The 59,367-nt window shown below is 59.7% G+C and overlaps 1 protein-coding gene across 1 annotated transcript; it reads left to right on the top strand.

Moving 5' to 3' along the window:
- The first annotated feature begins 27,004 nt into the window (after positions 1-27,004).
- Rhpn1 (rhophilin Rho GTPase binding protein 1) lies at positions 27,005-37,175 on the top strand. Its single transcript, XM_071602388.1, has 15 exons — positions 27,005-27,169; positions 31,779-31,894; positions 32,140-32,268; positions 32,355-32,430; positions 33,072-33,149; positions 33,500-33,624; positions 33,705-33,871; positions 33,997-34,190; positions 34,520-34,676; positions 34,751-34,861; positions 35,169-35,363; positions 35,804-35,880; positions 36,103-36,249; positions 36,337-36,498; positions 36,853-37,175. Exons 1-15 carry the CDS (start codon positions 27,089-27,091, stop codon positions 37,042-37,044), a joined length of 2,007 nt encoding a protein of 668 aa, XP_071458489.1. The 5' UTR covers positions 27,005-27,088; the 3' UTR covers positions 37,045-37,175.
- The last annotated feature ends 22,192 nt before the right edge of the window (positions 37,176-59,367 follow it).

Raw genomic sequence — 59,367 nt, 5'->3', positions numbered from 1 at the left:
CACAAGGGTACTGAGTTCAGGGCTGTGACGGCCACACTTCTCACCAGGGCTGTGGTCTCACTGTGACGTCTGCTCCACAGACACCATGGTCAAGGATCCCTCTGGACGCTTGTCACCCAGAGGAAACACAGAGGGCAAGGGGATGCCATCGACAGCTGGACACCCTCAAGCCAGGCAGCGATGACTGTGGGAAGCTGGAACCCCAGGCCCTGCGTCCTCAGAGGCCACGCGCTCTGGCCGTGGTCCCCCGCTGCCCTGGCTGGAGCCAGCAGGTGGGGCCCCAACCCCGCCTCCCGCTGCAAGTCCACCTGGGGGTGCGCAGTTTTAGCCTTGGACGGGAGCCTCCCACCCTGGGGAGGCGGTGTGGCTGCCAGACACAGCAGTGGGGAACCCAGCGGGGCAGGTGGGCGGGCACGTGGGGACCCGGGGTCTCACCTGCCCGTCACTGGGGCCAGCTTCCTGACTCCATTTCTCAGCAGAAATGCTTTTGTCCCTCTTGTGTCCAGCAGGAGGGTCAGAGGAAGGCTGGTTCTGGGTGAGAAAGGGGGACACCTGGGAAGGGCAGCTGGCATCATTGAACATGGACACGGATTTCATAACAAGGAAGGAAAAGGGCCCCACGGTGCTCTGGGTCCCGCGTCACACCTGCCGGGCCCCGGAGGTTGTGCGCCGCGCCTGCTGCCTCTGGTCCTGCCCAGCACCTTCTCTTCCCTGCCTTTGCTCTGTGTCCTCTGAGTGATGAGTCTCAGCCACAGGACACTGTGCACTGAGCCCTGGGACCTAGTGAACCAGGGATCTTGGGGTGGTCTCAGGGACCCCAACAGAACTAGCAATGAATGACCCAAAAAGGAAACGGAAGAGACAGTTGTATCTACAACTGCACGAGAAAATAAGACACTTCAGGATAAAGTGACCTTAAAAAAAGGGCAAAACTAAAAAAAAAAAAAAGAGAGAGAGAGAACTTTGCTAGAAGAAATCAAAGAAGTCTTAGGTCACAAAGGACCTTGTATGCAGGCCACCCAGCAGGACGGCTCACTCCTCAGCTGCCCGGCAGACCCAACCTTGGCCCTCTGCAGAAACTGATCAGCAGATCCCAAAATTCACGTGGAGTTTCAAGGAACCCCGAAGAGCCAAAACAATCCATGAAGAGAAACATGACTCAGAGGACTCCCCTGCTGACCTCCTGACCTCCCCACTCCCATGCTCTGACCTCCTGACCTCCACACGGGGCAATCAGGACCTAGGGTGCAGGTTCAGAACACCCAGAACCAAGGCCCGGAATTGAGCCACAGGTCTGCAGTCAGCCAACTTCCAACGAGGACACCAGGGCCACTCAGCAAGGCCTGGACAGTCTCTTGGCAGAACCTGCTATCCTGTGCTGTCCTGCTCGGTGAGGCTGGACCAGGTCACAGTAGACACAGCAGCCAGGGAGGGGACCTGCACTAACCACTGGGAGCCCTTGTAGGAGGAGGCTTAGGAACCAGGCCCGCAGCCTCAGTTAGGCCCAGCCTTCTTAGACAGGACCCTGACAGAACCCGTGACAGGCCAGGCACAGTGGTACAGCCCTAATCTCAATAGCTTGAGAGGCTGAGGCAGGATGGTCAAGACCAGCCTGGGAAAACCAGCAAGACCCCGTCTCAAAAAGAAAGAAAAAAGTCTGGGGTGTAGCCCGGGGGCGCCTGCCTGGCACCCCAAGGTGTGATCCCTAGCACTGAGAGAAAAAAGGACCAAGTGGGTCACTGAAGTGCAGACCGCCAAGTGTGGGAGGGTCACCTGGGAAGGGAAGGACACCCAAGGAGAGGGAGGAAACGTGCCCAAGTCTGATGGAGGACTGAGCCAAGGACAGGCAGGGAGCTCTTACGCCCCGACAGAAGACGACCCATGGCCGCAGGCCCCTGAGAAGACGCGCACAGCAGGTCATCAGGCACACCAGCAAAGCCACCAAGAGAAGCCACCTCACACCCGTCAGGCATCGGAACAGGAACGTGGCTGGGACGTGGGCAGGATGTGGAGACACTGGGACGGTGCAGGCACCGTGGAGCCTGTGTGCTTTCTTAAAGTGACGAACATGGGGCTGCCAGAGACCCAGAAATGCCACCCTTAGGTACTTCCAAGGAGGGGGAAAGCCCAGGAGGCTCAGGCAGCAGGCACGGCCAGGCCCCCACACCACGGGCATGGACAGCGGGGCCGACCTGGGACAGGATTTGCCACAAGAAGGAAACACGGGGTGAAGTGGCGCCCCCCTGGGGCGGTGGGCAGGCAGCCTGCAGAGAGCCGTGCCTCCTCTGCATGGAGAGGCCGGGGCAGGGTTGGGCACAGCTTGCCCCAGTGTGCACCACATGGCCTCAGGCTCCACAGCCTGCTGCAGGCCAGCGGCCTCCCTCCTCCCCAGGACTTGGCCACTGCAGCCTTCCACCAATCAGGCAGCGGCGGCAGCCAGTCCCAGCACAGCTCATCCCTGGAACAGGGCCTGTGAGTCGGGTCCCAGCCCACTCGTGCCTCCTGTGGGTCAACCTGGGGCGGAGCGGCAGGCTCTCCAGCCCTGTGTCAGTGTGGTATGGGGTCAGAGCAGGCGAGAGAGACGGAAGCATTCCCAAGGCATGAACCCACCGGGCACACAGCACCCTGGGTCCCAAAGGCCTCACAAAGCCTTGCCTCTTAAAACTGCCGCCCTCTGACTGGCCTGCCCACCTGAGCCTGTCCTGCAGCCTCACTCCCAGATGCCACTCCTAGTGGGAGCCTGGACCCACATCCTCCCTAGGGCGAGGCCAGCAAGCCACACCACGCTCTGCTGAGGTCCAGCCCAGCGGGGGAGGCGGGGGGAGTGAGGGTCCAGGGTGGTCCTGAAGGAGGAGTGGCGTCGGCGAAAGAAGAAGAGTCAGGATGACAGGCTGCAAGTTAGGAGCAGCCTCCAGAAGACATCTCTGTGCCCTGGAGGGACCTTTCTTTCTATACCTTTTTTACAGGTGTGTTTTCAGGTAGTTAATGGATAGCTTCAAAGCCCAAAACTTTTTTTGATTTACATGATTTTCAAGAGTTACAGTCTTTTCTGACATACATTGATTATCTGAGATATTGAGTACATTGTTCAAAATGTTTTTCTGTAACCTTAGACAGTCATAATTAAGCTTTTACGTTTTCTCCTCAATCACTGGGTGCTAGGCCACACAACTAGATTACACGACTCCTGGCTTATTATTCCCTTCTAACTCTAAAGCATACCGATAATTATTTCATTAACCTTTAACTTTAAAGCATACTTATGATTATTGCTAAGCTTTCTTCTAAACTAAAATCCCAGTAAAACACACCTTGAATATTTAGTTTTAGCATTGGGCGAGAGTCTAAATTTAAAGACAGCAGAGCCCAATCTACACCTGTGGAGCCTAATCCCTTGGAACCGCTTTCTACAGTACGACTGGAAAATTTATCATGTATGCTGGGTATTATTAGTAACTGTGCTATTCTATCTCCTGGTGAAATTACTGATATACCTCTTGGAGAACTGGCTATAATTTTTATTTCACCTTCATAATCGGGATCAATTACCCCAGGACTTACCATAAGTCCTTTTAGAGTAGAAGAACTGCGTCCCAATAATAAGCCTACTGTTCCTTGGGGAAGAGGTCCTTTTACCCCTGTGGGAATGATTTGAACTCCCATCTCTGGAGTTAGTACTGCTCTGGCGGAGGCGCAGATGTCCAACCCTGCACTCCCTCTGGTTTGTCTGATGAGGGATCTAATGGACAATGTGTCCTGGGCACTACCCTGATGGGGTTGCTGGGTTCCTCCAGTGCTCCGTATATTTGTGGTCTTGGGCCCCGGAGCATTGGGCCCCCCTGTCCATTTTTTGGCAATGGAGCCCAATGCCTTTCTCCACAATATCGTGGATAGACACCTGGTCCTTGTTCGTTTTTTGATAATGGAATACCCTCTATGGTGGTTTGAGAACAGCATTCATTAGCCCAATGTCTCCCTCTGCGGCATCGTGGGCAAATACTCGGTATTCTACTCCTTTGATACCTAGTTTTGTTAAACCCTCCTCCTATGGGGCAATTCCTTTTAAAGTGTCCTGTTTGTTCACAATTGTAGCATGTTTTTGGCCTGGCATCTAAAGCCTGTTGTACTGCAGCTGCCAAAACTTGCCCTTTTTCATTAATGTCTCTACATAATTTAATATATGTGTTTAAATCTTCATGTTTCCATGATCTAACGACGTCTCTGCACCAATGATTCGCTTGCTCATAAGCCAGTTATTTTATTAATGGCATTGCTCATTCTGTATTCCCAAAAACTCTGGTAGCTATTTGAATAAGCCTATCTACAAATTCAGTGTAAGGTTCATTAGCTCCTTTTATTACCTTAGATAATTGACCTTGTAAACCTCCATGTCCTTGTAAAGTCTTCCATGCCCTAACCACATCTGCAGCAATTTGTGAGTATACACCAGGATCATATGCAATTTGTTGCTGCTGATCCTCATAAGGTCCCTTTCCTAACAACATATCTAGATTTCTCTGAGGATAACCAGCTGCTGCATTTCGTCTAGCTGTCTCCTTGCAAAACTCCTCATTGGCAACCTTCCATAACAGGTATTGTCCTCCATTTAGCACAGCTTTACACATATTAGCCCAATCTGCTGGCGTCATGTTCAAGTTGTTAATGGATTCGACCAAGCTTACAGTGAAGGGTGCTTGAGGACCATAGGTTGTTACAGCCTCTTTTAGCTGCTTCACTATTTTGAAATTTAAAGCATGGTGAATTCGCTGCCCTCCTGCCTCAAATACAGGGCATGTTAATATTTGAGATCCTGTCTCAGGATCCCATCTATCAACTGTGGGGGTTGGGGGCCTCCCAGCATATGGAGGTGGAGCTGTTGGTTGGACACTTACGCCCTCTGGTGATAGAAAGGTGTTAGTAGCAGTCTCCTGTTGTAACTTTTCCCCTGATGGCTTTTTCTGCTCTAAACTTTCTTCAAACTCTGACTAGCTCGAGAGGCCTCCTCTTTTACTTGAATATTTCTACTATAACTATAATACAACCCAACAAGATGACGCCAAACAAAACTGAAACAGAATGAAACAAAATTGGAACAACAAAAAATCATTATATCAGCCTTTCTATCCTCCTGACATGTGCATCCGTCCTTTCTCCCTATCTGTTCCTCAGACGTAAATAGTTTTTCCTCAGACGTGAGCGGTTTTTCTTCCGTCTCACTCATCTCCAGGGACAGGCAACTTAAAACAAAAGTGAAGCAAAACAAAAGAGGAATCTTAAAATGGCTACCCATCCTCTTGCCCTGCCCTCAGGGGCGAGCAGTTTACCTTATCACTTACCCTCAGTCGCTCCCCGTGAGGCCACCAAATGCCGCAGTCTGGCTGGGCACAATTCAGGAGCCACTTGTCAAAAGAAACGAACTTTATTTTTAGAACCACACATGCCAAACAAAACAGCCTCTCAGGAAAAATCCTCAGAGCCTCAACTGCCACCACCGGCTTCCCACAAGCCTCTCCACCTCCCACAATCCTCCTGCTCTTGAGGCCGATTGGCTGGGTTGTGTGGGCGGAGCCAAAAAAGTCCCCCAATGAGCAGCTCAGTGGTCTGAAAGGGCGGGGAAACAGCCCAATGAGCATCACCGAAGAGGAGCCAATCAGTTGGCAGCTAGAAGTTTGCTGGAGCCGCTGTGAGCCAATCATCAGCTGGCAGCTGGAAATTTGCTGGGGCCCCTTCCGCTGTGGCTCTCAACAGGGGTGGGGGTGGGCAGGAGGCTGAGGCAGGAGGATCCTGTGTTCAAAGTCAGCCTGAACAACTTAGTGAGACCCTAAGTAACTCAGCAAGACCTGGTCTCTAAACAAAATATAAAAAGGGGCTGGTGTGTTGCTCAATGGTTAGAACCCCTGGGTTCAATCCCTGGTACAAAAACAAAAGGGCAGGGGATGTGGCCCAGAGGTAGGGCACCCTCGTTTCAATCCCCAGTTCAAATCTGTCTGTCTGTCTATCTATCTACATATATATCTCCACAAAGCCATGCTCAGCACGGTCAGTGGTCATTAGGGAAATGCCCAAATGTGAGACAGCCACAGTGGTGCTGCTTGGCGGCTTCTAGTGAGCCAGACACACGTGTGGCTGGCAGTCAGCCACCCCACTCCTAAGTCCGCGAGGGAGACCAACATGTGCACACCTCCCGACGGGCGTTCTCAGCAGCCTCACTCACAACGGCTAAAACCGGAAAGGCCACATGCCATGAGGAGGGGCACCACAGGCCTCTGTCAGCACCGCTGGAGAGGCTGCTGCAGGCACCCTGGGCCCAGCCCCCAGACCTGAGGAAACCTGGGAAGGCGTCTGAGTCTCGCAGGGGAACCCAGTCAGCCAAGTGTGACTCAGTGTGCGAGGGCCTGGGGACACAAAGGAACTGCAGGGAGGACACACTATGGATTCAGATCCTGACACTTAGAAAATGGGGGGTGCTGGGCTCTCACAGGAAGAACAGGCCAGGCACAGAGCAGCACCAGGGGGCAGAGGGGAGCAGGGGCAAGACGGCACTCCTGAGGCCCTGCCGGGCCACACTCCTGGCCTGCAGAGCCTGGCCCACTCAGCCCTCCAGCAGGGGACAGGGAGTGGCAGGAGGTCTCTGATAGTCTGGGAATGGACGGGTCAAGACATTTGGAAAGAGCTTTTCTGGCTGTTTCTGCAGAGAAGGGACTGGACTCCCGGGAAGCTGGTGGGCCTGAGAACACCTGGGAAGAATGGCAGAGCTGTGGCCACTGAATGTGTGACCCGTGAGGAAGGGGAGGGCAGGCAGGGAAGGACCCAAGCCACAGGGCAGATATCAGTGAGGTGGACACTGCCAGCCTCAGGGTCCCACCTGGACGAGAGCACTGGATTGACCTCGCAAGCACCAGAGCTCTGACAGAGTGGCCAGAACCTGGGAGCCAAGAGGGTGTCGCATGTACAAGGCAGGACAGAGGAAGTCTGGAAGAGAAGGGCCCTGCTGAGTCCCACAGGCTCTCGGGGCTGAATGGAGACAGCGCCACTTATCTCACAGGTGCAGGGTGTTGAATGCTCTCTCCACCTTGGCACTCCTGGCAGGATGGGTACGAGGACCAACAGAACACAGACTGACAGCGCTTCCTTCAGCAACCCCAGGAGTCGCCCCTCGAGGGGAGCTACTCCAAATGCAGGCGACTTTAAGTCCCCAGGCACCAGGGGATCTGAAAGATCACTGTTGTCTGGTGCGGTAGTGCCATGACTGCGACTCGGGCTTTTCCCTCCCTCAGATAACAAGGCGTGGTCCTAGGTGGGGTTGAGCCACACTCACCTCCAGTTCCTTTGTAATCCTACCCCTGGCCCTTTTGGGGATAGAATGTTCCATGGAACCTCCCCTTGTGTGTCCCCTATATAAGAATAAAGAATTCTGATGGCGCTGTCTTTCCAAGGACGCTTAAGGTCGCAGAGCTGTCTCTGAATTATTAAAAAGATAATTATGTGTGGTTTCATGCTTTCTTTGTCATTTTCTTGAGTTATTGGAATAATCAGATTTTGTGAATCCAGCGTTAGGTCGCCAGGGGGGACAGATAGAGATAGCCCAGCTCCAGGGTGCAGGCATCTCAGCCTGGATACCACCAACTACTGAGATCAGCACCAAGGACTCTGGGCACGTTCTATCACCCCTATCCTGCAGACAAGGACACTAAGGCCCAGCAGGGCACAGTGGTATACACTTAACTCCACCAATTCTGGAGCCTGAGGCAGAGGAGCGCAAGTCCAGGGCAGCCTGGGCAACTTAGCAAGACCTCATCTCAAAATAAAAAATGAAAAGGGCTGGGGATACACTGGGTTCAATCCCCAGTAGGGGGAAAAAAACAAAAACACGGAAGTCCAGGTTAAACAACCACTGGCCAGCTGCAGAGGAAGGCTGTGGACTGTGGTGACACTGTCTTCCTTCAGAGACCAGGGTACCCAGCACCACGCTCGGACGCAGCCCCCACCAACACTGACTGTAACTGCAACCCAACAGGTCTTCACGGGAAGTGTTCATCTGTGCACCTGGGAGGGACAGGGCCATCCAGCACCAGCCTAAGCTGCGGGCTGTAGGTGGCTAAGCTGTCCTAAACACCGCACAAGATTCCGCCCTCTTAGGTCTGCACAGACCCTAGAGGAGATGGCAAGCAGCTCTTCGGCCCCAGCACGCCCGCAGGGCCTCCCCCGCAGTCCTCTGGATGGCGGGGACACGCAGGGCAGGCTGGAGACATGGGCGGTGCTGGCCCCAGGCCGTGGTCACAGGACAGGGAGCACACGAATTTGCCGCTTTATGGTTGCGGAACCTGCCTGGAAACCCAGACAAGTTCCAACCCAACACCGCAGCCGCGAGGCTCAGGCACAGCCACTAGGAAAAACAATTCCCAAACTGGGGACGAGGGGCGGGTCACGCGGGGAGATCACTAACACCTGCTGCGCGTCCTCTCGGTTACCCCTAACTTTTCCCAGGGAACCCAAGAGCTTGGCGACCTAGCAGGACTGCACCCGCTGCCGCAATAGCCCCGGCCCGGCCGCCTTCCCCTGCTCTGCGCCCGACCTGGAGCGCTGCTGCGCGCGCCGCCCTCCACAGCCAGGGCCCGGGCAGCGCAGCTCCGCCCCGCAGGGGAGGCCCCGCCCACCTCGCCTGCAGGCCCCGCCCGGCCGACCCGAGTCCCTGAGCCCGCGCAGCAGGTGCTCTCCTCCAGGGCCTGCCATCTGCCCAAGGCAGCGGCACCTGGCAGCTCTTTCCTTAGCAGGGTGGAGGGGACTCCACTCCGACGGAGGGCCGTAGCTCATCACCTACAACCCAGGCTGCTAACCAGCAAGGAACACGAAACACCAGCACAGCCGGGACAGAACTGGCAGGGCCAGCTGTCCAGCCCACTGCAGCTTCCAGGAGTGACGGGACAGCCGCACTAGAAGTCCTGCAAAACCACCTGTGGACGAGCCCCTCCCACTCCACCAGCTGCTCGGGTTCCCACTGACATCTAGTGGCCGGAGGCGGGACTGAGACCTTGGCTGCACCCAGCTTACCTGGGGCTCCAGGACCCAGGGGCTCTGCAGGCAGCCCTGCCATTTCCGAATGGGCAGCACGGCTGCTGCAGGTGGACGCGCAAGAAGGCAGCAGGGACAGTGACGCCCGCCTCCCACCAGGTGTGCTAAAAGGGTGCCTGTACTATTCTCACAGCACTTTCTAGGAAACAGAGCTAAATTCTAGCACAGTGCTGCCTCAACGGAACACTGAGGCCCATGTTCCCGGGCTGGAAGGCTTCCTGGGGGGAAGACAGCAACTGCCCCAAAGGATCTAAACACCCAAGGCAAGGCCACCAAAAGCCCAGCTGACTATTTTTTTAAAAATATTTTCTAGTTGTTGATGTACCTTTATTCTTTAAATATTTATATGTGGTGCTGGGATCAAACCCAGAGCCTCACATATGCCAGGCAAGTGCTCTGCCACTGAGCCCCAGCCCCTGCCTCTGACTTTTTTTTTTTTTTTAATTGACAACCTGGAGGAGGGGCTGGGGCTGAGGCTAGGCGGTAGAGCGCTCGCCTAGCACGTGCCAGGCCCTGGGTTCCATCCCTAGCACCACATGTAAGTAAAGTATTGTGTGCAACTGCAACTGGAAAATAAATGTTAAAAAAGAACCCAGGGGAGCCAAGATCTTTGATGCAAGAGTGAAGCTGAGGAGCCACCTGGCCCGATGGCACTCGAGACCATGGCGCTGGCTGAGGATGGACGTGCCGGTGAACAGGGCAGGAGGAAGGTCCAGAAGCAAACCACACCCCTCCAGGAGCCGAGTCCAGGCAGGAGAGGGGCTCTCCCGCAGTGGTGCCGGTGCTCCGCTTCCCAGGCCAAGCCCACTGTGCACTGGGTGGTACACACAGCTGTCCTCCTGCCAGGCACTGCCACCTGCAGGGCTCCCTCTGCTCGTGGGTCTTGGAGCGTGGCCCAGCAGAGACCTCTCATGCCCACCATGGGACGCCTTCGTCTCATCTGCAGGACGTCCACAGGACCTCAGGACCTGACGCAGAACAGAAGGCACACAGGCCACAGACTGCCTGCCCTGGAGGCCGGGGAGGAGGGGGCTGGCAGCTCAGTGCCCCGCACTGCACAGTGACCGCTCTGCACTACAGGCCTGTCCCCAATGTCACCAGAGCTTCAGGCTGCTGTAAATGCCTCCAAGTGAGCTCTGGAAGCAGCCCCTGGTGGCACCGTGTGGCCCACCAGGAGCAGTATCAAGGCCGTGGGCAAAGGCACCAGCCTGAGGCCACTCCCAGCTCTGCGCAGATGTAGGCCACACCGCCAGCCTCAGTCCAGGCACAAAAGCTCACTGGAGACAAGGAGAGAGCCATCCTGTTGCCACTTCTCCACCCAGGATGGAGAGAGGTGCTGAGTCTTCAAGGAACACCCACAGGCTGAGCCGCAGAGGGCACAGTTGTGAACCCTGCACCACAGGACCTTGGCTCACGCCTGAGTAAAATGAGGGAAACAACCCTCACATGTACAAGGCCCTGGGTTCAGTCTCTCTCCATACAGGGACCTGGACCCAGGGGGTGCTCCATCACTGAGTCACATTCCCACCCCTTCTCGTTTCTTATTTTGAGTCAAGGCCTTGCTAAGTTGTTGAGGCTGGCCTTGAACCTGCAACCCTCCTGCCCCCAAGTCCCTGGGGTTACAGGTGTGCAGCGCTGATCAACCCCTCCCATCCTCTCGATGAACTATTTCCTCCTCTCTATAAAGTGTGCTTGGAAACAATGGTGGTGAATCTAGGCTGGCAAGTGGGGCCTGGCCTGATCTCAGCCCAGCAAGGTGGTGGCATGCTCACCACAGGCCGGGGCTGGACCACCCCTGACAGCAAACATGGGCCATGGAAGAGCAGAGGCAGCTCCCTGTGGTCTTCCAGGCGCTCTGTCCTGCCCACTCGATGACACTGAGAAGGCAGTCCTTTGCAAGCACTTCTGAGAAGATGCATTAGAAATGAGCAGAGGCGCAGCCAGGACAGGCCCAGCAGGCACAGCGCAGGACGCCCCTCTGGCCACTTGCCAGGACAGCCAGGCCCCCTGCTCTCAGCACCCCACACCGACTGACAGGAGGTTCCGTACCTGGGTGCTGGCTCCCCTGCCCTCCTCTGAGCACCAGAGCCCAGGCTACGTCCAGACCTCCAGCAGAAGGAAGCCGACTCGGAGAGCACAGCCTAGTGGGACTTCCCAAGGCTCCGCGGAGGCCTGCTGGACGGGGGCCTGGGTCAGCCAAGGCAGCTGAGAAACCACCCCTATCACAGAACTGGGGTGGACATATGTGGGGCCCAGGCAGGGGGCTCATCGACATCACCAAGATCAGCGCCTGTCTCCCTCCCACACCTTGGCCAGACTGCTCTGGGACACTGTGCTAAAGGGAAACACATTCCCTCTCCTGCCCCTCTTCAGGGACACATCCTGCAAGGCCTGGGACAGCGCAGGGCCTTGGAAAGATGGCACCTGTGGAGCCCCTGCAGGCAGGCTCCAGTTCCAGGGGAAACAGACACGCACCCCACTAGTCATCCGCTTGTCCTTCACACAGCCCTGTCCTCACGGAATGAGCCACTGGATAGATTGTAAAGGCAGAGCCTGGCCACCACTGCCAAGGCCGCCTGCCTGGCCCACTGTCTACGGGCTTCACAGCAGACACTAGCACAGGAGCCCAGGACGCTGGGCGGAGCCTGCAGGTCTCTGGAGGACAGCTACAGGTCCACGCCCACAAGGAGGTGGGCTGGGCCGCAGCTCCCTGGCAGCTGTCACTCACAGCCCACGTGGAGCCCCGCTGGCCCCAGGCTGCACTCCCACACCTCTGGCTGGCACTTCGGCAGAGAGCTGTTCTGTTTTAAATTAAAACACAGATAAGGCTTGCATTAATTTGAGTAGTAAAGTTTAGCACCGCTCAGGGTTTTCGTAAAGTATACAGGAATACATTATAGAGCACCAGACACTAGGGGAAGGAGAGAAGCTGACACTTCAGCACGGGATGAAGCCACCGTCCCTGAGACGGTGTCCACACTGAAGTCCAGCACAGCAGTGACAACAGGCACAGCTCCCCAGCAGCCCGAGGCTGGTGTCCAGTCTGTCATCCCCACGGCAGTCTGCGTGTCAAAGCTTCACACCCAGGGTGGAGGTCACTCTGGAAGTGGTGCCATCACTGCATGAAGCCCTGACCCGGGGACGCAAGGCAGGAGCTGCCCATGGGCTCCCTGGAGGCCTGGGGCTTGGCGGGGCTTCTGCAGCCCACAGTGGCCTCGAGGCTCTCCAGAGCCTCCTGTGGGGTTGGAAAGTACTGTCCCCCCCACCAGAGCCCCTTTGCCTGCCTGGATCCCTCGGCCAGCCTCCCCTCACCCCTGTCTGAGCCTGTCGTCACCACAGCGAACCTCAAACACACAAGAGCGGTGACAAGAAGTGTCCTTACAGAGGACAGGTGGGAGCCATCACTCAGGCCCCCAGAGCTTGCCGAGAACCCCGTCATGCCCCCACCTGCTCTGCTCAGCCCAGGAGCTTCCAGACCCCCCAGGCCTCCTGCAGGCTCAGCTGTGGGGGCCACAGGATATGGCAGAAGTCCTGAGATGGTGAGGACGTTTGCCCTTTGACACTCACTGGTAACCAGCAGGAGGCAGTCTGTGCAGGTCTGGCCTCACCACAGGGCCCCCAGTCTGCTTCAGGGGTGACTCGGGGCGCAGGGGGGCAAGGCTCAATGGCTTGAGGACGAGAGGCCATGTGGATGGGAGCAGTGAGCGGACATGGCCGACGGCTGCCAAGCTGTGGGGACAGATGACTAGAAGAGCCCAGCATCCTGGAGACCAGCCTGAGCACCAGGAACTGTGAGCGGACGCCCAGGTGCCAGCCCAGCCCAGCCCACTAAGGGTGAGGGCAGAGCCGGGGCCTGTCCAGAGCAGACACCTATTATTGGTACTGGGGTCGCACTTTGAACCCAGGGCACTTCACTATCCAGCTACATCATGAGTCCTTTTGAAGTTCTTTTGAGACAGAGTCTTGCTAAGTTGCCCAGGCTGGCCGAAAACTTGTAATCCTCCTGCCTCAGGCTCCAGAGTAGCTGAGATTAGATGCAGATTCTCAATGCCTCATCACACAATCCCCTTGGGGCCAAGGCCCAGGGACTCCACTGCCCATGTCTCATGAGGGAATACTTCAAGCACTTCCAAAGTAAAGGGGCAGTGCATGAGTGCCCGGGAGAATATCTCCAGCTCAAAGACTAGGAGCCCCGACCCCTTGTTGATGTGACACACTCACCTGCCCAAACCCAAAGAGCACTCGAGACATGAGGTCAGCAAAAAATAAAGGCCCGGGCTGGGGACCCGGCTCAGGTGGTGGAGGGCTCGCCTCGCATGCACAGGGCCTGGGTCCAGTCCCCAGCACCAAATAAAAAAGAGAAACAATAAAAGGCTTTACTGACGTCTTCAAGATCAGGGGTCTGCCTGAGCAGGGCACCCAGATCAGCGCACCCAGCACTTTGTCCCCAGCTGGTGTGCAAGGTGCCATCACCAGGTTTTGCTATCTCCTTCCTACCCGGTGATTTAAAGAAATACACCTTCAGTTGTCCCCACCTCCCTTTGTTCTCTTGTGGAAGAAGGTCCCTGGGACTGAGTGCCTTTGACATGTGTGAAGTTCATCTCTGTTGGTCAGGCCCCTCCACTCCCCTGTCACTGTGTTCTGAAAAGGGACCACGGGACCTCCTATTTCTCACAGTGGAGCACAGCTCCCTCCCTATGATGACTGTGAGGGTGTCCCAGATGGCACAGTCACAACACTTCAGGGTGGCTCACATCACAGCTTAGAGCTCTTTTTCTTTCTTTCTTTTTTTTTTTTTTTTTTTGAGAACACACCATGATAGCATTATCACACTTAAAAAAAAAATAGGAAGAAATTCTTAGTGATCATCAAATACCCAGGGAGTATTCAAGGCATGGATTCGTCTGCAGCATTGAATGTTTCCAAAGCAAAACTCAACAGTTTCCTCCATCGGGCTGGTGTCTGCTCTGCTGGGCAAAAGGAGCGACTGACACCCCATCCAACGAAACAGAGCAGGGAACAGGGGAGGCCAAACCAGGTTGGGAGGCCAAGCCGCTGCCCTTCCAGCTGCTGCCGGCTCCCGGAGGACAGGCTATGGCTGCTATGAGGTCACCAAGTGTGCCCTGACAACAGGTTATCATGTAAAAGGGACCAAACCACAGGGGGCCCACAGCCCAAGGAGAGGCCAGTCCCCGGGGCTCTCACTGAACGTGGCAGCTCACATCACCACCCTGCTCTGCTCTGTGGATTCGGAACTCCTGCTCCAGAGAAAGCAAAGGCGTGGATTCGTCTGCCTTTGGAACAAAATTAAGGTGCACTCTCCCGATTCCATGGCCACCAACAGGATCTACCCACCCACCCTGCCCTGTGGCCTCTGCACCATCCATTGCACTTTACTCTACCAGGAGGGGACAGAGGACAACCCCACCTGCTGACAGGATCATCTTGGCCCAGGGCTTCTTTTCAAAATGGAGACTTTCTTTCCTCTTTGGAGTACAGCTACAAGTCACAGGAGAACATAGTGACAGTGCAGGCCCCCACACCACTACGGACAGGGGGGACACATGTGGCTGCAGGGGACAACAGTGACTCCCAGGAGGCAAGTGGATGCCCAGCAGCCGCATCCAAGGACTCCTCCAGGCAAATGCCAGCCCCTCCCTGGACAGGGCAAGGTCACCTGACCCTATGCCCGACACCAGCTCACTGTACCCCAGGCCCAGCAGGGAAGCAGTATGCTAGAGGCAGACCTGGCCCTCCTGAAACCTGGAGTCACCGTGACCCCAGGAAAACAAGCGGCCTTTTCCAATTTATCAGAATTGTGGGGGGAGGGCTTTGCACACCCTGTGAGTCACTCGCTGGCAGTTCTGGATGCCGAAGAAACCTGCAGTGCCCAGCCAACCAGAGGCCACCCGCCACCCTGCCTCCACCTTCCGCTTCTCTGTGGTCTCTAGCTTGGTCTACTCAGGATTCCCTCTCTTTCTTTAAGTAAATATATATATAATGTGACACCACAGGGAGAAGCCAGTATCAGGATCAGTATCAGGATGGCAAGAAACAAAAGCTCCCCAGGGAGCCACACTCACTTCTCCCTGACCGCCCCACACCACGGCTCCACCAGGCTGGGCTGTCCTGTCCCTCCCTCCACCGAGTAGGGACCAGGTCCAGGTAGGCAGCTGTTGCAGAAGATAAGCCAGCAGGCGAGGAACCCCAACTGGCAAAACTCGGGGCTCACCAGCCAGAAGAGGCTGCTTCTTCCCCAAAGACCCAACGGGAGCAGCCTTATCCTTCACAGAGACCTGCTTCTAGTCAGGCCCCTGCCATCTACCTGGCTCTTATCTGTGTCCCCTGCTGTATGAAAGCAAAGGACATGGGCCAAGAGGCTCCACAGAGGCCCTCAGGGCCAGAGGCAGGATGGTTCTGCGGGAGGCCAACCCAGACCCAAGGCAGGGACGTGGAGTGGCCTGCTGTGCCCACAGCCATGGTCCACCTGGAGAGCAACACCAATCTGCGTCCGCCACCACCCAGAGATCAGCAAAGGCTTGTGAGGTCTGGTTCTGACAGTGGTGATGGAGCTGCTCCTGAGCCCATGGCTGCGTGACCAGTCTCTGTAGAGCAAGTCTCAGCACCAGCCCGGGGTTGTCCTTAGCTCTATGTCTTCAGGTTCAGATTTCGAATATCAAACACTTGGAACACAAGTATTAACTCCACGAAAATAACTGATTCTCCAGTTTTAGCTGAGTACGGCCTTTGATGCGTCAGACCAAAGAAAAGGAAGAGCCACTGAGAGGGAGGTAGCTCAGGGGACCCCCGCAGTGTGAGGGGGAGGAGGGGCCAGTGAGAGCACCCCAGCTCAGTCCTCAAGGCTAGTGGGGCGGGATTGCAGGCACATCAGAGCCCTTCAGCAGAGACCACCAAGGAGCAAGCACAGCCAAAGGGTAGGTATACAGCAGAACTTCCACCTGTGCCCTGCCACCGGCCCTCCTCCTAGGCAACCAGAATGGTGCAGCTGGTCTGGGGCTGGGTCAGGCCACCAAGCTGGGCAGAGAAATGGGATACCAAGGGGAGGGGCATCGGAGGGAGAGACACAATGAGGGGAAGGGGACACCAAGGGGTGGGCTGTTGGTGGGAGGGGACACCACTGGGAGGGACTACCTGGGGTGCGATGAGGGAGCACGGTGGGCGGGAACACCAAGAGCAGGCCAGGTGTCAGGGAAGGAGGGCTGAGGCCGCCTTCCCCACGGCTTCGCCACAGCCTGCAGCTCCCTAGGGCCCTCGCCACCCTGGCCACAGCGCCCAGAGGACACCACAATTAGCTTGGGCGGTCAGGGGCCGCCCACTGCGGCAGGCGCCGAGCAGTTTCCGTGCCCCGACCAGACCAGGAGACGCAGCTGGGGCCGGCGGGGGTCGCAGGTGCAGCGGAGCTTCTACCGTGCAGACCGCCTGGCCGGCGTCAGGAGCTGGGTCGCTTAGCCGTCCGAGGGGCGACCTTCGATCCCATCTGGACCTGGACGACGACAGAGAGGGCTGAGGCCGGGGCACCGAGGGCAAGCGCGCGAGGCTGGGAGGCTCAGAGGCTCGGGAGAGGGTCCTCCCCGGGGCGCAGGCGGGTCCAGGCTGTGGAAGAGCCGGGGTGTCGCAGCACGTGGACTCACCCATCCCGGGCCTCTGGGAACTCCCTCTGGGAGAATTCGCTGGGGTCCCGTCCACCCCCAGCCCCCGTGGGCCAACCGGGGCACTTCTGGCACCGGGGCGTTGAGAGGAGAGGGACTGGGGGCCTGGCACCCGGTGTGTCCAGCCAGGAAGGGCCAAGCAGGGTGGGGATGCGCCTTCACCACCTGCGTGCGTTTTAGAGGACGTGACATCCGCGGGCCGCGCTGCCGCAGGGTGGCCTGCTCTGCAGGGTGGGGGACAGCAGGAACCCGATCCACAGGTCTGCAGAGGTGGGGCCGGCTGCGCATTAATTGCAATGCAGGTGAGTTCCGTGCGCAGGGACCCCATGAGTATGACCGGGAGTCAAAGCTGTCTTCTGACCTAACTCCCTCCCCAAGGGAAACAGGTGGCACACGCGTCCCTGCCTACGCAGGTGGCTGTTTTACCAATCGCAATCGCCGTGCCTGTGATTGAGGTTATTAACGATGCCATCTTTCTGCCTTTGTAACAAATGCGCGGGCAGATCGCAGCCCCGTGTTGGAGAATGATGACCACTTCTCCTTCCCAAGCGCCGGCCTCGCCCTGCCAGCCACAAAGCGCTGCCCAGCCTTAGTATAGCCTGCAGCTGCGCCTGGATCCGCCGCCCCCGAAGCTGCGCTCGTGTACTCAGAGCTGTGGCGTGGATCACGCAGAAGGATCCCAGGAAGGCATACATCACACATTTGTCAAGAGCCAGCCTCAGCGTCTGAGAGGAGAGCATTACCACTCAGTCACTGAGATTAAAAAGTATTCATACGTGGAAAATAGAAACAGGTTTTCAGGGAGAAGGAGGCTTTGGTTCCACTGAATAATGCCCCCTCTTTTGCTTGGTAGATAAATGATGCATATTTCCTGATGATAAATATTTCCCAGGGCAGCTGTGTCTAGGTGGTCTCAGAGTTGGGGTAAAACTCCTTGTCAGTTGACCGGTTAGACAAGTACCAAAATATTCTGTAATTTGGATCCAAAAATGTCCCAGCACAGGTCTTTAGTAATGGCATCAGGGTCACCTCTATTCAGACTGAGTCTTTCCAGGTTAGGTCACAGATGAATATGTGTCCTTGGAATTGAAACGTTTTTTTCTGTGCAGGGGATGGGACAGGGCTCATGCAGGCAAGGCCAGCCTCTACCCCTGAGCTGCACCCCAGCCCTGCTATGAATCACAGCATCTGAGAGGCACAGCCCCACATCTCCCTGTGCCCCTGAGCACACCTGCTGAGCCTGGCCACCTTGCCCCCTGCCTCTCCTCCAGCCTCCAACATCCCCTCCTGGCCACTCAGCAGGGACCTTGCTCCTTCCACACCCACCCAACACTGCCCTGCGCGTGCCACCATCCTGTGCCCTCCTGTGCACAGCCTGCACGCTGTCAGCTTCAGATCTCGGGGACACCCGCCTCCTCCCATCTGGCTCACTTGATCCCCAGCAGTGGGGTCTCCACCATGTTCCTCTGCATCCTCCGCCCCATCGTCCTGACCAAGGTAGGAGACAACTCACAGGTCACTGGCCCTGCTTGGAGCACGCCCCTTCCCAGGCTTGTGGGAGCCACTGGTCCCTGTCCCTACTATCCCGGGCTGCCCTTCCTCTTCTGACCACCACATGAACTGTCTGGCGCTCTCCCAGGGACCATACAGCGAAGACAGCTGAAACGTGGACTTTGCCTCCAGCCTGGCTGCTGAGCTCTGGACTCCCTAGCTGTGACACCTCCACACGTCATCATGGGACTGCAGCTCTTCACCACCCCAGATCCAGCTGTCCCCACCTGGTGGTCAGTGCCAGAGTCATGGTGTAATCCTTCACAGCTCTTCACCACCCCAGATCCAGCTGTCCCCACCTGGTGGTCAGTGCCAGAGTCATGGTGTAATCCTTCACAGCTCTTCACCACACAGCCCAAGCGGAATCTGCCAGCAAACCTTCCCAAGGCCAGCAGTCTGACTAACCTGCCCAGTGCTAGGATGGACACTAGAGGCCTGGGCTGACTTCAGTGTGGGAGGGAGCAGCTGCTTCAGGCCGCCTGCCACAGTCAGTGTCCAGCAGCACCAGCCCCAGGCCTCGCAGAGGCACTCTTCTAAGGGTGGACAGTGCCAGAGGTAGCCCCTTCTGCCCAACTGACAAGGACAACTGGTCCCCTCTCCCCATATCCTCTGTCCCAGAAGCCCACGGGCACGCCCGCTTCTTGTCCATCTGTCTTCTCCCCCCTTCCTTCCTCCAAGGCACTCAGGGCCCCTTGCTCCAGGCCCTGGGCTGCACAGCCCACAGGGGGCCTTCAGGGGCTCTCTGTCTTGCCCCCTGTCCGCCGCCCTCAGTGGTACTGTGGGTTGTTTTAGGGACTCTTGTCTTCAGACAGGAAAACACACATGTCTGATCTCTGGGCTTCTGACAGCCTGTGCTGGCCTGTGACTGGGGAGGGATTGATGGCCCGTCTCACAGGAAGCCAGGTACATCTTTCACTAGCGGTGGTTTCCAGATGACGAATGGCTCCTCACAACGCGGGAGTGTTGATTGTATTTACAAACAATTCATTTTTCACATTCCATTGGTCCTGGCCCAGCATCCCTGAGACACCTCACAGATGATGTATGGAGGGCCATTACCACCGCTGATGGAGGCTTCCTTGGGGCTTCCTGTGAGGCCGGTACTCCTTCATCGCGAACCCGAGGCTGTGCGCTCTCCCCGGTGACTCGGCCTCTGAAGGCAGGTGAATCTCAGACCTCCAAGACCTGACGTCCACAACCAGAGACCAACCGCTAGTTAAACTCTACCTCCGCATTCTGAAAAAAAATAAATGAGAAAACACCAAACCTGTAAGTAAAGAGCGCCAGAGTGTCTGTCGAGTAATTGAGACTTGAGAAGAGCTGGCGAGGGTCACAGCCCGCAGCAGTCATCCAGGGTTCAGGGTCCGTGTCTGACGGAATTCTCGGGGTAGCCTGTGAAGAAGCAAGGTTTGGTTTTGCTCAGGGTTTAAAAGACTTTAGTCCAGGCAGTTGGCTCTGCTGCTTTTGGGCCCGTGGTGGAGGAAACCAGGCCTCTGGCAGCCAAGAGCAAAGAGAGAGAAGGGGCGGCCCCAGGTCCCCTTAGGGCCCACCCCCAGGGACCTGCCTCCTCCCACAGGCCCCTCCTCGAAGATCCCACCACCTCCGTCAACCCATGGGCCTTTGGGGTACTTTTCATATCCAAACTGTGGAGGGTCGAGCCAACAGACCCCAGAACCAAATTCTTCAGCACACACTGGAGAAGGGACAGTCACCAAAGTGGCCTCACCCAGGCCTAGAGGATTTTTTACAATCAGCTGCGCTCTCCAGATTGTACCATCTGGACCACCTCCTCCCGACATGTGCATGGCTCTGTCCCCAAGGTTGGTCCAGTCAGGGAGAAGGGCTGGTCCATGCAGAAGGAGCCAGATGCTGCCGGAGCCCCAGCTGCAGTCCCAACACTGCCAGCCCAGGACATCTCGGCACGTCGGTGAGTCTGTCAGGACATCTGTGTCTTCACCTGGGACACGCAGAGGCCAAAGAGGAGCCCATTTCTTCACAACTGGAAAATCTGCACATTCCCAGTAGTATGGCGACCCCACAGGCAGGGTCTGGCCCTGTGCCGTCTCAACAGGAGCGGAAGGCAGTTCTAGCCCCACTTGCCGCGTCCCGTCTGCAGGAAGCTCGCCACAGCCCTGTCCACTGCTGGCCCACTCTCAGCCTCCTCACACCAAGATCCTCCACCTCCCCGCTCCTTTCTCTCATATTTCTTTCTTTCTTTTCTTAGCCTTCAAAAGTGTAGTAGGCCTGGGAGCAGTGGCACATGCCTCTAATAATCCCAGCAGCTCGAGAGGCTGAGGCAGGAGGATGGCAAGTTCAAAGCCAGCCTCAGCAACAGCGAGGGGCTAAGCAACTCAGTGAGACCCCGTCTGTAAATACAAAATAGGGCTGGGGTGTGGCTCAGTGGGAGAGTGCCCCTGAGTTCAATCCCTAGTATCAAAATTAAAATAAAATAAATGTAGTGATGTATTCCTCCTGTGACAAGAGCAGCAATCCAGAAGTATGTAAAGAAAGCCCACCACCCTCCCCACCCTGCCCTGAGGGACAGGAGGGGGACAGGACCACCAGGTCTGTGCTTCTGCCGACTGCAGAGGGGTGTTGGAGTGTTCCCAGTGTCTTCCTGGGTGAGTTCCCAGGTTCCAGGCACTGGCTAGAGCACAGCCTGGTGGGCTCTGGGTCCTCCCAGCTGCCCACTCCCCCAGCCCTTCCTGTGTTTTGTGCCAATTCCTACATTCAAACCCCTCCTGCTGAAGTACCGGGGTGGGGTCTGCTCTGTGAGCTGGACATGCCTTGGCATATAAACTCATCCACTTCCCTGAAGTTTTCCTTGACTTCTTTAAAATCCATTTTAGGAGCTTTTTTATTTGGGGTTTTAACTCATTTGTCACATCATGGTTTTTCTCCTCTTTGTTTCTGATGACTTTTGCTAAACCAGAATATTAAATTTCATGTCATAAAATCTTCAAATATTTTCCTTTATGTTACCTGGATTTTCTCTTTTATAAAAGTTACATTTAACACTGAAGTTAGAAAAATTATATCCTATTTCACGTCTAATTATTTAGTTATCTGCATTGAAATCTTTAAGCCATCTTTAGGGAGGGTTGGCATTTTGTTTATTTATTTGTTTATTTTGGTATAGTCATAGATGGGCAGCATGCCTTTATTTTATATTTTTATTTCTATGTGGTGCTGAAGATCAAACCCAGTGCCTCACACAGGCTAGGCAAGTGCTGTGTCACTGAGCCCCAGCACCAGCCTGAGGATTGGTATTTTTATACATTCTTTTCTTTTCTTTTAAAAATACTTTTGTTTTATTTATTTAGTTAATTTTATGGGGTGCTGCGGATGGAACCCGCTGCCTCACACATGCTAGCGCTCTGCCCCTGAGCTACAGTTTTCAAGATCCATAGTTATGTCCAACCATTCAAATCTGGCTTTAAGTTGCTCAATAAAATTAAGCCCATGTCAGAGCTGGGGATGGGGCTCAGTGGCACAGAGCTCTGCAGCACGCTCGGCCTGCGTCTGACCCTGCACGCTCCTGTGCAAACCCGCTTCCTGGGGGTGAGCATTTCTCCTCAGTGTCTTCCCAGACGTTTCTCTTGTACACTTGTCACACTTGTGAATGAAATAGCTCCACTTCCATTTCTAGTTTTTTTAAGCAGTTACAGCATCAGTCAGTTTGGGCCACCACAGCAGAGTAGCACAGACTGGGGCCGCAGGACTGGGGATGAAGGTGCTGTCCCAGTCAGTTCTGACGAGGGCCCTCAGGTTTGGGGTTGGCAGCCTCTGACGGCGGCTTCGCACAGGGCCGAGAGCGCCCCCTGATGTCTCCTACCGGGTCTGGGCCTTGTTGCGGCAGGGCCCACCCCTCACACCTCCTCTGATCCTCACTGTCCTCCTAGCGGCACCCTGGGGGAGGGGTTCAGCATGTTCATTTGGGCTAGACACCGACATTCAGTCCCAACCACGCGGTCAGCTGAGGACTGCCGACCTTACCGCATTCTGTAATAACTTGTGGAAGTTCTGGGTGGAGTTTCTGAGGTCACATGCTCATGTCATCTGAATGCAAAGAGACTGTCCCTCCCAGGAGTGGCTTCCTGCTTCACTCCCTTCACTAGGAGCTTCAAACAGACTCCAAGGGAAAGTGGGGGTGGGTGGACACCGCCTTCCTGACCCGACAGCCAGGGCCTCAAGAGCTCAGCACACAAACCGTCCTACTAGGTCGGTACCCACATAGCGGCTGGGCCCCACTCCCGGTGAACCAACGGGGCGTCAGGGAGGGACAGGTTCAGATGGGCTCCCAGCAGCCTCCTTCAGGATGACGTCAGACAGCTGCACGGCTCTTGGGGTCAGCCTGGCCATGAGAGCACAGGGACTCCCCTCCTGCCGAGTCTGCTTGGGGAGCCCTGGGTGCAGATCAGTCACTGCCAAAGTATGGCCGTAGCTCACAGCCACAGTGTGGACCTTAAGTGTCCCCAAAGGCCCCGTGGTGAAAGGTGGGCTCCCGCTTGGTGCCATCTGCAGGTGGTGAGAACACTGAGAGGCAGCCAGTGGGAGGTCTCCGGGCATGGAGGGGGGCGCCCTTGAAGGGTCAGTGAGACCACAGCAGCTCTCTTCCTCTTCCATTCCCAGCCATGAGGGCGTTCCTCCTCCACCACGCACTCGCACCAGGACGTGTCACCACACAACCAAGCCATGGGACCAACTGGTCATAGACTGAGCCTTCTAAAACCATGAGCCAAATAAGTGCTTTCTCTTTACGCAATGGTTCTCTCAGGTATTTGTCACAGTGACAGAACACTAACAGGCCGTCTGTCCTACTAGCATTGGGGTGGGACAGGGACACTGCCAGTGTGCCTGGCCCTGCAGGACACTTAGCACGTGCCAGCTCTCACAAGGAGCCCCATCTCTGTTCTGGCTAGATCCCGGTCTCGCCTTCTGGGGCTGGGCTTGGCTGCCTTCCCTGAAGCAAGTGGCCTGAGGCAGGTTCCAGGAAACACATGGGATTCCGGGACAGTGACCGAGGGCCCAGCAGGGTCCGCAGCTTCTGCCCCTGGGTGGCATGGTCCTGCCTACCCTCTCTTCCCCAGAGTGTGGCCCCGCAGTGTGGGGAGGAGCGTGGCGTCCATCCCTTCCTGCCTGGAATATCTGGCCCGCAGACAGAGCTCACTGTGCACTGGCCAGACCAGGCCCTGGCTCGGTGGTTGTCACCTGGCGCTTTGACAGCAGTGCAGCTGTATGACGACGTCCTTGTGGCTTTGAAACTTAGGTGTTTTTTTTTTTTTTTCCCAATCATCTTTCCCCTGACCTTCTCCCCCCATCTCTCCTTCCTGGCCTCATTTTCTCTGACCCCCCTCTGGAAAAGCCCCCTGTTCCTGTGACGGGCAGAACCACAGTCCCCTGTGTGTCTCCTTTGCTACAAAGCAATTTCCTTTTTCTCAAAACTGTGTCCTCATTATCAGACTGGCATTGGGGACAAGGACCGAGCTTTCGGCAACAGGGTCACTGGCCTGTTCATCCTTTTATCAGTCAGCTTTGGTCGTGAAGTGGCACCCCCTTTCTCTACAGAAAAGCCCTCTTCACCATGGCTGGCTTTAGGACTGTCAGCAAAGGAGTCTCTGCAAAAGAGTCCAATGTAGACAAACTTCCTATTTTCGTGTCGCCCTGTTTCACCTGGCCACTGGCCGGGAAGCTATCAGCACTCAGGTGCTGGACACCCCCTTACTAGTTTTTCACAAACGTATCCTGTATAGTAGTTTCTAGAAATGTGTAACAAGGCCTCTGGCCTTGAGCTGGGCTTCACAGAGATGTCTACATTTTTAAGATAAGTTACAACTGGGCTCCATGGTAACAGCTGGCAGGGGGAGGAAAGAAGGGGAGAAGAAGCTCCCCCCTTCTCAGGTGTTGTCCTTGAAGAGTTAACTTGCCCAAAACAGAGAAAGAAAAAGCTGCTTTTATGTGAACTTCTGCAGACTGTGGACTTCTGAGCCCCTCCCCTTACACGCTGGGTATAAAACTCTGGAACTCCCTGAACTCGGGGTTCAGGGGATTAATTGATTACAGCAAAAGCTGTGCCCTCTGAACCTGGCTGCAGCCAAATAAAACTGTTTCCTGCTGTCTTGGGTGCCTGGCCTCGTCTGTCCCTACAACAGTCACTTACGTCTTTGTACAAAATCACCCACTGTCCTTTCTTCTTCTTCTTCTTTCCTTCTTTCTTTCTTTTTTTTTTTTTTTTGGCGGGGCTGGAGACGAACCCAGGGCCTCCTCTTGCTAGGCGAGCCTCTACCCCTGGCACGTGTGCCGGGTCCTGGGCCCTCTAGTGCGTCTGCACGTGTCCTCGCGCCCGTGAGTTCCTCCTGCAGCAGCATCCCCCAGGCTTCTCTGGGAGCCACTACTCCTGGCCAGCCCAACCCCTCTCATTTTCTTTCTGATATTAAAAATAACTCCAAATGTGGGGGACAGCAGTGTGTCCAGCTGACACAGTGCATTCCTGGTCTCCCTGCAGCCACAGGTGGCCTTGTGACAACATCCTGAAATTCTGAGAGAATCTTGGGATGTTTTCTTTCTCCTTCTGTGTGTCTGCGGGTGGCTGTGTGTGTGGTACTAGGGACTGAACCACCCAGGGGCACTTTACCTCTGAGCACATCCCAACCCTAAGGGGCCTCAGCCTTCTGAAACACCAGGATTACAGGCGTGGCCACTTCAACTGGCTTTGCTTATCTTCTTGATGCTTCTTCCCTTTCCCTGGCTCTAGCACTAGGTGGAGGTGCATCTGGGCAGGAGGCCTCTACAGAGTGATCTAGGGGAACACAAGAAGCAACTGACCCCTGGCTGAGCCACTGGAGCCAACCCCATGCAGTCAAAGGCAAATCCCCACTGACAAAATCTTTTTTCTCCAAGAAATGTATCAACTTTATCTCAAATAATCAGCTATTTTATTATTACTGATATCCACTTTTTTGGGGGGAGGATACGGGGGATTGAACTCAGGGGTACTCGACCACTGAGCCACATTCCCAGCCCTTTTTTAATTTAGAGACAGGGTCTGACTGAGTTGCTCAGTACCTCACTTTTGTGGAGGCTGGCTTTGAACTTGCAATCCTCCTGCCTCAGCCTCCCAAACCACTGGGATTATAGGTGATATCCACTTTTAATCTTTAGTCATTTACTTCTCTACTTTTTTTAATTGGTTAATTTATTGTGTGTATGTGTTTGTGTACAACCCCCCCCCCAAAAAAAAAAAAAAAAAAAACCACCTTTGGCCACATTCTACAAATTTTATCTAACACATTCACTTCCTAGTTCCATTTAAAATAGTCTGCAATTTCTGTTTTCACTTCCCTTTAATTCAAGCCTTACTGAGAAACATCTCATTTCCAAATAGTTACATTTTATTTTGAATCCTAATTGGAAATTTCTAGACATCCACTCTAAAAAAAAGAAGCTTGTAACCACACTGTTATCAAAGGAATATGTGTACAGTTTGATGAAGCAAATAGTTCTACAAGGCCTGCTAGCAAAACAGCAGCCCATCCTCCTCTCCAGGGCTGACCCCTTGTTAACCCTTTGAGCTGATAGTTGGGTGATTAATCCCACGACTCCACCCAGCTGGCCCCTCCTCCTCCTCTTGGAATTTCCCTTCCGTGTTCACTGCTGAGCCACACCCCCAGTTCTGGAGCAGTCTAAGGTAGGTATCACCTACTGATACTGCCCCAGCAGCGAGGCCTCCACCTCATGTCCTCGGAGCAGAATCATGTTAAAATTGTCCAGGATCAATACCCAGTGTTGACCTTATGAGGAGGAGAGGGCCAGAGAGGCCTGATGAGAGGGGTACGGCAGAGGGGGGCCACTGCAGATGGTCCAGCAGGCCAAGGAGCTTAGCTTACAGGATTTAGAACAGGGCCAGGTGTGTTCATTGGGGGCGGGGGCATAGACTGAGCCCCTGCTGGGCAAAGGCAGTTAGGGGCCCAACGCGGAGGTCAGCGAGGGAGGCTGGGACTTCCAAGGAATCAGACACAGAGACCTGTGGTCTACCTGCGACCTGGTCGTGCGCCCAGGAGAGCGAGCCCACAGGACACCTGGAGACTGATGACAGGGCCCAAAGGAGGCACACTGCCGGGCGAGCCCTGCAGGGAGCGCAGGTCCTGGAAAGTCCACTGCCACAAGGGAGCGGTCCCGCGGGCAAGACGGATCTGAAAACAGGCCAGTGCTGGAGACAGGCTCTGGAAGCGAGCGCTCTAAAGAGGCCAGCAGAGGCAGCTCCGGAGGCACAGGGACCGCTCGCCCGGCGGGGAAGCACGCCGGCTTTGTTCAGGAACCGCACGGGTCCTTGTCCCCAACAGCCGTCTAAGACCCACTGCAGACGTTTTCGGGGCGAGGTTCCCGTTGCCGGGGTGACAGGTGAAGGCCCTGCAGTCCCCGCCGTCCGCTTCGCGGTCTGATCCCAACTTTTGCAAGCGCCGAACAGCCGCCGCGGCGCCTGCGCACTGCGCTCGGCGCGCGGGTCGCGGTTGCCCGGGGTTACCGGATTCCGCGGACGCCGCGGGCGGGGCGGGGCTGCCGCCTGACCCGCCTTTCTTGCGCTGTGGTTGGCAGCAGTGGCTGTCCGTCGGAGCGGCCGTCACCGCCTACTGGTCGCCTACTGGTCGCCCCGCCCAGCCGCGCCGGACCGCCCCGCCCGCGAGGAGAGGCAGCAGGGGACCCTGCCCAGGACCAGGGGCTGAGGGCGGCCCTCCCCGGCTCCCGAGGGACCTGCCGCTCGCAGCCTCGCGGGGCCAGCTTCCAGGCGGGCGGCGATGATCCTCGAGGAGAGGCCGGATGGCCAGGGCGCCGGCGAGGACAGCGCCCAGCTGCAGGCGGCCGGCGGCGTCCGCAAGGTGGGGTGCCGGCGAGGGGTGCAGGCCCCCGGCCTCCTGCCCAGCTCTCGGAGGCTCGGTCGGGCGCGCGGCCTTCCAGGCAACCTCTGGGGAAACTGAGTCGCCGAGCGGGCCAGAGCCCGTATTCCTCCCCCTCTGGGTTCCTCTCCAGTCCCTTTTGGGGTTCCCAAAAGGGGAAAGGAGGAGGCTTCCAGGACTCGCTAGGAGCCGAGGTCGGGACCATCATTCCCCTGAAGTTAGGGACCTAGGGACCCACTTCTTTGGCAGGTGTTGGCTTGTCCGTGACAGCTCCGGATCAAGCTCGTTTTGTTCCTAGCTTTGCTTTCTGCACCCATTAGGAACTGGGTGTCCATCTGATGTTGCGTGAAGGTGCAGGCAGCTGACGCGTGCTGGACTGCAGACCGGGCAGTTTGCCCTCTCTGGGTTTCTCTGAACCTCTGCCCCCTCCAAAGTCCCTAATGCGGGTGCTGACTGTGCCTGGGTTTCCAGGAGCCCTGGGGTCAGGGATGGAGAGCCATCCTGCCTGTGTCTTGCTCTGCAGCCCTAGTCTGGGCATTCCCTGGGGGTCAATGAGCCCCCCCCCCCCCGCCCCCCGCGTTCATGTGGGCTCTGGGCACCCATGCCCTGCATCAAGGGCTTTCAGTTGGAATCTGCTGAGTGGCTCATATGGCTAGTCCCAGGCCTCTACCACAGTGCTTTGCCCTCTTTCCTAACCAGCATCAGACTACACATTGTCCCTTGCTGATTCTATTGAGCTTTTGTGTGTCTGTGGCTCAGGTCTCCTAGGGGAGGAGGGAAGGGAGGCCTCAGCCAGGAATTAAACTGCAAGGAATTGGCCAGTAAAGATGACCAGACCCACTAAGGAGCTCTGTCTCTCTGCCCACCCCTGGCATGCCAGGTGCCACAGCACCTAGCAGGCACTGGACAGTGAAGGGACCTGTCTCCTGTCCTCTGTGAACTGTCCCTGGTAGGATAGCCATGCCAGCAGGTGGCCTTTGGCGGGAGCACATGTTGCTTTGTGTGGAAGGAATGTCTGGGGGCGTTGCACAAACAAGATGTGCCAGTGGGCTTATAAGACAGCACTTCTCGGGCTGCGGACTGAGGGCTGTGGCCAGGCCCTATCTCTGCCCTCCCTTGGCTGCCACCCTAGAAGGGGGATCGGAAACCCTCCCCAGTGGTTTCTTGGCTGCTGTGTCTTGTGCACACATGCCCTGGGATGACCCACAGTCAGGGTTCCAGGGAGGTGGCCTTGCAGCCCCAGCCCTGCTCAGGCAGGCCCTAAGTCACACTGCACAGCTCAGGTGGCCTTGCCCTCTGGAAAGTCTTCTCCAAGCCCGCTGGCTGCAGGGCTGAGTGAGGCCAGGTTCCCCAGCAGGCCCCTGACCAGCCGTCCCACTCCATCAGATGGGGAAGAACTGGTTAGCTTGCGAGAAGCCATGCCTGGGTCTGAGGCCCCCTGGACAGGGCTGGGTGACTTGGATATGCCCACTACCTCTCAGGCTGTGGGTGGTGGGCTGTGGCCAGGCCCTATCTTTGCCCTTTCTTAGCTGCCACCACAGAAAGGGCCTGGGCCTCAGTTTACCCATCTGAAGAGCCACTCATATCCCCACCTGAAGGCTGACCTGAGGGATGCAGGGATTCTGCAGACCTTCGTGTCAGCCTCCTCAAGGGGAGGACCGCAGGTGGGCACTGACTGGCCGGATGGGGAAGTGCCACATGGCTGAGTCCCATGGCTTCCTGGGACAGTCAAGGGCTGAGGGATGAGATCAGGGCAATGGGACAGTGGGGGAGGTGGGAGGGGCTGGGCCTCTGTCGGTCTCTAGAACACCAGCCAGGTTAGTTCAACGTACCCTGCCTGGATGGGCATCAGAACCCTTCGGGTGCTTGACCCACAAAGGGGTTCCAGGGCCCTAGAGTGGGGCATGTGACATGGTGCCCAGGTGAACATCAAAGGAGCAGTATCCTGAGGACACGCGCCCTATACTAAAGCTGACATGCCTGCCACGCCGTTCCCCCTAGCACGTGTCACACTGTGTCCCCTTGGACCCTGTGCCCTATTTGTGGACAGAGGTGGCAGCACTGGTGAATGCTGAGTGTCCCCATCCTCTGTTGAGGGGAGAGAGACCTCAGGAGGGAAGGCTGGGGCTCTCTGAGGTGGGTGAGTTCGCAGGCAGGGTGCTCAGGGGTCTGACACTGGGATGGGGGTCTCTCCCAGAGAGCAAGCCCAGCTGGGCACCCCTGGGAGAAGGCATGGGGCCATCTTGCTCTGTTTGCTGTTCCAGTCCTGTGCCAGGCCAAGCGTCTCCTCCCTTTTGCGAGTCCTAGGGACAGCCCAGACTGGCCACTGCCCTCTCTTGGCTGCCACCCTAGAAGGGGGATCAAGCACCAGGCCCTTGGTTTCTTGGAGGGAGTGGGTTGTTTCTGTTCTCCATCCCTTTCCACACGGGCGATCGCCAGGCCCTGCCCCTGCTTGATGCACCCCTTTGGGAATATCGAAGACCACTACAGGTTCTCTCTGTACTGGAGAGAGCCAGAGGAAGTCATGGTGGGGATAATGGCACAAGGGAGGGTTAGGTGGCCTTGTTTCCACAGAATGAGGGCTGTTTAACATGTCTGTGCCCTCCCCACTGGGCACACTCCTCAGCTCAGCGTGGAAAACTGGGCATGGGGGCCACCAGCTTCCAGAGTCCACTCAGCCTGAGGCCCAGCTCTGACCTGCTTATCCCCCTTCTCCCCACACTGGTTAGAAGACTGGCTTGGCCTCCTGGAAGGGACACTAAGGGTAGAGAAGCCAAGGAAGGACCCAGCACCTGGGGCAGGTGCCTGCAGGGCCCAGAGTGGTCTGGCTGGGACCTCCCTCCAGAAAGGGGGTCAGGGGCTGTCATGCAGATGAGGGCCACCCTGCCGAGCTGAGGCACTGCCCAGCCCTCGGAGCCTGCTGGCACCTTGCAGTGACTTTTGGTTCAGCAGTGGCCCACCTCTCCAGGAGACCGCCATGACCTCCATCTACCCTGCCCAGCAGGCAGGAGCTGCTGCTGAAAAATCACAGGCCCTGGTGACAGCTGTGGGGCAGTGGATGGAGGACGCTCCTTCTACTCTGCTCCCGCATCTGCAGTGCTGGTGGCCCAGGTCCCCAGTGGGAGGTGCTCTAGCCGCTGCTTTTCCAACCTGGTTTGTCGGGGGGGGGGGGGGGTCACCTCTCCCTTATCACCCCAGGACCACTTGGGAGCCTCCTGCCTTCAAGCCCCAGCCCAGATGCCCCTCCTACAGGAAGTCTCCACTCCTTCTTGAGGAGCTGGCTGTGGAGGAGAGGAGCCTCCTCCGTGCCAGGACACAGGTCACCCTTGGGGAACGCCCTCCAAGGGACTGGGATAAGCGACGGCCCTGGAGGATCTGAGTCTCTCCTAGAGTGACAGTAAGCCACACTTCTTTGAATGTGTGGCCAGAATCAGCACTGCACAGATTAGAGCCACCTCCTGTCTGCTGTCGGGACAGGGTCCTGCCAGCTCTGTGGCTTCCTCCCTGTTCTGTTAGGGTGTCAATGACCACCATGGGGAAGCTGCCCAGGAAAGGAGGCTTCTGAGAGGTCCTCACCAGCCCCTGGATGGTGAGTGACCCAGGCCAGGCAAGGCCCCGATTGACTCAGAGGGGTTCTGATCTCAGGCTGCACCTCACCCGTGTCCCCACTCCCTGGCAGTGCTGGGAGAAGCCGACAGCCAGAGAAGAATGGCGGGAGTAGCCCAGGCCACTTTCCTCATGTCTCCTGGGAGGAACCTGCATTCTACTGGGGCTGAACATCTTGCTGTCCACCTGTACTAGCTGCCCACAGAGTGCAGGCCCACAGCCTGTGGCTGTGGTGTCCGTGGCTGCCTGGTGCCTGTGGCCATACCACCCTGCAGGCCCTGTGGGCAGAGCCCTGGAGCCAGGCTCTATCAGATCCCCAGGTTTCAGGGACAGGCCTCTTGTTAAAGCTGCTCACCCTGGGCCTTAGTGGTGGGCCCACTGGAAAGGTGGCCCAGCCCCCAAGGAGGGCTGTGCTCCCTGTGTGGCTGGGCCACAGGTCCCCAAGGAGTGAGAAGAGGGCTCCAGAGAGAGCAGATAGGGAGGGCTTCCTGCTAGGGCTTTGCATCCTGCCTTGAAAGGTGGGCCAAGGGGACGGGTGCAGCTCTGTGGACGAGTGTCTGCTTGGCACACGGGAGGCCCAAGGTGGACCCCAGCACTGGAAAGCATCACAGTCTCCTGTGTTCTAAGAGCCAGGTGCAGTGGCAGCAACTGTAGTCTCTGCTGAGGTGGGAAGAACACTTGAGCCCAGGGGTTAAGACCAGTGGGAGACCTAGGAGGCCCCATCTATACAGGAGAAGGTGGGCATGAGGGCTGGTGTGATGGGTGGCTGTGCAGGGAAGCCACTTGACAGGTGGCCCAGTTAGCTGAGGCTGGCATCTATGGTGACCTGAGGGGAGAACCCTGTGCTGGCTGCGTTCTCTCTGAGACTGTCAGGCTCTAGCCCCTGGTGACTCTCCCTTCCCCGAGCACTGCTGAGGTCCTCTGGGCCTGACAAGCCAGCCTGTGGGGGCTCTGTGGGCTGGGCATGACCCACCGCTCTCTGCAGGTCTCTGACCCCATGGCACAGACTCAGCACAGCTGGCTGCAGAGTCACAGGGCCCGGATAAGTCAGCAGATCAGCAAAGAGCTGCGGATGCGGACAGGGGCTGAGAACCTCTACAGGTGAGCACCTGCCGCTCCCTCCCCTCCCCGGGGGAGGGCCACAGGCCAAGGGTGGTGGCCCAGGTGGCTGTCTGCCTGCAGTCGGTCCAGAAGCCAGAGTGAGCAGGTTTCCCTCTGGGTCCCCACAGCCAAGCAGTACACTTACTGCTGAGCCAAGACCCCGACAGGGCAGGCCCGGCCCACCTCTGGGCCCTTGGGCTGGGGCCCAGACACCCCCAGCTTCTGACTTCCCCTGGCCTCCCCAGAGCCACCAGCAATGACCGGGTCAGAGAGACAGTCGCCTTGGAGCTGAGCTACGTCAACTCCAACCTGCAGCTGCTGAAGGAGGAGCTGGAGGGGCTCAGCAGTGGCCCAGACACGCACCAGCCTGAGGGGTAGGGCCTGCAGCCTGGCCACTCAGCACGCACATGTAGGGGGGCTGCTGTGGGCAGCAGGTCCCAGCCAGTGCTTCTGGTTCTAGCGAAGGTGTCACTGTCCCCATGATACCCCTGGGCCTAAAGGAGACCACGGAATTGGACTGGGCCACCCCGCTGAAGGTAAACGCTGGCGACAACTTCTGAGTGACAGCCTTGTCCTGGTCCAGGTGTCTCTGAACAGATGAGGAAACAGGGCCACAGGGAGGTGGGGCTGACTCGGGGCCACCAGGGACCCAGCATCCCACCCTGGGCAGGCCTGCTGAGCTGGGACTCTGCCCTAGGATAATGTAATGGGAGCCCCAGGACAACTGCAGGGACCCGGGGCTCTCCTGCATAGGGTTCCCTGGCTCAGGGCCACCACCCACCCATGGAGCTGTGCTATGGGGCCATAGCTACCCAGTGTTTGGGAGGGCTCAGACCCAAGAACAGAGCCGTGTCCCATCTGCCACTGCCTGGCAGGGCCCCGAGGGAAAATGACTTGACTTTGTGCCTCAGTGTCTGAGTCTCCAAGTGACACCTGGCACCTGCCTCTTGGGATTGCCATGGGATTGATGAGGGAATTGTGTAAAGTTAGCACCAACAAGAATCCACGACTTCCCACCGCATGCCAGGCCCTCAGCCTCACAAGCCTTCTGCTGAGGGCTTCGAGGGCCCTGGACCCATGTGGGCAGCTGGCCTGCTCAGTGCTGGGACCTTCCCCTCCCTGGGGCAGGCTGCCAAACACAGGGTGCCCCGGAGGCCAACACCTGTCCTTCTGTCAGGAGCTGATTTCAGGGCACTTTGGAGAGGACGGTGCCTCCTATGAGGCGGAGATCAGGGAGCTGGAGGACCTGCGGCAGGTGGGTGGCTACGCCCCTCCCACCTCTCCTCCTGCAGCGCTGACACTGAAGCATGGAATTGGAGCCAGTGTAGCCTCGCGCAGCAGGAGGCCCTCCTCTTGGGAGGACATCAGGGAGACAGGCACCCCAGTGTGTAGGGAAGGGCCCAGGAGCCACAGATGGCCACAGGGGTACTCTGTTCCTGTTCCCTCCTCAGAGCCCTACCTGCTCTCTGGACTCAGGCTGCCTGGCCTGGTGCCCATGGTCCCCTGGGGCAGCATGTGCTTCCACAGGCTGATGCCCAGGGGATTTCTAGGGCAGTGGGGTGGAGTGGGGACTGGGCAGGGGCCCAGCCAGCTCCTGCCCTGCAGGCCATGCGGACCCCCAGCCGAGATGATGCGGGCCTGAAGCTGCTCGCAGCCTACTACAGCCAGCTCTGCTTCCTGGAGGGACGCTTTTTCAGCCCTGCCCGGAGCCTCGGGCTGATCTTCCACTGGTAGGGGCCTGGGATGGTGGGGTACCCTGGGGAGGAGGGCCTGGTGCCATGGGAACCACACCCAGCCTGACCCTCTACAGGTACGACTCTCTCACGGGGGTCCCTGCACAGCAGAGGGCCCTGGCGTTTGAGAAGGGCAGCGTGCTGTTCAACATCGGGGCCCTGCACACGCAGATCGGGGCACGCCAGGACCGCTCCTGTGCGGCGGGTGCCCGCCGGGCCGCTCAGGCCTTCCAGCTGGCTGCTGGTGAGAGCAGCCCAGACCCTGCAGAGGGCCCACATCCCACCTTCATTGGGCAGAAACCCAGGGCAGGTGGGACACGCTGGCCCTTCCTGGGGGCCCTGCCATGTGAGTACCCACTCTGCCCACAGGGGCCTTCAGCCTCCTGAGGGAGAACTTCTCCCAGGCACCGAGCCCAGACATGAGCACCACCTGCCTCTCCACGCTGGAGCGACTCATGGCCACCCAGGCCCAGGAGTGTGTCTTTGAAGGCCTTTCACTGCCAGCCCTGGCCGTCCCCCACGACTGCCTGGCTCAGCTGCACCTGGCTCAGGAGGCAGCCCAGGTAAGGCCAGGGAGCCCTGCCCAGGACCCTCAACAACAGGCCCTCCACTGGCAGGAGGCCTGGGAGAGCATGGAGTCTGCGGACAGGACCACAGGTCGGAAAAGCTAGTCAAGAGACAGAGACGGGTACCCCCCCCCCCCCCGGCCTCCCCAAAACCAGCTGCTGCTGTTCATAGCGTCCCGAGTCCCTGCCTCAGGGGACAGCATGATCAGGGCAGGAACTGGGGCCCTGAGCGCCCAGGCTATGGAGAGGCAGGAGGCTCAGGCTGGCTGCAGGGCCCCACTAGCTTTGTCTCTTGAGCTCCAATGTGCCCACACATCTGCTGGCAGGTGGCAGCTGAGTACAGGCTTGTGCACCAGGCCATGGCCCAGCCCCCTGTCCAGGACTACGTGCCTGCCTCCTGGACCACCCTGGTGCACGTCAAGGCTGAACATTTCCACGCCCTGGCCCACTATCACGCGGCCACAGCCCTCTGTGACGGCTCCTGTGAGTGCCCTGCCCCGTGTGCCTGTGTGCCTGCCAGGTGCCTGCTCACAGCTCATGGCCTCTCTGATCCCCAGTGGCGGCTGAAGGAGAGCTCCCCGCGTATGAGCAGGTCTTCCAGCCCCCAACCCCTGGCGAGCCCCACAGCCCGACGCTGCCCCAGCAACCCGAGGAGCGCAGAAAGCTTGGTGAGGCACAGAGGGCTCTGTGCTCACGCCCTGGGCCAGCTGCCGCAGTGTGCTCCTCCCCCACCTGCCCCCAGTCCTGCCCCAGTGGGTAACTGTGGAGAGCGGGGCCTTAGCAGTGCAGGGCAGCCCCGAAGATGGGGGTGCCCTAGGGGAAGCTCCACCCCAGCCCTGCTGTTTGCACCTCCCGACCCCCGACCCCCGTAGCCCACACCCTACCTGCCACATCCTGGGGGCAGGGGGCAGGGTTGGCCTCCAGGGGCCAGCAGGCGGGCCATCAGCGTGTGACGATGCTGTGCTCTGTGTGCAGCCAAGGCCCACCTGAAGCGCGCCATTCTGGGCCAGGAGGAGGCGCTGAGGCTGCATGCTTCATGCCGTGTCCTGCGCAAGGTGGACCTGCTGCAGGCTGTGGTGGCCCAGGCACTGAGGCACTCGTTGGCCAAGTACTCGGAGCTCGAGCGCGAGGATGACTTCTTTGAGGCCGCTGAGGCCCCAGACATCCAGCGTGAGCAGCCTGGGCCCATCCAGATGGGTGTGCCCTCAGCCTGGCTGGAGGAAGATGGCTGAGCCCTGAAGTGCCCATCAAGGCCACATGCAGGACCTTTGGGGCCAGGGAGGGCGGGAGCTCCAGCTGGCCCGAGGAAGCACCTGGATCGAGACCCCCTGCTCTCTCCCTTTCCACCCTTTCCCCTCTGACTCCTGCCCGGGGGGACCCTGTGGTCAGACAGAGACAGCTGGGCTTCAGGGAGGGGTCCTGGAGCAGGTGGAGGGGTGCCTGTTCAGGGACCTGGGGCAGCTCTACCCTCCAGCTACCAGAGGGCCGTGTGCACCTAGTGTTGCCCACTCCTCTAGGGTGGAGTCAGGTCCCTCTGGTGGAACCAGCGGCCTGAGGCCCCTGAGCCTTGGGCTCAGCCCTGCTCCTCCATTCCTTCCCACCCCTCTCAGCCAAGACCCACCAGAAGTCCGAGGTCAGGGTGCCCAGCCTGTCCTTCATGAAGGTGGCCGACATCTTTCACCGTCTGGTGAGCAAGCTGCTCCTGCCCTCTTTCTGTACAGCAGGCTTGGGCATTAGGTTCTGCCCTGTATGTCCACTGGCAGGAGCCCCCAATGGTCCCTGGGTGGTGGCCCAGCCCTGTGCCTCCTACTGGCACCTCCCTGGCTCCTGTCCTGAGAGGTACAGGTGCTTGCCAGGCCGGGCCCCTCGGACTGCAGCCAAGCCAGCCTCTGACCCCTGCCTCCTCCAGGGACCCCTGCCCGTGTTCTCAGCCAAGAATCGGTGGCAACTGGTGGGGCCCATCCACCTGACCCGGGGAGAGGGCGGCTTCGGCTTCACGCTTCGGGGAGACTCCCCCGTCCTTATTGCTGCTGTGGTTCCTGGCGGGCAAGCTGCGGTAAGGGCCCGCTGGCCTTGGAGGCTGAGTCCCCAGGACTCCAGCCAGAGCCTGCTCTTGCTCCTCACTGGTCTGTGTCCCCAACAGGCAGCTGGCCTCCAGCAGGGTGACTACATCGTGTCCGTGAACGGGCAGCCCTGCAAGTGGTGGAGGCACGCGGACGTCGTGGCGCAGCTGAGGGAGGCGGGCGCGGCGGGCGTGAGTCTGCAGGTGGCTTCACTGCTGCCCAGACATGAGCCACGCAGCACAGTGAGTCCTGGGGCCTGGGCCTGGACCTCCCTGGTGCTCATGAGGCCTCTGAAAGAGGAGCGGTGGGCAGTGGCCCTCACTGGGGTGGCCTTCTGGCGAGTGGCCACCTGTGCTGCTCTATCACCTGGTGGCTGGCCTCCCCCCAGAAAGGCCCCCCACCTCAGCAGGATCCGAGGCTTCCAGCTGGGTTCCTCCAGAGGTCACATCCACCTGGTGGGTCCACCCAAGGACTGGGTGACGAGCAGCAAGGGGACAGAGCCCCTGGACATGCCCCCAGCACGCCTGCCTCCTCCCTGGCTCACTGCAGGCCACCCAGGTGGTAGCTGACCACATCCTTCTCTGTCCTGGCTGCAGGGGGACCACCAGCCAGCTCTGCTGGGCCCAGGGAGGCTTCCGAGGAGCCAGAGAGCGTGCGGTTTCGAGATGCCAGCACCCCCCCGTGCCAGTCCCCAGCCCCTCCTTGTCTGGAGCCGCAGGGCCAAGCAGGGCAAGCCCGGGGGCCGCCCCCCACCCTGCACTGGTGGGGACTGTGGCACCTGTCCCTGAATCAGCCATGGTCCCTGCACCCTCCAAGTGCCCAGCGTGTCTCTGAGGACTGGAAGCAGCCCAAGCATTCTGTTTCTCACCCTCAGGGACCTTCAGGCTGTGCCTGCCCTGCTCGGGGCCAGAGCTGCCCATTAAAGACTCTGGTTAGACAAGCCGGATCAGAGCCCAGTGCTGGGGCCACGGCCACCTCACCAAGAGGAAGCACCCCCTGCCCTTTGGGCACAGTGCTCATACAGCCACTCTCCGAGGAGGACAGTGGGGGTGGGGTGAGGGGTCTCCCCCTGAGAGATGCTGTAGGCTCTGGGTGGGGCTTTACTCTGCAGCAGGCCCCTGGCCCCATGTAATCCTGTCCACATGCTCAGAGCCCTGTCCACCTTGCTGCTGCCCTGGCTGCAGCCTCACTTCAGCTGCCCTGGGCTCCAAACCTCCACCCAGCCCTCCAAAGGCCAAGCTTCTGCCTCGTGTGGTTCTGCTCTGGGAACCCCTGGACTGTCCTCACCCCAGCTGGACAAAGCTAGGCCCCCTTGCTGATTAGCTGCTCTCCGAATAGGGTCCCAGCAAAGGCCGCTTGTTCTCCGGCCCTTGTCTGCCACCCAGGAAGCACTGGCAAAGAGACTGAGCCCCCTGGTAGCCTGCACTTGCTGTCTCTGTGTCCAGCCCCACCTGCCCGCCAGGGCCCTGGCAACCCTCGGATGTGCCTCCACGGGCAGGAGCAGTGATCCCCAGGTCCCTTGGAGGGGTGGGCTCAGGACCTGGGCCCCAAATGGATGAGGTGAGAAGGGGAGCACGGGCCACAGGCCAAGCCGTACCAGACAGAGGCCACAAGGGGCCCTTCCACCAAGGGCCGGGGGGTTGAGGACAGGACCCTGGTCACTGGTGTTACTCCCCAAGGCCACCAGGGGGCAGCCGCCACCCACTGACAGCCACAGGAGGGGAGAGTATGAGGCAGCAGATCAAGGAAGGCAGAGCAGTCCACTCTGCACTCTGGCCCTGGTTCCATGGTCCTGGGCCTGCTGTCCATTACCCCTGCACACCACCCGTCAGCACTGACGGCCAGGTCCCAAGTGTGGGTGGTTCATGTGTGTGTGTAGGCATGGGGGGTAAGTGTGTGTTTGGAAGCCCTGAGCACAGAGGTGCCCTCTTCCAAAGCAGAAGGGCAGGACTCCCGGGCCTGCGGGAGTTGGGGGTGGGAGTCCCAGGGTGTCCTGCCACCACAGCCCACCTGGGAGAATCCCCGTCAGCAGAACGGGCTAAGGTCACGCAGGAGGTCTCAGCACGTGTTAAGTCGATTAATAAAATCATGCTTCAAGAAGGTCATTACCTGATAATCAGGGGTGACAGGTTGGCCAGCCCTGTCCCCAAGGAGTCCCCATCTCGCCTTCTGTGGCTTGTCCAGACCCAAGAGGGTTGGGGGCGAGGCTTGCCCCTGCCTCCTTCAGAGCTGGCTGTGGGCCCCCCAGGCTGTCAGGGAGGGCTCTCCCCTCCAGGTCAGGCAGCCTGGTGCACAGCCTCCCTGCTCTGTGGGCCCCTTGCCCAGCCTGAGCCTTTGTCCCCGGCCCCCCGCAGCTGTGCCCTCTACGTGGAAGGCCCGTGGCCCACCACCACGAGGTCTCCCTGGTGTCCGCCACAGGGGCTCCCACCTGGAGCCAGGCACACCAGGAGCAGCTCCCCTGCCTGCCACACACCTCTGGTGGCCCTCCCGGCCCTCAGAGGACAAAGCAAGGGAGTTAGGGACCCTGGGCTCGCTAGATGGCCCACAATCCAGCAGTGGGGCTGGGAGCTCCTGGGGTTGGGGCCCTAGCCAGGCAGGGCTGGGCAGAGGGAGCCCCGCTGCGCCCCTGGCACCTGAGGCGCTCTATAGGCAGAAGAGGTCCTCTTTCACCTGGGAACATAGGTGCCGCCCAACAGAGTCCTGCACGGTTGGGGCCCCTGTGAGGGGACAGCCAGAGGCCCTGGGTCTGGGAGGGCCCTGACCCCTTGTCCTCACCCACACATGGCAGTGGCTGCCGCTCAGGGCGTGCAGGGCTGGGATGCACCTCCAGCCTCCCAGGTGACTCCCAGCCACCCAGATGCTGGCTTGGCAGGGGGTGGAGTCCCTGGCTGGCTGCAGGAGGCCTCAGGGGCCAGGACACTTGGCAGAACCTGCCATGCATCCCAACCAGTTGGCCGCGCCCCACAGGGGTCAGAGCTCCTGTCCCTGGGGTGGCAGGCAGCACTCCGGGCACCCGTCCACGGGCCCACCCAGCAGACGGCAGCCCCAGGTGGCACAGGAGGCCGTGGGTTGTGCTGCAAGGGGAGCTGTCCAGGCTGGGAGAGCCTGCCCGGCAGAGGCCTTCCCAAGTAAGCAGCAGCTGCCCTGACAGCCTGGCTCATGCCAGAGCCTGGGTGAGGATGTCCACGCACGTGCCTGGCTCCGACCCTCCACCCTGACATCTCTCTACCTGCTGCCCACACAACTCCTGCCCATTCCTCCTTGGCCTTCCAATCTCCAGGGACAGGTTAGTGTCCCTCCCTGGGGCAGCCTTGTCTGGCCAGACCCCATTTGCAGGGCTTTAGCCCGCAGGTTCTGGCCCAGCCATGTCACCATTTGCCACTGCATGTCAGACGGCCCCTAGGTCATGGGCAAATACCACACTTACAGGTATTCAAGGTGTTCAAGGCCTGTGGACACCTGTGGAGGACATGCTGGTGTCCCACACCTGCTGCCTGGGAGGAGGGGCCGTGCCTAGGAATGTGGAGTGGCAGCAGGGGCTATGCCTCTCCCGCGGTGCCCATGCAGAACCAGGACCAAGGAGCTGGGGAGAGTGTAGGGCTGAGCCCGCGGCGGTGACAGGAGCCTGGCTGTGTGCACGCTGCACTTGGTGAGAGGGACACTTCGTCCTCAGAGTGGATCCAGGGGTGGGAGGTCGAGGTGTGTGTGCAGATCCTTTTTGCTTTGCCAACAGAAAACTGCCGAGAGGGGAAGGAAACTCCGTTTCGCTTGGGTCAGCAGTGAGCGCCGAGATTAATGTGGGGAGAGGGAGCGGGAAAGCCGCGGTGGGGCGGTGGGGGCAGTGGGCAGGGGCGGGGCAAAGGCAGGTGCCAGGAGAGGTGGGGAGGAGTGCCCTCCCACTTGGCCTCCTGCTCACCCCACCCACCCCGTGGGCCCTGGCCAGCTGCGGCTGTAAGACGGAGCCGCAGTCCCCTCCCTCACCAGTGCCCTCATCCTGCTCTGCACCCCCCTGGCTCTGGCTGTCTCCGCTGAGCATACTGCTTTGTCCTTTGCCCTCTGATGGCCAGGGATTTGTGAGTTTGCCTGGCGGGCCACCGTGGCCGTGGGGAGGCGGGCTGCCCACCAAGCTCCCACCTGAGAAAGTGGATCCCGTACAGTTCTCTCTGAATAAACAACCATCTGAGGAGGTGGGGCAAAGGTGCCAACTGGCACAGGACCCAGCCAGCCGTGGTTGGTGGTCAGGACCTGGAAGCAGGGCAGCCTTGGGGATGGCGGTCAGCCAGAGTGGGGGGAGGAGAGGGGCAGGAGGGGGTGTAGGGGGGGAGGGTCAGAGGGGGGGAGGAGGGGGCGGGGGAGGAGAGGGACTAGGGAGGAGAAGGGGGGAGGGGGGAGGGGAGGAGGAGCGCTCAGCTGGTCTCCAGGCTGGCGGTGCTGGGGGCGGGGGTGGGACACACACTGGGCTCAGGCCGCCTGGAGAGAAGGCGATGCTTTCTGAGACTGAGAGTCTGGGTCCTGCCTCAGCTTCCTAGCACCTGGGGGAGGATGAGGAAGCCAATGGTGGCCTCCCTGAATGGCTGGCTCCCACTCCCTGCCCCTCTGGCTCCCCCTGGGAGAAGAAGTGGGATTCTGGGCCTCACTGGCCTGGCCAGAAAGCCACGGGAAGCCCCAGTGACCAGTGGGGGCAGGGCCAGGACTCTCCCGTGCCACCCCACGTAGACTGCACTCCTGGGACCTCCCAAGCTCTCAGCATGTCTGCAGGGGGACTCCTGGGGGTAGAGGAGACCCTGGGCCTTGGCTCCCTCAGAGGGACAAGGGGGAAGGAGTCCTTGTCCCTGCCCAGAGAGCAAAGGACACCAGCCCAGCCCATGGGTCCAGAGAAAACTCACGAAGGCCATCCCGAACCACCTCCACATGGCCCTCAGGACTCAGGGAAGTCACAGCCACCCCCACTGGGTTCAGGAGGAGCAGGCCACAACCCACGGATGGCAGCACCACCCTGCTGACCTGGACTGGGCGTGGGGTCAGACAGGAGGCCCCAGCCCCAGCCCACCTACTCCTGCAGCCCCTTCCCCATCTCCCCAGCGGTGGCCGCACACAGTGCTCCGGCTGCCCGGCCTGGCCCTGCCGCCCCTCCCCGCGGCCCTCAGCTCTCCTGTCCCTGACCTCAGTCTGTCACCCAGCCACCATCGCCCCATCTCCATCCCCACCGCCACTCAGGTCAGCAGGAACCCCTTTACCACCAGCACCAATGTCACCATCGTCACCGTCCCCAGCCTGGGCCTGGGCAGCCATCAGGCAGTGACTCCAAGAAGAGGAGAGGTAGGGGAGGAGCAGGGGTCAGCTCAAGTGAACCTGCAGTTCCTGAGCTTCCAGTGGGCACCAGAGGGCAGCGTCCAGGACGCTGTCAGACGCGTGCTCCATGGCTAAACAGAGAGCCAGGCCTGAGGGTCTCCTGAAGCCAGGAAGAGGGCAGTGGGACGGGAGCAGAGGGGACAGCCTAGGGACCTGGGAGAGGGTTGGGGAAACCCAGGGGAGGAGGGCAGAAGAGATGAGAAGAGGGCTGGAGGAGGCCAGCTCTGCCCCATCCAGGGCAGGCCTGCACCCCTGAGGGCCCCAGTGGACACAGGGCAGCAGGGTGGAGACAGCAGCGGCTATCCCCTGGTTGTGCCCGGGCTAGGCGCGGCTAGGTCCTCCCCGTGGGAAGAGCCCTGGGCTGGTGGGGGAGGCACCCCTGGTCAGAGGTCTGCAGGAAACACTCACCCTCCCCCTGGCCTGCCCAGGGCCTGCAGGGGCACTCACTCTGGGGACAGCACCCCCTGGCAGCCTGGGCCGATGGCTGAACTGGACCCACCCAGGGCAGCCTGGACTCCACAGTCCATGCATAATGCAGTATTTACCTGGGGGTGATTGGCGGCCCCTCGGCTCCAGCACCCCTCCCCCGCGGCCCCAGACGGTGAGCCAGACATGCATTAAGACAGGAGTGACTTATCGAGCTGTCAGGGGGAGCGTTTTAAGACAGAATTATAGGGGAGAGGGAAAAGATTTTTACCAAATTAATGAAAAATCAATCTGGCCTCAAAAATCCATTAGCCTTCATAATGCGCGGGTTCCAGGCTGAGCCGCACAATCCGATATCAGCTGTTAAATACCGCCGCGCTCCCCGCTGCCCACCATTCATTATAGGATGGTGTTTACTCCTGAGACGGACACCTGCCTCAGTGTGCAGCCACAGTTTGTCCAGGGCTCCTGTCCCCAAGCCCCCCTGGGAGGCCCCACACCCGGGGAGTGGACAGTGGCTCCCTGGGTACACACCCAGACAGCAGGTCCCACAGGGCAAGGGTGGCAGACCTCAGCAGAAGGGAAGTCCACGATAACTGGCCACCAGAGTGTTGCAGCCCTGACTGTGGAGCTGGCTAGGGTGGTCAAGAGTGACCATGAGAGTGATGACCATTGGAGTAGGTAGCCATGGGGATAAGTGATCATGGAGGTAAGGAACCATGGAGGTGAGGTGACTGAGGGTGAGGTGACCATGGAGGTGACCTGGGGTAACCATGGGGGTGAGGTGACCATGAGGTGAGTGACCATGATGATGAGGGGTGACCAGGGGGTAGGTGAACATGGGGGTGAGGTGACCATGAGGTGAGTGACCATGATGATGAGGGGTGACCAGGGGGTAGGTGAACATGGGGGTGAGGTGACTGAGGTGAGTGACCATGATGATGAGGGGTGACCAGGGGGTAGGTGAACATGGGGGTGAGGTGACCATGACGTGAGTGACCATGATGATGAGGGGTGACCAGGGGGTAGGTGAACATGGGGGTGAGGTGACCATAGGGGGAGGCTGGGGGCGATTTGTCAATTGCAGAGGTCAACAGGGCCAAGGGCCAGGACCACAGGAGGGTCTGGGTAGGCCCAGGGACAGGCTTGAAGCTGCCTTGGCAGGATACTTGAGGTCCCTGTACCCCCAACACCACAGGCACAGCCCTGGGAGGCTGGATCAATTTTCATTAAATTGGTAAATGTCTCTCTTCCCCTGCTCTCCTGGAAACCCTCCTTAAAATCCATGATGTCCTGACAGTGGCAGCAGCCAGCAGCGGCTGGAGGTGCCCCCGCGCCCTTGGAGGGGTGCCTGGATTCCTTGGAGGGTGGCAGGCGGTTCTGCTCTTGTCCCCTCTTGAGTACTCCTTGGGCAAGTCACGGGGAGGCAGCTCACCTCTTGGGGCAGCATGGGCAGGCAGCTCCTTTACCTGGGCCCCTCCCCTCGGGCTCTTGCCTGACCCTGCTCTGGCCAGCGCCACATGGCACCTCTGGTCCACTGTCCCTGCCCAGACCACATTTTGCAAGTAGGTTCCCCTTGGAACTGACGCTCCCCCGGGTGTCAGCCTCCTGAGTCTCTGGTTCCTCTTCTCACTCCATCCACTCAACCATCCATCCAAAGGTCCTGAGGCCCGCTAGAGGCTCCCCAGCTGGGAGCTCACTGCCCAGAGGGGCTCAGACCTCTCCTGAACTCCAGGGGTGGGCAGACTGGTGAGGCCCCATGGGTAAGAGGTGGGGACAGAAGAGCCCTGAACAGGAGCCCAGGCCAGGGAGGAGAGGTCTGGGGGCTGGGGTGGGGCAGTGGAGGTGCAGCCACCAGTGGATCTGGGGAAGGAGTGGAGCTGGCCGAGGGAGCTTGGGACCCCAGGTCCTGGGCAGAGCAGAACCGGGAGAGAGCTGGTGCTGGAGGACCCCACAGGCCCTGCCCCACCCCCACCCACGTGGCCCAGAGCCTGCAGCAAGAGGAAGGTTGCTGCGGTGGCCAGGCCAGGGGGGCACGATGGTGGCTAGGAAGAGGGACACACAGGGGTCCTCCCTCCTGTGCCAGAAAGGGGTGACTTTGCCCAGGGTCATGAGCACAAGCAGTAGCGGGCAGTGTCAAAGCCCCGCGCTGCAGTCCCCAGTCAGCGGGGCTCTGGCTGCCCACCCACTCTCACCACAACCTGCTGGAGCCAGAGGACCACAGCCAAGGTCTCAGGGATCAAATCCCAATTCATTAGCGGGATGGGAGGGGGTGTGGGCAGCCCTGCCCTGGCTGTGGTCTCGGGTGGACCAAGCAAAGCTGCTTCCCACGATCGATCTGTGGACAATGATGAGACCAACAGCCAACCACTTAGGCAGGCAGAGGGCAGGACATAGCCACACAGTGGCCTGAGCCTGGCTCCACCTCTGAGGGCTGCCCAGGGCCAATGGGGGCCGAGTCACCACACCCCTCGCTACCCAGGAGCTTCCTGAAGGGGGCACACCACCCCACCTCTCTGTCCCCTGGTTCTCTCCTTTGTCCCTGCCTTGGTATCTCTGTCTCTGGGTCTCAGAGGAGGCATTTTGGGGTCCCTGTCTCTTCTTCCTCCCTGGGCCTGGCCTGCCTGCCCCTGATGTCTCTGGGGCTTCCCTCCCTCTCTGACTGGGTGCCCTCCCCTCATGGTCTCCAATAAGATGACTGTCTCCTCCCTGTGTCCTCCCTTCTCATGGCTGGGAAGGTCAGGAGTGCCCAGGGCTAGCCAGCTAGGAGCCGGGCAGGCGCTGCAGCCCCTCCCACCCACCACCTGGGGCCAGGATGGAGTTCACCCACTGGGGATGGCACCCCTGTCCAGGCTGTGGGGAGGTCACACAGGGGCAAGTGTCCAGCAGGGAAGGGGGTTCAGGGGAGTCTGGACAGTGGGGACCTATTGTTTGCCCTGCCTACTGCCTCTGGACAAGGTCAGAGACCCCTGGGCTTCTGGGCAATGAGCAGTTTGGGGTGAGAAGGGGTGGAGGGGGCCTACTTCTCCACACAGGTGCTTGCTGTGGACAGGCCATCCCCCGACCCCCACCAGAGAGCCCAGCCAGGCCAATTTCTGTCTGATCAGTGGCTAGGCACACCCTGAGCCTGGAAAGGATGCTGACCAAGGCCCGGCCCCTCCCATCCCCTCCTCATCAATAGCAGACCATCTGCACACAATGCTGTCTTCAGCCCCCTGGGGAGCCACAGCAGAAATGGCCTGGCCCTGCAGCTACGGCAAGGCGCTGCCTGAGAGAGAGGCCAGTGGCCAGGTGGTGGCCCCTGGCCTTGCCACCCTGCCTGTCTCCCCAGAGGCCCCTGGGACTGACAGGGTGGGCCCTCCAGGGCTGCATGGGGCCTTCACTAGGCTTGACCCGATGCTACCAACCCACCCTGAGGCCTTGTGCGTCAGGCAGAAAGGCCAGGCCAGCTTGCAAGTCCAGCCAGGGGGCCTGGGGGAACTGCTGAACAGGACCCTCAGTGAGCAGAGCCCAGGGGTCGTGAAAGCACCAAACGGCCCTGCCAGGTCAGGGGACCTGTGGCCTGCCACAGAGAGGTGGGATGGAATTCCTCACGGGCAGGTCCACAGGTCCTTCCCTGAGCAGCCCTGGCCGGAAGCTCACCCAGGGACATGGAGGCACAAGAAAGGAGCACAGAGGAGGTTGGATTGTCTGGGTCAAGGCCTGCCAGGATGGCAGGGCAGTCAGGCTTCAGGTACTGCCTGCTCAGACGGCCCCTCTGTCCCCCCAGGTAAGGATGGGCAGGGTAGGGTCCTGCTCCCTGGGGCAGCTGTTCTTTCCTGCCTGGCGAGGGTTATGGTCAGGGCAGCAGGGATGTGGGGGCGCTGGGGCAGCCTGGTAGGGGGAGGAGCGGGGTGTTAGGCAGACAGGGCTGCAACTGGAGCACAGGTCACCTGGCCACTGTGGGGAGTGGCTGGAGAGGCAGCAGGGAGGTCCCCTGGACTCTGACACAGCCCAGCAGGCCAGCCCAGCAGGCCCTGGACTGGGCATGGGCTCTTGTCCTAGCACCTGGGGCCTGGCTAAGACTAGGCACTCACCTCCTGGCCGGTCAGGGCAGTTGGTTGGGTTGACTGGGAGCCTGGGGCCCTCCCTCCCGCTGCACCGTCTGTCTTGGAGGAAGGCCGTGGGGCTGCCCCCTGTGGCTCCCCACCCAGTCTCAGGAGCTTGGCCTGGGCACTGGGACATCTCTGTTCTTGAGCCAGCATTTCAGAATATTCCTAAAAAGGAGAATCGGTCAAGAATCCCAGAGCCTGGGCTGTTTTTCTAACTGGGAGGACGGCAGCTTGGTACACCTCCGAAGGGCCCCTGGGTCGGTGGGTGGCAAATGCACTGCCCTCTGAGGCCCTCCAGGCTACAGTCAGCCTTCCCTCTGCCCGGCTGGGCAGTGACCCCCAGGTCAGCAGCCCATCACCCAGGCGGGAAGCCCAGGGACACAGAGGCTCCAGGCAGGGAGGACCAACTCCTTCAGTTCAGCTCCCCGTTCCCCTGTCCTCCCCCAGCCTGTCCCCCATCCTCTCCTGTGGTGTGGCCAGGCAGGGCAGGGCAGGCAGGCTCACTGCCCCGTGCTGAGTTGGGTCAACACGGACCGCCCTTCCGAAGGCAGCCTCCCCTGTTCACCAGCAGGCTTCTGCCCACTGCGGCTGGGGTGCCCAGCCCTGCTCTACGGCTGCCTCCAGACACCTCCTCTGCCTCCTCCTTCAGGCTCCTGAGGCAGCCCCTGCCATTCTTCCTGGAGGACAATGGCCAAGGGGTCTCAACTGCTGGACCACCCCCAGGATCCTCCAGCGCTGCCTGCCAACCCCTCCATCCTGGTCAGACGCCAGCCCCGGGAGGCAAAGTCTGGGGCACCCACAGCCAGGCTGTCTCCTGCCTGGAGAGGCTGGAGCTGGGCCTCCTGCCCCGACACCGAAGGTGTTTTAAAATTATACTCAACGTGGAAGTCACCTCTTCAGCCACTTAGAGCACACAGCTCAGTGGTGTCAGGCACATTCTTGCTGCTGTGAGCCAAACTCACTGTCCACCTCCAGAGATCCCCCAAATTCCCAAGGGGAACCCAGGCACCCACGAGCACTAGCTCCCAGCCCTGGTGCCCGCTTGCCTGTCAGCACAGGGCCCCGCCAGGGAGCTGGTCAGTGGGCAGCTTTGGTCCTTCTGCGGCTCAGCTCCCTATCCCGCAGGCTCACCCACGCCTCAGGCTGACAGGAGGCCTGGCCAGGCAGGCCAGCAGCCTCACCCAGGAAGGGCTGGCAAGCCAGAGCGACCCCAGGAGTGTTTGAGGAAGGATGTTCCGGGAGGGGGCACTGGGGCGAGGCCAGCAGCACACTGACCTCTGCAGGCTCCATGCGGACCACACTCAGAGGTGGGGAGGTACGCAGAGCTGTACCTGAGCTCTCCGTCGGCTAGTGCCGAGCTCAGCACCCACCCTGTGCAGTTGGAAGGATGAGGGCGGGGGCCGCCGGAGCCCACCCTGACCTCACTCCCCCAGCCACTTCCCTCCCAGCCAGGGCTTCCCAACCAGCAAAAGAACTCAGGGCTGGTGAACACAGCCCTGTCCTGCGGGTCCCCACATTCTTGTGCTGACCCCTCTGGGCTGGGCCGGAAGTGCCCTGCCCTCAGGGGCTGTGCTAGGAGGCAGGGACAGATTGGAAGTCCCCCCAGCATCCCACCCCATTTGTCATAGGCCCATTAGGTCCTGACAGCTGCTTCCCCTCTGTCCAGTTAGGGGCGGGGCTGAGGCTTCCGGGTGCCCATCAATCAAAGGCCCTGCACCGTGGTTTAGGCAGGGCGGGGGGCCTCTGAGGAAGGACATCATGAAAGCAGCCAGATTGCTGGAGCACATGGCGGGGAGGTGGCTCCCCATACGAGGAGCAGAGTTGTGCAGTGCCCCCAAGGTCACCTTGGTGGACATCCAGAACCAAGGGCACCTGCCAGCACCACAGGGACCCAGGTCTAATTTGTGGGCTCCCCCACCCTCACAGCAATAACTCTGGGCCTCAGTTTTCCCAGTACCTGAGTCATGGGTGCCTGGGAGGCTAACTGGACCCCACACCACCCTGGCAGAATTCAGCCACTGGCCTCCTGGGGCTGATTACTGATGGCCCTAGGCTGGGAAAAGAGAGGGCCAGTGGCTCTTCTGGCCTCCTCCACTGGTCACCCAGTCCCCTGCCCCACTGCCATCCTGGGGCTGCAGGCAGGCCCAGGGGCAGGAGAGGCCTGCCGGGCACTACGCGCTCCTGGCCAGGCCTGCCCGGCAGGCGCTAGTTATTTATACCACAGGCTGTTTATTTATAGGGCCTGATGGGAGGCGCACTTCAGCCTGGGCCCCAGACACCCACAGCCCCACCGCAGGGGCAAAGGGCCCGGTCTCTTGGGAAGCAGCTTTCAAGTGCCCCCAGCCTCCTTCCCTTGTAGGGACACAGAGGCCACCAGGGAGGGTCAGCCCCTGCCCAGGCCTGCCTCCAGGCCCCATGTGGACCACACTCAGAGGTGGGGTGAGGAATGTAGCGCTGGGGACTGGCCCTCCTGCTGCAGGCTCCAGACTTGGGAGTCTGAGGTGGGCCAGGGCAGTCTTCTCATGGTCCCTCCAGGCAGTGCCCAGGACCCCTGGGCTGAAATGGCGTTGACGCTTCCTATCTAGAATCTGAAGGTGGCCGAGCCTCCGGCGCTTCTGTGCGCTGGATCTGGCTACCCTCCCAGGGCGGGGGCAAACACCTACCCTGGAGCCCACCAAGGGGACAGAGGGAGGAGCCCTCCTCATGGTGGGGGCAGACCCTGGGTGCAGGAGAGGGCCTGCCGGGCACCACAGGAGAGGCCAACCCACCTGCCCGCCCCAAGGCTCTGGCTCCGTATTTCAACTGCCCACTTGCCCTGTACCCCGCCCCTGCGGTCAGATTAATTTGGGAAGGACAATGTTTGTATTAACCATTCATTTATTGACGTCTGCTCGCTGGGTCAATGGCCAAATTTATTTTCTCACAAGATGGGCCTTATCGAGCCGCAGTCTCCTCCCTCCCGCCAGCCCAGGGTGGACAGACACTGTCGATACACAGACCGCTGACCTTGGGCCTGCCAGTCTCTGCTGTGGGCGGGGGAGGCAGGAAGGGGAGCAGGAAGCAGGGTCAGTGCTGCACCCACCACAGCTGGGACACCCCAGGAAGCCACACCCACACTCACGGCTCCTGAGGACTGCCACAGGCCAGGGTCTGACCCAGGCAGGGGAGGCCAGAGGACCCAGAAGATGGGGCCAGGGACACTGTCCACACCCTCACTGGTACTTGCTGAGGCCAGTCCAGCTGCCAGTCTGCTGGGGGAGGCAGTCACCCCAAGTCCCCCGAATCAGCGTGGCTACAGAAGGCTACTGTTCCCATGGAACTGCAGGTCACTGGGGCACCTAGGACAAGGAGCACAGGGAGCCGGCTTCCCTCTCCCTTGCCACCTGACTGTGACAGCTGGGCAGGGAGGAGCTGTGATGGCATGGACACAGGTCTGGGACACCTGCACTGCCAGAGCAGGCTGGGCCCCCAGCCAGGCTGAGGGGGGGAAGGGGACAAGGACGGGAGAGCAGCCACCCTGGGGACTGAAGGTCGAGCTTCCACAGAGCCAGGGACTCCCCAGGCCCAGCCTGCGCTCCCTGTCAGAGGAAGTCCTACTGCCTTCAGCACACCCCACAGCCCTGCTCCAGGAACCCCGACCCCGGGACCCAGACACCCTGGGGGATGCCCCAGATGAGCACTCAGGCCTGCCAGGCCCAGGAGGGGACAGCGGGGTTTGGCCAGGTGACCCCATGCTGGTTCACAGGGTTCCCCAGCCCATCCGACCCTTGTTCACTCACCATCCATCTGGGGTGATGCGGCTGGGTGGGGTGGATCTGGCCACAAAGCCGAGGGGGGCTGACAGGTGTGGCAGAGAGTGTTTTGGCCCAGGGACCTGCACGCTCCAAGGCCCTGAGGCAGGGCAGGGCAGGCAGCATGTGTTTTGCTGGGGCTGGAGAAGGGGTGCACTCTGGTGTCTTCCAAAGGAGGGTGTGGGGGGAGAGGACTGGGGAGGAGGAGCCGCCTGAGGGGGCGGAGAGCGGCCTTCCTCAGTCCTCTGGCCCTCCGTGTCCTCTCAGGTCCTCCGGGCTGTGTTGTGCTCACCCTGCGGCCACCAGACGGCGCTCGGAGCCCAGGCAGGCCTCCCTGGGGGAGGCGAGGTGGGTCAATGGGCTCATTTGTGGGTGGGCAGGGCAGTGGATGAACCTGGGACGGCCGCGTGCTGATTAAGAGGCCACACTTGAGTCGGACCCTCCTTCAAGCAGTGATGAGCGATTGATCAGCTCATCAGGGGAGAAGGGAGAGGGGGAGAGGGTGGGACAGGGAGGGAGAGCCCACCCACCCTGGCTCTTACTGATGCCTCTGTCCCCTCCTGTGGCTCAGGGACTGGTGGATCCCAGCTCCTCAGATTTCCTTTCCCCGTGTCCCTTCCAACAGGGATGGGGCCACCCAGGCTCCCAAGTCTGTGAGAGGGAGACTGGGGATGGACCCAGGGTGCTCTACCACTGAGCTGCACCCCTGGCCATTTTTATTTCTTAGTTTGATTGCCCAGGGTGGCCTTGAACTTTGCCCTCCCCCCAGCCGGGGTTCCAGTGTGCACCACTGCACCTGGTCCTGGGCCTGTTCCTGCTCCTTCCTCGCACATGACTCATCGGTTTTACTTTTTGAGCATTTTGGATTTATAGAAAGGTGAGTGGACGCTCCCGTGCTTACTCTATTACTATAGCTTGCGTGCGGGTGTCTGTCTGGTGTGACCGATGACCCTGTGGTGACGCACTGTGATCAGTCAGTCCACGTGGGCTCTCTCCGTGTGGCAGGAGATGGGGAAGCGGATGTACCCCCGCCCCCGCCGTGCAGTACGTCCCTGCCTGTCCGTGTGGCCTCCACTGCCCGTCCACTCCTCAGACCCCCAGCCAGGCCTTCTCTTCCTATCTTCGTGGCCCTCCCTCTGCAGAGGTCCAGGTGGAACCGAGGCCGGGCAGCCTTCTCAGACGGGCTTCTCTACTGGGCCCTGGGCCCTTAAGATGCTCCCCTGTCTTTTCAGGGCCTTGTAATTCACTTCTCTTGGTGCCGAGTGGTATTCTGTCAATATTTGACCTGGCCTGTCCCTCGTCACCTGCTCAAGGCACTTTGGCCATCACAGCCGCAGCTGCTGGGACACTGCTGGCTTTCATGGAGACCTGAGTTTCAGCTCATGGTTCAACTCCGAGGAGCGCACCTCTGGAGCCTCCGGAGGACTGCTTCGTTCTGCGGTCTGAGGGCTGCTTCCCGAGAGGCTGGTGGGTATGAGGGGGACCCACGCTTCCTACAGTCTGCGGATGGGTGTTCTCTCCACGGCTCCTCTTCAGACATCTGCTGCGGGCTCCCCCTGCAGAGCAGGGGACTCCACTGCGCCCCCACCTGGTGGCAGCCTGGGTCCCATCGCTGGCTGTGGTACAGCCCCAGGTCAGGCAGCTCGCTCTGGCCACATAGACGCTGGACCCTGCAGTTGACCCTGTCCTGCAGTCAGGTCATCTCTGTCTCTCCACACAACCTGGCCTGGGTCCTGGCCTGCATGTGGCCTGACTGCCACAGCGTCAGTGTGTGACTTCTGGGCCTTCTCCCTTGAGTGCCCACCACCTGGGATGTCGTAGTCACTTCCTGTGGCCGTTCCCTGAGCAGCTCCAGGACCAGTGTCTTCTTCCTTCTCGGTTCCAATCCCATTTCTGGGCACGCTGCCCTCTCGCTCCTGCAGAGTGAGCCGAGGCAGGCAGCCTGCAGGCCTGGCAGCCGTAGAGTGCCCGGTGCTGTGATCCACGGCCAACGCTGCCCTGCACAAAGCTGGCTGTCAGGGGCTGTGCCTTACCTCTCCCTCACGTGAGGTCTCTCCTCTGATCCCCTTTTTGTATTCCACCTGCCCCTGTCCTGCCAGAAGCTTCTAGGGTCTTCTCTGTCTCCAGGGTTGTAAAATGTCACGGTGACCTAGGTCTCTTTCCCTGTGTCCTTTGCACTCACAGGAGGAGCCCCACTGCAGCCACTGGCAGGGCCTTGGTGTGAAGGGGAACAGCTGCAGGCTCCTGGGACCCACCCAAGGAAGTCCCCACCTTTCCATACAGAAGGGGGTCCCCTGCAGGGTCCTGATCCCCATGCTGCCCCCACCATGCCCCAGGCTGAAGCTACCTTATGAAGAACCCAACAGACTGTCCAGAGGTGCTGGGCAATGTATCCTGGACAGCAGGGGAGGCATGTGGGAGGTCTTGGGGTGCGCCTCTGGGTTAAGATGAAGTCCCAACCACAGGTGTATTCGTCATGGCCTAGCAGAGTGGCCTGAAGCCCAGTCCTGCCACTCCAGGTGTCTCTGGTGGACCAGGGAGGGCTGGGCCAGCTGGGGATGCCTCTGGAGTCTCCCAGGGACCCCAGCACGGTGGGGCAGAAGCCATGGGGGAGTGTGCTGGGCAGAGACAGCCAGAGGCGGCACCACACAGCCACGCATCAGGGCTCTGCCTTTCCTGCACCAACTAGCCCACGGGCTCCTCTGCCTGCCTGGGTCCCAGCAGGGCTTGCCAGGTGCCACCCCCCCCCCAAGGAGCCCAGCCTCTCTGCCACCTTCCTGAGGCGCTGGTGTCAGCCTGGCCCCAGGCAGCCCTCCCCAAACCCTATGGGTAATCAGGGACCCTCTGCAGGTCCCGGATTCTGGGCTGCTCCCTGCCCCGCACCCTACCTCCTGAGTCCCCTTCTTGGGACTCACCCAGCAGTGATGGGTGCCACACTGCCTTCCCTAGGGAGACCTCTGCTCCTTTCCTCCCCATCCTGCCCCTATTCCCTGAATGCCTGACCCGATGTCAAGTGTCAGCTGGGAACAGGTAGCAGCACTGCTGTGCATTTGTGAAAATGCTGATCCTCAGGCCTGCCTTGGGCCTTGGAATGCCCAGGGTGGGGCTGGGAACATGCACTTCGATGGCTCTTGGTGCCCAGGGTCTGAACTCCAGTCCTGGGAGGGAGCCTGTTATAGGACTCACCCCCTAGGATCTCCCAGAACCAGAGCCTTGGGAGGGGCCAGCCACGGGTAGCTGAGGAGCCCGCTGCCTGGCCTCCCCTGCCACACTGGTGCCACTTCCTGGTCCTGCGTCCCTTCCCTTCCTCAATAAAACGTCAGCAGATTCGACTGGGGAGGCACTTGAGCTGGACTCCGTGGCTTTGAGAAGGCGCACTGAACACTGGCAGGCCACAGTCGTTTTAGAAGGCTGTGCCTCAGAGCAGGAGCCCCTCTCAGGCGCCGGCCCACTGCTCCCAGTCCTGCACAAGTGCCTCCTGCAATTCCTGGCTGGGCTTCCTCCGCCCCAGGCCTAGGGTGGTGCAGATTGGCCCCCAGAGGCTGCAGTCTTGTCACAGACAGCCCTCCCCCACCAGCTGCAGGATTCCCGGCTCTGCAGGGGACCTGCCTGAGGATCCAGGCCTCCAGGGGCTCTGCAACCTGACCGGAGGCCTTGCCTCTGCTGCCTGGCTTCAGTGGCCCGGTAACCACCCCCCAGCAGCCTCCACCCCACCCACTGCCAAGCCCTCTGCCAAGGCCTGGGGAGAGGCACGGCCCTAGGGTCCTCTGCCACCTCCAACCATCACCTCTGCCCCCACCCAGCCTAGGACAGTGGGAACATGGCTCAGGCCACCCCTCTGCAGTGAGGAGGGAGGGGACCCCTGGTCTGCCTGGCCCACTTCAGGGCTGTGTGGGAACAGCTCTGCACAGGGCCTCCCTCTGGCCTCTGGGATGAGGCGGACAGGGCTGCTCCTCATAGGCTGCCCGCCTCACCCAGGGGCAGCCTACTCTGCCTTCCTGCCCAGAAGGAAGGGGGCTTCAGGAACCCTGCCCAAGGTCTGCTGGCCTGGCCAGGTGCTGCTTCCCCTGGCTCTAAGCCCAGGACCTGCAGGGGCTCTGGTCACCAGCACGTCCCCCTTGGTGTCCAGCCCTCACGGCCATGCTTCTTTTTCCTACTGGGGCCCCATGAAGGCTCTAAGACTCAGGGCAATCGCCCCTTTAGGCCACGAGTCACCATCCTGGGAACTAAGCCACTGTCCTGGGGCTCCCAGCCTCACCTACTGACCCTCCTGCTGTCCCCCTCTGGCTGCCTGAGCTTTCTGTAACCCCCCTGGCCTCCAACCTGGTCTGGAACAAGCTAAGATGAACCTTGGGGGGCCACACACTCAGGGCCTGAAGGGGACACAGGCACCAGCCCTGACCTAGTCCAAGGCTGGGTCTGGCCCTGAATGAGGGGTCCTCACAGGGCTGTGGGTTCTACTGAGTGTCCCATTGATCCTTTCCAGGGACTCTCTGGGCAGGGACTGCAGCCGAGCCACACCTGGCCTTCAGGAAGCTTCTGCCTGGACTGTGTGGAGCTGCCCTCCACCTGACTCTGGGGACCTGCTTGGGCATCCCTGCCTTCCCTGCGCAGTGCCCTTCCGGCTGGGTGCTCAGCACCAGGGACTCTGGCAAGCCCTCGGAGCAAGGGCTACTTCCCAGGTTCGGTGGAGGAATGGAGAGTGGTAGCTGAGTTGGTCAGCGGAAGCGGGGGCAGGCCTTGTTCTCTAGCTCTCCTTTTGCCCCTGCACTGCTTTGCTTCTGGGCTCTCAGGACGCCTCTCTTGTGCCTTACGTTTGGGTGTCCTCACAAGAACTCTGATCCTTCCGCCACCCCACCCCAGGGATGGCCAGCTTACCTGGGCCACCTGGGACAGCTCCGGACGGGCGGGAGGGGTCAGCGGGAGCAGGGGACCGGGTGCAGCCCCGGGGCTGGACCCTGCCCACTCCGCCCCGGCGCCCCTCCCCGCAGGAGCGGACTCGCGCACGCGCACCAGCGCCGGCCCAAGCCGCGCCGCAGAGAGCAGGCAGCTGCGAGCACCGCGGTTCCCACCTCTCCCCACCCGCCCGCGTAGGGACAGCCGCAGGCACCGGCGGTGGCAGCTCAGCGTGTCACCTCCCCTGTCACCCGCGCGGTGCAGCGGTCACACTACCTCTCCAGATGCGCAGAACTCAGAGCTCCCCGCACTTCCCTGGAGCGGCGCCATCTGACGCCCCCCACCTCCCGCGCCCCTACCCCACGCCCGCTGCCATCTGGCGGCAATGGCGTGGCGCCAGGCCACGGGCTCAAGGCCAGGCAGGCGTACCCATCCCCTCCCCTGGACACCATGTCCCCAAGCCTAGGGGGCCTGCCACTTCAAGGTGTGGCTGCTGGGCGGGGAATGCAGGTTGCGGGGTGGGGCGGGAACCAGCGGGACCCCCACCAGGGCCCACCTCCCTGGACCCTTTCAAGACCCTTGTCGGACCTTCTCAAATTGCTAAGATAGGGTTCAAGACCAGCCTGCCCTGCCCCACTGGTGGCCTAGTGGGGACCCCCAAGCCCACGCACTGAGCTGCAGCTCCCCACCAGCCCTCACCGAGCACCTCAACTTGGAGGCCAAACCTCCCCAAACCTCTGGAGCCCCCTCAGTCGCCCTTCTTGACACAGAGCTGCCAAGAGGAAGTGAAGGGGACTCTCGCGGGGCCCATTCTTCTAAGGCCCCACCCTGGGTTCCCCAGGTTCCTCTCTGCTGCCTGGGGCTCCTGCTGTGGGTGGGTCCACGTCCCCTGCTCACCCCAGGGCAGGCTGCACAGAGGAGGAGCCCAGGGGGAGCCTGGAAGTCATGGGGCTGCTGGAGGGCTGGACAGAGGTGGAGGCAGGTCTGTCAAGGCCGGGGACCTCAGGCACGCATCTCCTCCAGCCTTCCTTCTGCCCGCCCTCACCACCTCCACACTCAGCCCCTCCTGCCTCCCCAGGAGCCCACGAGGAGAAGGCCCAGGGTGTCCTGGCCAGAGCCCTGCCACTGTGTCCAGGCCACCCCCAAACTGTGGCTCTGGGCGTGGGGAGGGAACCTACAGTCCAGAGGGTCCCAGAAGGTCAAAGATGGGCTGGACCCTGTGAGGGGTGAGAGCCATGGACAGAGCCATGGACATCCACCTTCTCAGGAGGGAGTGAGGCCTCCATCACTGGACAAGGCCCATCTAGCAGGCGACCTGTGGGCAGGCATTCTGAGGGGGAGGGCAGGGCAGGGGCCCAGGATGTGTGTGACAGGAGAGGTGGAGACCAAGTAGCCAGACAGGGATGGGTGACTGGACAGATGGTCAGACAGCAGAGAGGACAGGGGCTGAAGGCCAGGACCAGAATGACACAGAAGCTGAAAGACCAGGGCTGGGACGAGGATAAGGCCATAGGGTGGAGACCAGGCCAGTGGATTCAGGGCCAGGGGCCCCCAGTGGCTGGCAGGGGTTGAGTTTGGTGCTGGGGCCACTTTGGGGGCTGCAGAGCTGGCCAGGCAGGGGGTGCTCAGTGCAAGATTGCCCTTCACCCTCCTCCAGTCTCCATAAAGCCACTAATTAGTATCCTGACCACTCAATTAATTAGGCAGCACGTGCTTAATTATGATGGGGTGGGGGCAGCGCCATCAGCCCCCACACCAGGAGCTGGGGTTTATGGACCAGAACAGAATTACGAGGCCAGCTCCCACCCACGACTGGCGGGGCCCAGCGGGTGCAGGCGGGCCCACAGCCCCAGGAGTGGGGACTCCTGCACCACCCACTGGAACCAGAGGTCTCCAAGGCAGGCTGTGGCCTCCGGAGTGGAGCCACACCCTGCCATGTCTCCTCCCTGCAGCCCCTGAACTGGGCCCACAAGGCCACCAGCAGTGCTCTTCTCCTGCCAGATCAGGAACCTGTGGGCCACCCTGTGTGATTTGTCAAATGTCCTTCTAGACCGACAGCCACAGTGGTGTCAGCAGGGAGCTCACTGCCCTGTGCCACCAAGTTCACTTGATGTCTCTCTTAGGAGTTCAGGAGGTCATGTCATTTCTTAATTGGATCCCAAACTAGCAGGGCCTGCTCTGGAGCAGGCGCCACAGGGAGCACCCAGGGGTGATCAGGGTGGTGGCAGTGGGGTGAGTGCTGTGGTCTGGATTTCGTTCGAGTGTGTCCCCGAGGTTCACGTTGAGATGGAACCTTTAGGAGGGAGCTGGTGGGAGGGCCACGGTGTTGGAGGTGCCACCACTGACGGGGTTCGGTGAGTGCTGGCAGGAGGGGGCTCAGTGCTCTTGGTGGCATGGGTCCAGTGTCGTTCCTCCTCGTGAGTCAGGCTAAGGAGGGGAGGGCACAGGTTGGATCTAAACAGCACTGAGTCTCAAAGTTCTTAATTCATTGTAGTAAATTTTCTTCATAAACTATGTCTTCATTAGATGTACGTCCTTGGAGCCGCACTCCCAACCCTCAAGACTCTAAATGCTTAATTTATTTTGTTTCAAACTATGTTTCCACCGATGTTGCTAGTATGTGGGTCCATGGAGTCACTCTGAATGCAATGACACAAGTCTCTCTGGGGATCTGCAAGCCATACAATTTTTTTTTTTTTTGTACCAGGGATTGAATCCAGAGGTGCTTTTATTTTTTATTTTTAGCCAGGGTTTCACTAAGTTGCTTAAGGCCTTGGCTAAGTTGCTGACTCTGGCCTTAACTTGTGATTCTCCTGCCTCAGCCTCCTGAGCTGCTGGGATCACAGACATGCACCACGGAGCCCAGGGGAACGATGCAGTTTTAATGCTGGCAGTCCCAGTGGCTTTTTATATGACAGTCACCCACATATTCATTAAATGTGTAGAATTACTGCAAGTGTTGAAAATAAACCTCAAAATAAATTAGAAGAATCCTTGCGTATTAGAAAAGAGTGATAAGGATTGAAAAATGCCATGATTATTAAGGGATTAAGGTGGTTCCCAGGGGACCCCGATTAGTTCTTTTGAGAGGCTGCACTAAAGAGCAAGACCAGCCCCTCCCTGCTCTGTTGGACCTCCCATCATGCCGTGTGATATCTGCCTCCTGCAGGCATTCCCTTCATAACTTCTGACATGATGTGGTGCAGCTAAGGAGGCCTTCAGACTAACGTGGCGATGGTGGAGGTGCTGATGGTGTGATGGTGCTGGCAGTGATGGTGGTGCTGATGGTGGCAGTGATGATGATGGTGGTGAGGGAGGTGGTGATGATGATGATGGTGATGATGCTGATGGTGATGGTGGTGATGGTCCTGGTGGTGCTGATGGTGATGGTGGCAGTGATGACGATGGTGGTGAGGGTGGTGGTGATGGTGGTGGTGATAGTGATGGAGGTGGTTATAGTGATGGTGGTGGCAGAGGCAGTGGAGGTGATGGAGATGATAGAGGCCAGGGGTTCTTAGGGCTGAGGACGGTGCAGTCCACTCTGCCCCGCAGGGCCCTGCTTGGGGCATCCTCACAGGCTTTGGCAGCCTCTTTCCAGAATACAGCCTGGGACTGAGAAGGTCACTGTATTTGTTTGGCAAAATTAGGGCAGGGTTGTGGGCTTAAGAGCCCCCAGAGGCCTGGGAGGATGTTGGGGGTCTGGGAGTCCCGGCCAGCAGTTCAGTGAGTTCTGGCGCTTCTGTGTCTCCTGAGACCTGGCCTGACCTCACCCTCTGACCAGGGACCCTCAGGGCAGGGTTCTGGAGACCTCCCACCTCTAGCAGGGGTGGTATGTCCAGGCACATGGGAGGGCCCAAACACAGCTCGCTTGCCAGTGGTGGCAGCCACAGGGACCAGTCTGGGTGGGAAGAGGGGCAGCGTGGATGTGGAGCAACTGCCCACAAAGGAGGCCCAAGGAGAAGGTCCCTCCGTCGTCCACCCTGCACAACCCCGCTGGGCCGGAAGCCTCTGCATTCATTCCCTGTTCATTGAACAGGTCTGCAGGGGCCACAGCCAGGCCCAAGCAGGGACATGCCTTAGCAAACCAGGCCAACGAGGGCCCGCATGGCAGAGCCCACAGGATCCCGGAGCCACCCACGATGGGGCCTCAGCGTCCTCTGGGGAATTTTGGTGAGCAAGCTGGAACTCAGATGGGATCCGAGAGTGGCCCCCAGGGGGGAAGGTCTTGTCCTGTTCCAGGCTATACAGCCCCTCCCTGGCTCTGGAGGGAGGCCCATTAGGTCAGGGAAACTGGTGGCCTGCAGGCCCTGCAAAGTCAAGGGGCCCTGAGCTGGGGACTGGTGACAGTCAGAGGGCACAGCTACCTAGGCCTGGAGGGCAGAGGGCTGTGTCCCTCCTCGCCCATGGTGGATGCTCAGAGTCAGATGCAATTACTCACTCAGTGTATCATAATTACTGCAAATAGCCCATTAAAGAGAAATTATCATCAGTATGATATTAGCAGACAGCGGGGGAAATGAAGAAAGAAAAGTGCTTATTCTCCCATTGTCCCCTT

This window comes from Marmota flaviventris, chromosome 15 (assembly GCF_047511675.1).
Source record: "Marmota flaviventris isolate mMarFla1 chromosome 15, mMarFla1.hap1, whole genome shotgun sequence".
Classification (NCBI taxonomy): domain Eukaryota; kingdom Metazoa; phylum Chordata; class Mammalia; order Rodentia; family Sciuridae; genus Marmota; species Marmota flaviventris.
This window is presented reverse-complemented; position numbering and strand designations above follow the sequence as displayed.

Excerpts from the sequence above, each read along its gene's own strand:
- Rhpn1 (XM_071602388.1), top strand. The coding sequence starts at position 27,089 with ATGATCCTCGAGGAGAGGCCGGATGGCCAGGGCGCCGGCGAGGACAGC. Across the intron at positions 34,677-34,750 it reads AGCCCTCTGTGACGGCTCCT|TGGCGGCTGAAGGAGAGCTC; the intron begins GTGAGTGCCCTG and ends TCTGATCCCCAG. Across the intron at positions 35,881-36,102 it reads CCGACATCTTTCACCGTCTG|GGACCCCTGCCCGTGTTCTC; the intron begins GTGAGCAAGCTG and ends TGCCTCCTCCAG.